The 71,152-nt window shown below is 43.1% G+C and overlaps 3 protein-coding genes and 1 long non-coding RNA gene across 9 annotated transcripts in view; 1 reads left to right on the plus strand and 3 right to left on the minus strand.

Moving 5' to 3' along the window:
• RGS10 (regulator of G protein signaling 10) overlaps positions 1–1,993 on the minus strand; it is an 18,512-nt gene extending 16,519 nt beyond the window's left edge. The window contains exon 1 of one of the 2 annotated variants that reach the window (XM_083843485.1): positions 1,819–1,993. In XM_083843485.1, the coding sequence (XP_083699611.1) occupies positions 1,819–1,867 (49 nt within the window). In that variant the 5' untranslated portion in view covers positions 1,868–1,993. Of the gene's footprint in view, positions 1–1,189; positions 1,688–1,818 lie in introns of those variants that run through there. The other variant, XM_083843484.1, reaches the window with a different exon arrangement.
• Positions 1,994–12,196: 10,203 nt separating this feature from the next.
• TIAL1 (TIA1 cytotoxic granule associated RNA binding protein like 1) lies at positions 12,197–32,070 on the minus strand. 3 transcript variants are annotated; one of them, XM_083843481.1, is made up of 12 exons: positions 31,744–32,070; positions 25,265–25,361; positions 21,373–21,522; positions 21,015–21,069; positions 20,615–20,702; positions 18,660–18,735; positions 16,323–16,431; positions 15,931–16,026; positions 15,760–15,844; positions 15,351–15,474; positions 14,724–14,863; positions 12,197–13,811 (listed from the first exon to the last, which is right to left on the minus strand). In XM_083843481.1, exons 1-12 carry the CDS (start codon positions 31,770–31,772, stop codon positions 13,694–13,696), a joined length of 1,167 nt encoding a protein of 388 aa, XP_083699607.1. In that variant the 5' UTR covers positions 31,773–32,070; the 3' UTR covers positions 12,197–13,693. The 3 variants fall into 3 exon arrangements, with proteins under 3 accessions (XP_083699607.1, XP_083699608.1, XP_083699609.1); XM_083843482.1 differs by having other exon boundaries at positions 21,373–21,471; positions 31,744–32,062; XM_083843483.1 differs by lacking the exons at positions 20,615–20,702; positions 21,015–21,069; positions 21,373–21,522; positions 25,265–25,361; positions 31,744–32,070 and adding an exon at positions 19,199–19,524.
• Positions 32,071–47,400: 15,330 nt separating this feature from the next.
• Positions 47,401–65,191, plus strand: BAG3 (BAG cochaperone 3). Of its 2 annotated transcripts, XM_083843479.1 has the most exons (4): positions 47,402–47,668; positions 58,188–58,544; positions 60,612–60,992; positions 63,866–65,191. In XM_083843479.1, the coding sequence occupies exons 1-4, from the start codon at positions 47,498–47,500 to the stop codon at positions 64,637–64,639; spliced, it is 1,683 nt and encodes a 560-aa protein (XP_083699605.1). In that variant the 5' UTR covers positions 47,402–47,497; the 3' UTR covers positions 64,640–65,191. The 2 variants fall into 2 exon arrangements, with proteins under 2 accessions (XP_083699606.1, XP_083699605.1); XM_083843480.1 differs by lacking the exon at positions 60,612–60,992 and having other exon boundaries at positions 47,401–47,668.
• The window catches only part of LOC310902258, a 26,700-nt gene continuing 20,289 nt past the window's right edge, over positions 64,742–71,152 (minus strand). For both annotated transcript variants that reach the window (XR_014586590.1, XR_014586591.1), the window contains one exon: positions 64,742–71,152. This exon is cut by the window's right edge and continues 1,937 nt beyond it. This is a non-coding gene — a long non-coding RNA (uncharacterized lncRNA).

The raw sequence follows: 71,152 nt of genomic DNA on the forward strand, positions 1-71,152 counted from the left end.
ATCTATAACTGTTTATTTTAGAATGCAATCCTGCAATAAACGTAAATATAGGAATAACCCTAATTATCACTGTTTGCTATTTATAAAGATAACTTTCTTCTGTTTAAATCATCTGGTGACCAAGTTACACGGCATACACTTGCAATAACAGGCTCAGCACCAGCGTTTAGTGACCAACAGGTATATGTCTGTGAGCATTTGAATGAGGAAGGCAGGCACTTGCTGCCACTGGGCACTGGGAGATAATTTTGAGCATGGAAAAGGGCATTACGCCATGGCAGTTCTCCCACTTACGTTCCCGAAAAAGCCATAATCAGAACGCACGCGATAAACATGCTAATTATATCTCTTATTTCTTAATGCCACAGGAAAGTGCTCGCTATCTTTCAGACAGACCAGAAGCCAAGAGGCAGTGCAAGCCAACAGAGCGCGCACAGCAGAAGGCAGCTCGGGGTCTGCTGAAGCAAACTTTCCACTGAGCACACAGCCCTAACACAACTGCTTCTGTGATGTGCAGCGTCCAGCTGCCGGTACAAACACAGCAAACGATCAAGTACTTGCCTTAACTGCACCATTATTTTAGAGAAGAATCCTATGCTCTGCCAGCGAGCAGGCTAGCGCGTTATTTCAGGGAAGGATCCTACAGGAGCTGTTTTTTCCAGTCATGCAACAACACTGGGGATAAAGACTCTTTGTAAGGGGCAGATGTGCTGGTAAGCGCGGCGCTAGTAACGCTGTGCTTGTCAGCTGAGAGGGACTACCGAAATCGGCAAAGAGCTGCAGCCTCCAAACTTGGGCCAAAACCACAGCAAGCAGCGCTAACATCGAGCTCCACGGCTCTGCAGATCAAAGCTCAGCGGCGGCCCTGGCTTTCAGCAGCCACAAAGCAATGTGGAACCTCATCAAACCTCAGAGATAGCGAGGCACGGCCGAGCTGGACGCGCCGGCCCTCACAGAGCCGCCGATGCTCACCTCAGCACCTGCCAGCCCTGACCCACCGCACGCAGCCCCTGGCCACGCAGCAATAAGACGAGCACGCAGCCAGTGCCCGTGCCAAGCGTCCATCACGGGCCTCATTATCCAACCTCAACCACCCTGTGATTATACGCTTGAATGTTAATTCAGGAAATCTTTCTCCGTTTCCAGCAGCCGTGTTGAAGAACGCCTGGACACGCCGTGTTTCACCTGCCTGTTTCGGGAAGCCACGAAGCCTTGTTATTGCTTTGGGAGCGCTCCTGACACCGCATCTTGTCCTGCGGCCACCAGAACCCTGTCCGGCCACAGCCGCCGGTCTGGAATTAATAACCCGGGATTATGAAACAGCGGGGAGCTCCATCGGCGGGCGATGAAGAGGGAAAAGCCCCTCGCTGTCCGGGTGCCCCTGGCCGAGTCCCGCTGGGTTCTCCCAGCAGCTGCCCAGGGCTGCCCCAGGACATGGCCAGCAGCAGCAGCTGGCCACCGGCTTCCACTTTTAGCCCCCAGGAAGGAAGCGGAGGGGACGTTCTGCTTTCGCAGCATCTCTGGAGGCGCTCCCCAGACACGCATCCTTCAGAAAAACGCGCCCAGAAGCAGACCAGCAGCGCGCTCCGCTTTCCTCAGCGCGGCGGCCGCTCCTCGGTGCACGCCGGGGGCTGGCTCTCGGCTTCTACCCGGCCCCCGGGGCGCCCCCGGCGGGGAAGAGCCGACCCCGTCCCGAGCCCCGTCCCCGAGCCCCTCAGCGGTTCCCCCCGTCCCGTCCCGTCCCGTCCCGTCCCGTCCCGTCCCGGTCCCGGTCCCGTCCCCCCGCGTGAGGCGCGGCGGCGGCGGCGCCCCCGGTACCTGAGGGCGGGCGCTTCCTGCTGAGGCGGCTCACGGCCCGGTTGAACATCGCGGGGCCCGCAGGGGGGTGCTGAGGGGGGAGCGGCCCCGTCCCAGCCCGGCCCGGCCCGGCCCGGCCCGGCCCCGACCGCCGCCTCCTGCCGGGCGCCGCCGCCCGCTCCGCCCCGCGGCTGAGGCGGTGCCGGTAACGGGGTCGGGCGCCGCTCGCCGGGAGGCCCCGGGCGCTGCCGGCGGGGGCGGCTCCTGCCCGCCTCGGCCCCGCTGCCCCTCGGCCGGCCCCGCCGGGCTCCTGCCACACGCTGCGGCCACCGGGCAGCCCCCGGCGGGCAGGTGCTGAACGGCCCGGACATGGCGGTGGCGGCGGGGGCTTCCCGCCAGAAGCAGCGGGCTGCTGGTGCTGCCGGGGCCCCTCTGCTCTCTCTAGACTTGTGAGAGCCCTTGCGGCCCAGCAGAGGGACAGTTGTTACCCATTTCCTTTCTCAGTACTTTCGTTTTGAGAAGTGACATTTTACCAAAAGATTTCTCCCAAAACGCGCCACAGCCACCCCCATTTTGTGTCCACCTCAGCCTGACCCAGGAGCACACAACTGGCTCTGCTCACGGTTGTGCTGGCCTCCCACAAACGTGTGGATGTTTTCCGCTTACACACGAGGCCAAGCTTTCTTCCCTGGGAATCGGTGACACCAGAACCCCAAACACGAGAATAAATTGTACCCGTGCTTCCAAAGCAAATAACGGCACAATACCTTCCAACTGAAGTGATTTGGCCTGTGCACTACTGGACTTCTGCCTCGCCTACCAGGGCCAAAAGCTGTGTTAGCTGGTAAAGATTTCTTGGCTTTTGGTGAGGACTGAAAAAAAAAAAAAAAGTTTGTTATGCAGCTAGGGGGAACTGCAGAACAGCTGCATGTGGCATTTCCAAACAGATGCGTGAAACCTAAGAAACACAAGTGTATTTGGGCCATAACTGGTGTTTCTGTGCAAGAGTCAGCGTGCGGTAACCCTACGTTCACAGAGGCAGGCCAGGGAGGAGAGGCTGCCACAACCAGCGAGTGCTGCAGGAACAGCCGTGGTGTGCGTCTCAGGAAAGAGCATGACATCTTCCAAGAGCCTGTTCAGTCACATCCATCGAGGCAAGTATGGCAGGTGCTCCAGAGCAGCACATGGACACTTATGCAGATACCACCAAATTTTATTGGATATAAACAGCACGTTTAACAAAGGTTTTGACTTTAAACTCTTATAATTAGTACTCCTAGAAAAACTTAATCTTCAAGTTAATCTACAGACAGGTTATCTGAGGTGTTTTAAGACTGAACATCATCCATTTGGAGACAGGAGTAGATAACAAATATGAGAACCCCTGAAGACCGAAGGCAGTTTGTGTTCCTGCAGCGGTGTCTCCAGGAAGCTCCAAGCAGCCCAGCCAGTCCTTTGCACTCCATTCATGTTCTGCTAACCCTGATCTTCAGCTCTGCCACGAGATTTTCTTTTTTCCTTTTCCTTCCCTTGACACAAAACTGGTTTCTGTAATTCTTATTTTCCCCCCTTTTTCTTGCAGACTTGTTCCCTTGAGCTGGGCACGACTGCCAGCACTGCTTGGGTCAGGGTCTCAGCCGCCTGTGCTGTGCACTCTGTTCTTGTGCTTGAGATTCAGCATTTTGTGAGCCTTAGCAACATGAGGGAAATTATATATAATTATATAATATATAATTATATTCTTAAATTGATTTTAAGACTGTGCATCAGAACAATTTTATGAGATTTTCCTTAGTCTCACAGGGCAAAGCTTCCCTTAAAAATTACTGAGCTGATGCAACCCACACATTTGTTTTATAAACTTTAGCTGCCAAACACAACATGGTCTCCTAAGTCTGCAGGCTATGCCAGGTAATACAGCAGAAAAAACATTTCACACACAGTCACTGCACTTGCATCTCAAGAACTGTGTACCATTAAAACTGAAACACTGAAATTTGGAGATATGTTTAGTCAATGAAACCATACCATCTGATTATAGTTTATGTTCAGCTTTTATTTCTGCTTTCAAACGTACTCAAAGTTAAAATAGGAAAGTTCACTGGAAACTGAACATAAAAGCTTTTATGAGCCTTGTTTCTCCCTCTCCCACTCCATTCTCTACATACAATACTTGTTAGCATATTGAGAAGCAACAAACCTTGGACTGGTCATTATCCTAAGTGAGGATGGGTTTAAAGATTTGGATAAAGTTCAGCAAATTTCCCATTGACAGTGGTAGGAACACGCTAGGAAAAAAAGAAAAATAGAAGAAGTGAGATCATGCAAGATGCCCAACAAGGCAGAAACACACTTGATAAGTTTGTGATTTCAGGCAAGGAGATCAAAGATTCTATTTTAAAATTTTGCTTGTATCCTGAAGAGTAATCCATGGACTTATATTTAAATAGCTGTTTTTTAATTTAAATAGCTGTTTTTGAAAAGAAATGGAAGCAGTTATGCTTAGCTGTTTCCATTGCAAAAGTCTATTCTGGAACATAATGAACTATGAATAACATCACAGAAAATGTGCAAAACATGCAGCTCATTTCAATGCCAAATTCCAGTTGACAGACTCAAAACTAATCAACTGTGATTAGCACAGACTATGAGAAACCCAACTCACGACTTAAAAGCCCAGATTTCATTTACACCAACATAACTTGATTGAATTCAGCAGAGGTACCTCTTAAGAAGTAGGCCCCAGACTTGACATCTGAAACACTTAAATTAAGGAGGGTTCTTCAAGGTAGAAAACTCTTGCCTGTGCTACACAAAAACTGGGATGTGAGCTTAGGCTCATAAGGCTTGTTTTCCAGTTATGCCACACTCATTTCCAAAGCACACCCTAACCTTGGTTCATGGCTGGCAATGAGGTCTGGCTAGCTGCAAAGACAGAGGACAAGGTTCTTAGGTTTCCTCAAAAGTCTGTGATGCAAATAAGCTTGCTTTCAGCTTTATTGATTTCTAGGAAAATTCATTTTCCCTCAAACCCAAGGACTAACCACTTAATCCTCTCTTCCAAAACAGATTCAGAAAACAAAAACATTACTATGATTTTATGACTTTCAAAGGGAAAGTAATTTATTGTATATGGCTGACCTCAGCATCTTGCCCAAATGTTTTTACATGAATTTAAACAGAAAGCGATCTGTCATCATAAATTCTGCAGACTGGCAAATCTTGCCTTATATGATGGTGACTTCCCATGTAACAGTAGAAATACGAGTAAAAAGAGTAAATGCCACACTGAAGACTGTATTCTGGCCACAGCACACCAGGCATTTTAATCCATGAGAATACATGCATAAAATCACAGACTGTTCAGAGATACGATAGGTCCAATACATAAATTCAGGTTTCAGACTTCACAAATACTTATCTTAGTGTTCATGATGGGTTGGCAAACACTGCTTTCAAGTTTTTTCTTCCAAATAAGCCCATGTTGAAATGCACACAGAGTATCATGCACCCAGAGGGTGTTTTTTGTTTTGTTTTTTAATCTAAATATTTTAGCTTCTTGTTTTCATAGTTTAAACACAAAGAAATCACTGACAGGCTCAATGCTAGAATTCACAAGTGTGGCTAAGCCTACTTCTTTCAGAAAAAGCACCATGATTTCTTTTTGGTAAGACCTGGTATTCTTTCAAAGACAAGAGTCACTTTTTAGTGAGACTGATCTTAAATGAGTAAACCATTTATAGTTTGACTAAGTTTTGTAGGCCTTTATTAAATGCATTTCCTATCAGGAGTTCTACAAATTTCAGAGGAAAGGAGCAGATGATAAAGCGTGTTTTTAATCTTTTAGTTCGATACATACAGTGAAAATATAAACGTACCCTTCCTGTCAGGCATGAACAGCTTGGAAGAGAATTCTGGTAGGAAACTGTAATGCTTCAGGCTTGCCTAAATGAACCAGGAGTAACTAGGGAAATTTGTCCAACATCCCTCATTTTGAACTTGGAAAAAGCTCTGACTCACTGCTTTATTTATTATACTTTCTTGTATAAGAAGCTTCACAGGATCAACTTTTATTCCTAAGCTTGTGTAACACTCCTCAATGCTCCAGCTCCAACAGCATTATGCACAAATACAATCTGCAAAACCCAAATTCCAGTAGCGCTTATACCTTATATTGCAGCTATACCTGGACCTCTTCATAAATAGCACTACTAAAAACACGAGCATTTCAAAGCTTGCAATTTAAGTAGGTGGATTTTTTAAGAATGGTTTTATGTTCTTTGCATCGTACAGCAAAGAAGCAAGTTTCATTAGTTTAATATTTAATGTGTATTTATTTCACCAAAAACTTACTGATAATTTTACGTAAATTTCTTCTTTTTTTCTCCTATTAAAATAAAGGAGAAAGAATTAAGGGGACGAAAATTTATTTCTCTTTTATGCTGTCTTTTAACTGGAAAAACCTACAAATTCTGTCATTTTTCTTTTTTCAATCCTCCAGGATACCTGCACAATTTCTATACAGCGTGCAGAAAATAAAGTAACTCTACACATTAAAATATGAGATGAAGAAATCATCTTTCATCAGGTTTTTCATGACAAGTCACATTTACAGTAAGAAAAATTTTGACATGGTTAAACTACATATTCAACTACAAATGAATGGAAAAATCAGCATCAAAACCTTAAATGCATTCTACGCCACTCCAGATTATATGTAATTAGGACTGTAATTAGTGGGAGGTGGGGTAAGGACAAAGAAATCTCAGATTTTGTGCAAGTCCAGTCTGGTTCAAACCTGAAGATTTAAAAAAAATAAAAATTAACACATGCTTTCAAAATTCATCTGTAAGTATTAGAACATAAATAGTAATAAGAAATCAAAGACTTTTGCAATACAAGGGAAGGACAGTCATCATCTTTTATAGGTCAGCATTAAGAACGTTAAAAGTGATGCCTGATGTCAGTGTGTGTCTGCTGAGAACCAGGTGCAAATGCAACAGGTCAACATACAAGGTAAATACAACTCTGACTAGAAACATACATAATTAAAATGAAAAATACAGCAAAATAGACTGGGCATGAAAGTGAGAAATATATAGTTTTAGCAGTAACCGAATCACAACCCACAATCTAAGCATCCATTTGTATTTTCTACAATGATAAGTTACGAAAGAATGCGTTCCTACAGCCCCTGCAGACCAAGATTTAGTCACACTTGAATACTTTTAATGAGATAACGTCTTTCCTTCCTTTTACTTAGAAGTCATACATAAAAAGAAACGACTACAGCAATACCTTCCATGTAAGATTTTAGAGTACAGGCATTTTGATGAAACGTCATTTTTCTACTTCTACGCAGCTTCTGCCCAACACTTGTTGCTGTGACCTCGTAAAATGGACTTCGAGCATAGTATTGCAACCTTGCCAGATTTCCATGGGTGTATCTTGGTGGGCCAAGATGTATCTTCTCAAAAGGCCATACAACAAAAGGATGCTGAAAGGAATACTCTAAGCAGTCCACGTGAGTACAGCATACCAGCCTTAAATCTTCTTAAGAATGCAGTAATCAGTAATACATAAGTCGTCCCTCTGGCCTTAGATATTGACTGTTTTTCAAAATATATTAGCCACGTATATGAACAGCTCTTACACCTCTGGAACAAGGTCGTTATACACATACTGCAAGTTTACAGCAACTTGCTGGCTTCTGAGAACGTCCCTTTATAGGAGTTTGAGAGATTTCATGGCATTTCTTATTCTTCTTCCATGGAATACATAAAGCCCTATAGCAGGAGGCAAGGATAATCTAGGAACAGCAAGCTAGAAATGTTCATATTTTTTTAAACAGTGCATCTGAAGTTAGCCATGATTTTAAATAGTTATTAATGCAACAGACATTTCTCCATCAAACCATGCCACATACCTGTAAACGACAGAAAAAAGCCCTAATTCATATTAAGATAGCAGGACTTCAGAAAACAATGGTGGATGCTCAGCCTTCTCTGAGTATCTGCAAATATACAGGACAAGTTTATTCTCTTCAGAAAGCAAGCCTTGCACTTAAGAGTCAGCAGCGACACACAAAGGTTTCCAGCATTTGACAGTACAACAGTGATCCCTTACGGTAGCTGTAGCATGTAACAGTGGTTCCAAGGGGCCGGTTCCTTCCTCATGATCTAAAATATACTGGTGTAGCCTCCTTGTGGTTTCAGGTGCGAGTAAAACTCAAATAGAAACGGTTCTACAGAGGCATCTTGCAAAACTAAATGGCTTTTTTAATAACAAAGTAGGTTACTCCCCCCCACCCCCATGTTGAGACCCAAAATGGAAGCAATAAATTGTGTTAATTGGTCTTTCTGCTCATGCTTGATGACAGCATAAGAGGAAGGAACTCATTTGTGGAATGGAAAAGATTACTTCACTGAAAGGGTCAAAGAAACCACAAGCATTATCACAAAACAGTACCTCAACAACAATTATCTGTTTATTAAGGTCAAAGACCTTGCTACTCAAACAGAGGATGGCAGCTACTCCTTGTAACCTGGGATATTTAAACTGCAAGTTGGTTGGCGCTAACAAGTCAACTTCCAGCTAGGAAACATAAGCATTCTTCAGTGTTTCATGTGGTAAGGCTCGTGATTCTTACTCAATTCCTACCCATCCCTGCCCCAGAAACTAGATTTTTAAAGAATGGGAAGACACGCAAGATGCAGCTGTGTCTGTTTCAAACTACTTCAACTGTACAAACAAAAGGGTCAATGCAGGCAAACGATGGAACGCCAAGCTAAGAGACCAAAATAAAACAAATGTCTATGGAAACAGAAGCTTACCCCAGTTTGCTCCTTAAAGTTTTCTTTGCTTAGTCAACTTAGGTGTTCTAGTTTGGCTGTTTAATGTGCACCTATTTTCTCAGGAAACAAAGAAAATGGCGAAGTTATGTTTTCTACATTTTTAATTGTAAAGCAAAATTATTTTAAGCAAAGTTATAAAGTGAATTTGTGTCTGAATGCTCACAACCCTTCAGATACTGCTGCAGTACCTGCTTAAGCCTGCCATGATTCTGAATGTGTCCAAAAATAGGAGTTGGCGTTGTTGGTGCTGCTCATGTACACTTGTCTAGCATGTGCACCACTTCATTTCACCACTCCTCACTTTCAGTAATTCTCCTTCCCCTTCCCTGCAAGTGGCTGGAAAAGACAGCTGCTGAGTACCTGGGACGAGTGAGGATCTGAGTTTGTGCAAAGGGAGGTGACAGGCACTGTGAGCAGAAGCACCCCAATTCAGGTGAGCAACTCTGAGCTGAAGTTTTCCTTTCTGTCCGATGTCTCCTGGAGAGTTTCTCTGGGAGAAACGAAGAGATTAAAATGAGGTGCCAGAGGGTAAAGAGCCTTTGGTCCTCCAAAATCCCACTGATCCCTTGTTTTCAAAGGGCTGAAATAATTCAAATGCTATCGTCCATCAGTACAGAAAAGGCAGACTGCACTGAATTCCTTTGCACAACTCCATCCTGTGTTCTTCCTCCAAACTAAACAAGACTGCAGCTTAGGTGTCTTAATGAATGACAGCTTGAATACTAAGAAACAAGGTAAAGCGATGTCTCTTCTCACAGCTTATCAGCAGTACTTTTAATAACCAAAAAGGTTCAGACAAGCTTTACTCAAAGCATGAGCGGCTGTGTATTTAAGCACAAATAACTTGTATTCAAATAATCATTACTAATGTCGACTCAAAACTTTCTGAAACATTACCCTTTAAATGTCAGTGAGCACAGAGCATGTCATCCACATCCATGATCTAGATCAGTATGTATCCCCAGGAAGATGACAGAATCAGTGTTTACTCATCATCATGAAGCCCTATTTCTTTTTAAAGTAAAACATTCAGAAAACATTTTGAACATTGTCTTTGACGTGAAGTGATGGTAGGAAGGGGAAAAGAGATTTCATCCAGGTGACAAATACTGAAGAACACAAGCACCTTTTTAATTCTTTTACTTTTTTTCAAAAAGCAATCAACTGGATTCATGAGTTGGTTGAAATCACACATCACAAAACCCCCTCCAGCAGCTATTGCTTTTCAGATGCCTTTTTATGAACAGAAACATTCTATAGTGAAACCCCTAGGTCTGCCAATGTTGAACAGGCACCACTCCATATGATCAGAATAGATGTTTGGTTTCATAAGAACATTTTCCTTTTGCTATCAAAACAGCTATCCAGAATAACACTGTGTCTACCTATATGTATGCATATGAATCTTCATACAGACATATATATATGTGTGTATGAAGATTCAAGCTGAAACAAGACCTTTAGTTCTTTTCAAACACCATCCATTTTGAAGCACGTTGAACAACAAATTGCCTATATCTTGCAATGTATGAACAGTGCAACAAAATCTTTTATTGCTGACCAGGAACAGTTCCATATAACAAAGACCTGTGCCCTTGTTCAAAAACAGTCAGATAAGAAGCATCAGACACTAATTATGTCCATACAGTTTAAGTCTGCTTCCTTGTGTACAAGCACAAGAAAAACAAATCACTCGTTTTCTTCAAAACTCAGCCTTATTCACTGTGAGGTTTTTTTGGTGAGTGAAATGAGAAATGGTTCTGACACAGTGAACAGCTGTCTTATGAAGTTAACTTACTAAGGAAGCAGGTTCTGCAGGAAGAATATAATTTGAAGTATACACAAGGAGGCAGGACTGATGAAAAGCTACACGTAACCTTAGATGTACAGCCTTCCTACTGCAACTCTGCAAAATACAAATTGGCTCTCCATGAAAAATTGTAAATATCTTTTACATGGTTTCAAGTGCATAGTTTACAAGTTCAGCCTTATATACCTGTTGTCAGTTTTACAGCCAAGAGGAACAATGTTTTGACAGATGACAAGAGGATAAGCCCTTTATCATGTTTCACTTTTATTGAACATTTTCTGCAAGTGCAGATTACAACCTTGCTTCAGGTTGCACGCATCAACGTAAACCATGATAAATCAATGCTTTTCGAAATTCAAATCCTAGCGGTAAGGGGTTAGGTAGTGGTTGATTTCTGTAGTTAGAGAAATTACAACAGTGTAACAGTCATTCATAAAAGCAGTATGGTGCAAGAGGCTCTTTGGTGCCAAAAAGTTGTCAGTAATGCATTTATGAACGCTACTGAGTTGAAAGCAATCCAAATTACAACTCTTCCTCGCAGTGCTACAGAAACATTAAAGGACACTGGAGACTCCCGTATCTTGAGTAGTCTGCGAAGAAATATCACCATTAAAAGAACAGCCGTATAAAAACCAAGGAGAAAAGACTCAAATGAGAAAGTATATCCTATCTGTCATCCTGAAACACAGGTCGGGTAACGCCCAGCTCTGCAGCAGGCATGTTATTTAATCAGATTTAAAGCGATGTCCATACTGAGACCTGAAAGATCACTGCCTTAAACTTACGCCCACTAATATGGGCAATACGTGGCAATGTACTTGCAACACCTGAATCTTCAGTAGCGCCTAAAGATCATACTGCTTACACACCAGCATGTATCCAGAACAGTCAGAACTCAAACACCTAGAATTACGTAGAAACCCCGGATTTCAAGTGAAGTCTAAGAAACCCTAAGAAATTTGCAAATTCACAGATCTACTAACTCATGATTATTTTTTTTTTTTTGAAACCAGATGAGTTTAACAAAAATGCAGACTTACTTGTGACTTTTTTCCAAACTACAATGTATAGGCCGATCCTCGCGTAGATATACACATATATACAAAATTTATAGAAAAAACAAGAGTCCTGTGGATGAGATTCCTAACTTCAGCAAAAGAACACAACACACATGATAAAGGAGAAACAGAGATAAATGGCCAGTTCTGTCATCACAAGCACTTATGGTTCCACGCTAACTTCAGTCATTATTGCATGCATTAGAAGCCTGGAGTTGCAAGTATCTCTGAGTACAGTTGGTTCAACTGACTAAATCGCTCTTCCAAAATATCTCACTTTCAACCTGATCTAAAATTCAAGGTACTATTAAACACGTCAAGTAGGAGAGGAAGAAAAAACTCAGGTCATTTGCTACAGCATTAAGTGTTGTTAATTGCACAACCTGGCTGGGTTTAACAAAACTGCAAGTTTCTATTTCAAAATCAATTCCAACTTGCAACACCTGCACGGAAAGAAACAGAAAAGATAAAATATGCAGCTTCTCAAACACTCCTTTAGAACTACAGCATCTAAAAATCAAACATTCAATTTTTTTCAAAATGCAAGTTTGCTTCACTGGACTACCACTGCAAATCCTACATTTAACTGTGCTGCCTCTGTGTATTTCTGAATACAGCTGAAACATTTGCACCCCCTAGCTGTCATAGGTAAGAGACAGTACTTATATCTAACTTACATTCATTTTCAACTTCAAATTTATTGAGGCAGTTTATATCAATGTATCCATAAAATTATTCAGAAATAACCCAAGTATACCATTTAAACATCTTCATGATTTATCCATTTACACACTCAGTACACAAACAACCCAGCCTCTGTACAGGTTCATCACATGCAAACCACCCATAAAGACAAAAACTTTAATTAAAAATAAGTCACAACTCAGTGTACTGTTTCAACTGCATCTCCATTTACCAAATGGCACATTGAATATTCTCTAAAATAAGATGTTTTTAACAATCTTGTTAAAAAATTCTTGGGCAAAATATTTCTAGACTTAAAAAACATCAAGATTTTTCAAAACACTCAAGATACTATACAACTTATAATAACCTTGAAATAGGTTTACAAGGTTGTTAACCAAGGTATTTACATACCAAATAATGTAAAGCAAAAAAATCGTATTTCTAATGACAAAAAGGTGATGCATTAAAGATTTATGAAATTAAAATTAAGGCTCTTTGTTATAGTTCTTTATGTAACTTTACATAATAGCCAACTTTGGAAATGTCAGTCTTGCACATTCTTGTCAATCTACTGCATTTAAAGCAGTAGAGTATATTAAGTATTACTTAGAATAATTACATTGCTACTTCTATGTTTGAGCATGCTTTTGAAACACTGTAATTATGAAATATTTACAATGTGTAGCCTTCAAACTTTATGTAAAAGTACAAGTATGACTGTCTGATTTGAATACAAACAACATACCTGCAAAAAACTTCTTTAATTCTCAAAATTAAATGCAAATTCCTACAATCTTAATAAGCAAACCAGCTCTGAAAAGTTCTAATATGTGCCTGAATGTGGACAGAAGTTATGTGAAATAACTCAGACAGTACTGTTTTTCATTTCAGACCGAACTATTCTTTGTATCATACTCTGTTTTCTTTAAGCATGTAGAAAAATTAAATATTTTTTTAAAAAAATTATTCCAAGACCTACGTATGCTTTCAGAGCGATGTCCATAGGTTTCTTGAAAAACCAATACTGTCTAGCAGGTTGTAACGATTGGTCCACAGTTTATTTCAGGATGTGTGTTCAACTAAAAGCAACTTGCTGTTTTTCAACGTCATTTCTCTTAAAAAGCACAGTGATATAAAACGCTGAAGACAGAACAAAAAAAATGGAATGGTAACCTAAGGATCAAATTCATTAGCCATTTCTCCTACTATATCAAAATTTGTAGTCAGAATTGTCTTTATTGACTTTATTTTTAATTTTTTGTACACAAAGAAAAACATGTTCATATCCATCATGAACAAAAACTTAAAAAGGCAGAACTAGAAGACATTTGTGTCCTTCACCAAAGCAAAGCTGTGCTAAAGGTTCCAAACATTTCCATTTTTAAAATAAATATTTTCTTTTTTTCATTGTCTACATTCCAGTCTTCAGAGCATCACTGGAAACTGCAGCCTATCATGAAATACACACTTTTAAACAGAGTCCCAGCTCACTGCGTTTGGTAGCTTGCCATACCATATCCAGCTTGGTTAGGTATTACAGGAGCACCTTGTCCCTGTGCAGGCTGAGCACCAAATCCACCCATCCAGGCAGCAGATGGAGATTGGCTTAAAAAGGAACAGGAAAAGAAAAAATAAAAGAAAAAAATCATGCAAGCTAGTCAAGTTATTTACAAGTCAACAGACTAAAAAAAGAACATAAAACACACTTCCTACGCTACCATTTATACCAAAATAGAACATTTTATTCTTCTATGAGTAATTCAGAAGCCTTTTATACCAGGCTACAATGCTGCAACATGTGGTTTCTGAAAACGCCTTAAGCTTTAAGGGGGGGGGGAGTATTGGATACTAGTTACACAGAACCACCACCTCCAAAAGGCACGAACACAGGCATGTGTCTGTAATTCCACACCAGTGATGCAGAAATGCAAAAAATCCCCAACACCTAATTGGCATAAGTACCACTGATAAGTTTATCAGGGCTTCATCTCTTGCCAATTAAACATTATGAGAAATTAAACAAAAGAAGTTATTTTAGAAGTGTATTAAAACAAAAAAAATTCTGGTGAACTCTGGTGAAGGTTTCAGGTATTAAGAGTCCAGTCAAATTCTGAAACCGCAAAAGTTAAAATGTCGTTATGTAGTTTCTTTTCTCCTCAGTCACAAACCCTTTGGTAAACACTAGGGCTCCACGGTTTAGACTTCTCCAGTATTCACCACCACAAGTCAGAATCTCAAATTTTTAGGTAACAGGCAAGACCACCACCTGAAACTCTAACACAGAGGCAGTTTTTGTTAACTTTGAGTCTCAAGACACCCATGTGCACAAAATGTCTTATCATGAACAAGCCAGAGTGACTCACCCCACTATTTGGTCCATGGTAATCATTAAACATAAGCTTTAGCACGTAACAAGGCTTGACACCTTGTGCAATCCTTGAATCAAATGAGCCTGAAGCTCAGACACAACATTACTGCAACGCTCTACAAAAAAAAAAGTTAAGTACAATTACTCACTCTACTCCAAACCCCTGCTGATTCCACGCCTGGCCGTACATTCCGTATGACGGTACTTGCCACCCGTTAGCCATGTATTGCCCGTACTGTTGGGGATTTCCGTATACTTGGCTCCATTGCCCCCACTGACTGTAATCCACCTAAGGAGAGAAAAATTCTTAGCACTTCAGGTTCTAGAGGTGGATTATATTCCTTTTCAGCTGCTAGAGGCAACACTTTTGACTGTCAGTCACGCTGGCTATTTAGTCATAGTAAAATCAGAAAAGTGAGACAGCACTGCGACCTAATTAGATCCTCGTACTGAGAGTGTGCACGCACACGTGTTTTAAATACCAAGGGATGTTTGGTTGGATGGTCAACTAGTCCGCGGTAAGAGGGCTAGCATGAACCAGAATTACCTCCAAGTTTCTCCCTATCTTGAATCATATCTAGCAGACAGTACCAGATATTCCACCAAAATCACTAGCCCAATTTGATGAACAACTGGAACATAACTGAGACAGAACACGGAATTTCATAAGAATGCTACTACAACATTGAGCTATTATAGTTGGGATGCATTACAGATAATTGATTGCTTTTGTGATACAAATATAAGAACACACAAAAAGGTTAAAATGCCATTACCTGTTGGAAGTTTTTAGTCATATCAGGGGATTCTTTACCCCAATAACATTTAACAACATGTCCTTCAATTGTGGTTCCATTAACTGAAACAATAGCATGTGCTGCACTTTCATGGGTTGAAAATCTAAAGAAGGTAAAAACAAACTAGTGTTATGCTTCATAGTCCCTTCAGTGGGTTGTTAAAAAAGTGACTCCATACATACAGGAAAATCCAGAGAAGAAGATCTGCTTTAACAGATTTTCATCTTTACAAGTAAAAAGATTGGTGGCTGCTTAAAAGTTCCAAATTTTTCTATGAACATAAGGCAACAGCTTTTAAGGCATCAGCTGAAGTTCATTCAAGTAAAATTAGAGAAAGATGAAACAGTACTACCTTAAAATCACAGATTTTCTTGTCCTTTGTCCATACCTGACAAAAGAGTAACCTTTTTCAGGAAACACTCTGATTTCCATAATCTGTCCAAACGGTGAAAAAGTCTGTCTCATAAGTTGATCTACAAGACGGAACGTTTCTGAATTAGTAGCCATCTTGGTGTCCAGAAAGTTTCAGCAATTAAAGAAGCAGTAAAACAAATCATACCTGTGAGCCCAGAAGCGATTCCTCCACAGTAAACAGTACAATTTTTTGGACTCGACTGATTTACTACATCTTCAAATCTCAATTGTTTTGTATTATCTAGAAAGAGAGAAGGCTGCTTTTAAGCATCAGGCTAGCAGTAACCAGAGTCCCAGATACTTACCTCGTACAGATGTGCGAATTATGCATTTAATAAACATCCAATATTTTATGATAGAGCAGCAGTGCCACCACTATGTTGACTTAACATAGCAGAAAAATCTATTCTTTAAGATCTGGAAGCCAAACTAGATATTCAATTAAGTGACATGATTGTGGCAACGCTGTTTCACTCCTCCATTTAACAGTGCCATGCAGGAGAGCAAATGCAACATAACTTTACAGAAAGGTCTTACTTTCTTGTGTACTTTTGGGGGCTGGTGGTTTCCGTGTTGCCCAGTTAGTTCTGATCTGACGGCCTCCCAGCCACTGGCCTCCCATGTGTACAATAGCGTTTTCTGCATCCTAAAGAGATGAAAATAAAGACTACTAATACATACAAATAAGAAGTACGTATAAGCCTGTGTATAAGATTTAGTTGTCAGTTAATTCCACCAACTGCTAAAAAGTACATGAAATTCTGAAAAAACTACCTAGTAAGCAGACAAAATCAAGTAACATCAAGACAAGTGTTACATAGGAAGGCCCTGACAAGCAATTTAGTAAAGCCTTCCCCCTCTTCCATGTTCTTTACACAGAACCAAAGCCAACTACAGTCACATACACACAGATACTTGTGTAAAGGTAGTATATCAGTCTTTGATGGCTGCCCCAAAAAAGTGCAAGGGTCATACAGATGCCAGAAGCAACTATTTAAATGAAAGGACTACAGTTTTAATTATGGAAAATCAAATGATTTTGCCAATTGACTATATCACCAAGAACATAACACACAAAAGCATATCTGATAGTAACAGATGAAAAGTGAAGAAAGACTTTTTAATCATCAAAATCCCTCACTGAGAAATTTCTTGGCTGTAACCCAACTAAAGTTTATACGACAAAGTACATGCTGCAGAAGACACGATATAAAATAAAAATGCCTGAGTGTGGCCTTCTAGAACCTTAACAGGCACTCAATGTAATAGGCCAAGTTTAGGTAGATTTAGGGAGAAAAGTTGTAAGTTCAGGGAAGGCTGAATGATATGTTAATAAAACACACTAATGCTGGGATAGAAATCCACTGAGCTTGCAGTTTCCTGTTATTTGCCCCTCCACCCCCACCCCTTCCTCTCTTCTGCCCTTTGAAGGTATGCAATTTACAAAGCAGTCTACGCTCACACATACCTTCTGTAAGTGTTAAAGTCATTGTATGTATGCAACACACAAACACCCAGAAAAAACAAAGAGTCCACGGCCCACATGGCTTAACACCTTATCTTGAATATAAGCTAAAAGACAATCTCTAAGCTCACATTGTAAAAAAGGAAACGTTTGCTAACTCTGCAAGAAGCAATCGTTTTTATTTCCCCCCCAACTCTTTTGAAAGAAGAGAGGCAGAGCAAATAGTACATATGCTTGAAATGCTTTTCCAAGGGCACAAAGCTTAAGAAAGGAAGTAAAGCACAAGGGACCAAGGGAACACAGAGACAATTTAAAGGTGAATGGCTTGCAGCTCCCTGCCCCACACTGACTGCTTTCAGGACAGACTTATCTCAAATACAAATGACTCAGGACCTTGATCTTCCTCTTTTACTAATACACAGTGGTCATTTTGAAGACAATACATAAATACAATGATGAATTTATGAGAACACCAATAAAAAAAACTTGCACCCTTGCTCCCAAGACACAGTAACTTCCAACTTGACTAGGAAATCAAACCAGCTCAAATTCATCTCACTGCTAGTCTTGATGATCATAGCTACAACAAAAATGGAACCGAGACCATGCCGTAACTGTTCCAGTCCAATGCAGCAGTTTAATTTTCTCATAACTGTGGTGTGCATTAAGACCTTAATGGGTAAGGAAAACCACCTCATGCTGTCCTAAACGTATCTCTGAATAAACACAACTCAGTTTTCCAAATCATTTCCATACATTTATTTAATTAACTTCAGAATTACCAAGAATGATTTGCTGAGGCTCTTGTATTGCTATAAGTAGTAGGACATTTTACTGAGCTGCAGAGCTCAAGGAAGCAAGTTCAGCTATACTTTAGTGTACGCCACGCACGCGGCAGCATTAGGTCCCCAGCAAGACTGAGCTTTGGTGTGAACCTAAGCCTGCCGAACACCAAGCCCTGCTGCGTAACTGCGTGCACAGCTTGGGACTGAGGGCTCCAGAGCTTCACTTTGCGGGGCTTCTACCCTACCACACCAAACGACAGTGGACGAGGTGCGGTGCCTCAGCTAGCAGACCCAAAGTGCAGCATCCCAAAGCGCTAGACCCAGGACTAGACACTCCACTCGTTCTACAAGAGATGGCTCAACAGACTAAGCCAAACTCTAACACACCCAAACAAGCTTTCTACATTCTGGAATCTTTCTTCAGAACGTTCTTGCCCCATTGCAGTCATCTAAATTCTTTCATAATTCTTTCATCCCTTACCACAAATAATGGAAGTTTGATTAAACTGTCTCCTAAACCCAAATTTCCCCTGAGAAAGTCTGTTACGTAGTGAATATATAAACAGGAAAAACTAAAAGAGGAAAAATCTGCAATTATTTTAAATTTACATTGTGATTACTCACCAGTTTGTTATAAAAAGATACAAAACCATAGCCTTTTGACTTTCCAGTTGCCATATCTTTAACTACCCGTGCATCCCTGTGAAAAGAAGCACAGCTATATGAGGGCAATATTAACAACCAGCGAAATAAAAACTAAAAGGAACCACACACACTGTATTGTGAGCATAATTTTTCTTATAAATTCAGTTAGCCCTAAAACTAGTCATTCCTGAACTCTCCCTATTGCTTCTTTACCTGTTAGAAAAAAGCAGTAGGACAAAAAAAATAACATGTAATAGACATGCAACCTATCCACATAACCTATACTGGCTAAGACTAGAATGTTCAAATTGGAAGTATAAGAGAAACAGAATTTCCTTTTCTAATATTCTATTGGCTAGGGTCCACTAAGGTTTACTGTTCTATAAATTACTGTAACAATTCTATCTAATTTACCATGCATTTTCTAAATAGTTAAATGTCTTCTGCCTAGTGATACAAAATATATGAAATATTAAAAAAATCGAAAAAGAGGAAAAAATAGGAATTAAAAGGCATACATGGCCTGTTAACAGATTTCTTTATTTTTCTTGGTCAATTCTCTACCATCATTTTGGAGTTTGGGCAGCTGTAAATTTTGAAAAATTGACATTTTCAGAAATTTAAGAAAGGAGAATAAAACTAACAACAATGCTAAGCACACCAGTACGAAAACAACAAATTTACACAGAAATTTTAGTGAGTAAGTTAAAATGATTGGAAATATAGAACTGCACTGAATATAGAATGTTAAAATGTAAATACTAAAATATGTATATATAAATAATGTATAATAAGAATAAATAGAAATGAGAAAAAATCTACAACTGAGTTCCAGTGTGCACAGTTCCTTGCAGTTAGCCTTCAAGATCCTGTCCATTCTTATGAGCAATTCTGCAAAATAACCAGAATGCTATTACTTTTAATTGTGACTTGGACTTTAGAAAAACTGCAGGTCTCAGGTATAAATATAGATTGAGAAACAGAAACCTGAATTATTCTCTTTATATCGATTTTTAAACAGTACTACTTACCACATTAAGAGACAAAAAGCAAAGTAAACAAAATAGCAGAGGTAAGATTTACGATTCATTTAAAAATATGCGTACAGAACAAGAGAAAAATAAAAATTTTGTTCTTAGAAATATATTCCTGTAAAATCGTACAAAAAAGTTCATGTGCAACTTTAAAGGATTTCTATAAAATAAGCTGGTAACAGATTAACAAATTTTTTTGTAGCAGTGCTCTTAAATATATACTTTAGAACTCACAAGCATTCTTTTAATGTTAAATATGTTCAATTGAAACTCCAGATGATTTGTTATCACCTGAATTTTCTGAGAGAAGTGTAAAGAAACTCTCTCAACTGGCAGAAGTGTGCACATATTATAAATCCAACATTTTTTAATTTAAATATTATTATCTTAATTCTTCATATCTAAAAAAGTAATTGAAATTTCAATATTAGCTTTTTTCAGATTTTCATAAGTTCTACAACAATCTGCTTCATAAAATTATTTAATTGCCTAGCGTTCGATACTGCCTATAAAACGCAGTATGAATGCATATAAAATATGGCAAAGGTGCAACATATACCACTTATAAAGTCACTATTCTGTACACATTGTGAACAATAAAAAAAAAATCACACTTAGAAACAGTAATTAAATTCTAATAAAAAGTTGAAAGATATTAGTATATAAAGTTAAAAGCATATCCCTTTCAGCAAAACTGGAGCACAATTACATTATTGTATATACATCAAGTGATATGAATACCAAGATAAAAAGACAATCCCTCTTTACTGCCCACCCAACACAAAGAAATTAACATCAGAAAAAATATCTAAAAGATAAGAAGTAACATTTCAAATCAGAACCACATTTTTACTGTCAGATTTTCTAACTAATATTGGCAATGTTTATTATGATACTTACGATATTTTACCAAAAGGAGCAAATGCTGACTTGATGTCTTCTGTTGTTATTTCTGGACTTAAATCCCCAACGAACACATGGAAGTGATCTGAAAATAAATAATTTACTAATCAAATATTTCACTGCTATCTACAGTTTTAACTCCTGAGAAAGTGATGCTCTGCGTACAGCACTGGGAACCAGGAACGCCCACGATTCCACTCGATGAGCAGCAGCAACTAAACGTGTCCACTCCAGTTTCCCCAGTTGTAAAGCAGAAAACAGAAGAATTAGTTTGCAAAGTTCTATTAAACACAAGATGGGAAGGAGAAAAGTTATGTTTAAATGCGTTTATGGCAATTACTACCACATGTTATTAAGTATTTGTGTAGAAGTAATACTGTGCCATTACTTTACTTACTGGATGTATCTTTTTTCTGGCTACTTGGTGTTGTTGCCCAGTTTACTTTGACCTCCTGAAAACAAGTATAAGATTTAGTATAAATTCATAAAACTCTTACATTTTATAAGTTAATTTAAGGGTTGGTTACAACTGTCAATGTTTAAAAATCATCGCTCAATATAAAAGACTGTAGCACTTTAAAAAAAGTAAAGAATACTTCCTAAATAAGATTTTTTTTTTTATTTTTAAATCAATAGTATTTTATTCTAATAATATTTAATCATTGTCAACATCTCTAACAAAAAATTCCCATAGGTTTATTTATTTACAAGAACTTATTTCCCTTAAAATTAAGATTACAATGTAAACAACTTACCTTTCCCAAAATCTTTCTCCCATTCATAGCAGCTAATGCAGCAGCTGCATCTCTGTGTTCATAAAATTCCACAAAGCAATAAGGGTCATTGCTTGTATGCTGCAAAACAGAAAATCCAACAGAAGAGTTGACCCTTCTGCTATCGGGTTGCTGAGAAGAAAATCCAGGAAAATATATTACTTATAGCTAGAAACGTTAAGAATGATTTGCATTAGATTCATGAAATAGCCTTTGAAATTACACTTAAATGTAAGAATTCTTAAGATGGGCTTCTTAGTGGTCTAACAATTTCTGAAGCATTGTTTACTTTATATGGGGTCTCAGTACTGAACTAAAAATAATTCAACTACCAGAAAGGTGATCTGCAGACTGGATGGAGAGGAGGGAAAAGGGGAAGAGTAGAGAGAAGAACAAATATAGTCTTCTGCCTCCAATACATACTCATAGCTTGAAAGGTTTGTTCCCCACATACACTTTCACCAATTTTCTCTCTCCTCATGCTTAAGAAGTCTTTCCTCTTATTTGCCTGAAAATCATTAGTAGACCGCAACCCAGAGGTTGCATATTCTTGGCCTCAAGTGAAAAACGTTACACCTAACAAGTGGGAAACATCCCTTAAAAAGGGGTCAAAATAATTAATGATCAAGGGGGGAAGATACTACTTAACTGATTGCTATTCTCTTGCATCTTGGATATAACCTGCTTTTGTAGGCTGACTTATATCTTCTTTAAAAAAAACTAACAAATAAAGCTCCCTAAACCAGGATATGAAAAGCAAAGAACACGAAAGCCTTCAGAACAGTTGATCAAGTAGACACAACTACGAGACACTGGACTTTAATTCCCAACCCCCACCCCCCCCAAATGTCAGAAGTACAAGAGCTAGGGCCTTATATCAAAATATCTGCAATAACTATGCTACGTGTACACAGACCAGAAGACAATAAACGAGTATAAAACTAAACTTATGTCTTGCATGGACAAGGAAGGGTCTAACAACTGTTTTGGCATCATTATTCCTCCACATCAACTTTCACCAGTGTCAGATCACAGCACTAACTGAAGAGTAGACCAGTAGACCTTCATCAGTTTTTACTATTTAACTACTGAAGATTCATACAAGCATATATGGATAAAGAAAACCAAATTCTGTCCTGTAAAACTGGACTGTACTTCCTCAAACACAGCTCTGTCTAGATCTGAACAAGGGAAGCTATGAAGATCTAATAGCCAAACTGCTCACGAGGCCTTTATACACCTAAAATGATAAAGCAGTCCGAAGTCATCCTTCTAAACACTTGCAGTACTGGGTGTTCTAACATGCAAAGTAACAGGCGGTGACAGACTATGTATCTGAGACTATAAACAGGAGTTTAAGTCAGGAGAGCCCTGAAGTACTCTGAAAGTACCTCGATCCCAGCTGCCCCAAAACAGTGAGCCTTAATTCACCCCTCTTCTCATACTACATTCCTGCTGCGCTGAACACAAGATTTAGGAAACTACAAGTTAATGCACTTCATGCTTCAACTGAAGTGCATCCAACGTTACTTTCAGATTGGGAGGAGGTGTTCTTTGCTCTAAGAACTGGTCTGAACATAAGAGCCTCTGTTTTAGAGGCCAAGATCTTTAGGTGTTCAAGATACCTGCAAATGCTTGTCACACCACCTGCTGACTATATGTGCTCCCAGAATAAACACTTGAAAACTCTAGCCACTTAGTATGTCCATGCCACATCTTCTGCAAATGAGGGAAGGGAAAAAGTGAGTGAAAAAAAACAGTTGATGCAAACAGCTGAAGAGGAAAAAAAAACACAAAAGGAAAACACTCAGGTATAAACTCGACTGACTGAAGTAGTAACAATGGACAGGTAAGAACTGCTTAAATGTAACAGCATCTGTGAAAAGTTTAAAATGCAGGGATTAGAAGGATGGACAATGTCAACAGGCACTTCGACAGTTACAAGCACAACAGCTGCAGGCCAATTCCAGTCTAGAATCCAACCACTTGAAGTTACCTGGGTAGTCAGTTTCAAGGTGTAAGCATATTCCTTTGTGTGACTGTAAACAACTTGTTGTTTTGTTTTTTTAAATACCTGAACAACTAACACACTATACAAAAATGTTTAAAACCTTCAAAGTACACAGGTAAAGGCATACCTAACATTTGTAGTTCACACTGTTTATGGTTATCACTTTGACAGGTTTACAACTCTACCTGAAAAAGATACTGTCCTCCCTTTTATTTTCTCCATGTATTCACTCTTTGAACCGGAGAGTAATTATAGGGCATTGCTCCATATCAAAACCCGTTTCCAGTAGTATAAATACACAGTTTACAGTACCTCTGAAATGCAAACACACCCTAAAGGATGCAACAAAACACCCCTCCTAGGTACTCCGGAGGTGAAAAACGCTGCCCTTTCTATCTTCAAATATGAATTCCCCTCTTATTAAGATCTTTCTTCTACCCTCCCTTCTTTGTGAAGTCTATCAGGTGGCTTTGGGGCAGTGAGGGCAGACAGCGCACTGAGTAAATGGGTGCTGAACTTCTCAACATTGCACTCCTGGTACCCTGCTTGGTGACAGGTGCTAAGGTCAGCCGAGTACATTCACCTCCTAACACCTGAACCCAGCTGCAAGTGGCTTTTTGTTTACACATTTATTTCATAAAGCTGTCTCACTGATTTCTGTGGTTATGCAAAATAAAATAAGCATTGGAATTTCTCATCCACTTCGTAGCAAATCAGAGTGACGCCAACATCTCTCACCCAGCCAGTGGCAGTACCCTATTTCTGAAGGGTATGTGACAATCACCATTTCTCTAGAGCAAAACTACCAAGAGTGTTCTGTAACACACGCTATTTTCTTCTCTTCTTTCTCCAACAACCATGGCAGAACTCTTACCTTCCTAGAAAGCTTTAATAAAGGTGCCACGTGAGAAATTACTAGTTAAGACAAAGATGAGAGTGATTAAACAAGCATCAAGTTAATTTGTGGCTAAAAACAAAAAAGCAGCATGCCACATTGAAAGGAAAAGCAGATAACTGAAGAGTTACTATCGTGGTGTTCCTAAGAGGATGAGTCTTGCAACCAGGCATACTTAATATTTTTATTAATGTTCCTGATAAAAAAAAAGGCGACTGTACTCAGAAATCTGTAATAACAAGTTAGTAGGAACCACAAGAGCACGCAAAAAAAGAACCAAAAATTAAAACTAGCAAAAGTTCTGATTAGTCCCTGCCTGCTAGAAGCTTGTAGGTTATAAATGAAGAAAGAGGGAAGAACATTAGGCAGCAAGAAGTTGCCTAGGATATGTCAGGAAGATCACAGAAATGGCTACCAACCCTAAATGTATCAGTGTTTACAAACGTGAGAGAAGAAAGTATTAATACTTACCAACACTTTATATAAAAACCGTATCTGGGATACTAAGGAAATTTTGTTCTAAGAAAAATTTCATTTAAGAACAGACTAGTGCAGACAAGACCTACTCCAATTTAAAGAAGAAGAGGCTCAGGAATAGAAGAAGTTATTTAGAAGAATTTTTGACTGTTCATGTTCAGATAAAGTCTAAAATGGAAAAAATAGCCATGAATAACACTGGAAACAAGAAAGTTTTTTGATTATCAGAACAAGACAGTTCTGAAAAGAGAGCGCAACAATCCTTTACATTAAAGCAGAATCTCATCAGTTGACAGAGCAGATATGGCAGGGCCACCAGCAAAAGTACAGGACTGTGCTCAACAACAGATCTCTTCTGCAAAAAGGTATCAGAAAATATAAACAAGATCGACCCCAGAAAAACAGATTACCAGTAATGTCAAAAGAAGCCCCCACAATTTTACCCTAAATTACATTATTGTTGCTACCCCTCTGGATGTGAAAGGCCTTACCTCTGTTATCATTTTACAGCTTTTGCATGGTCCAATCTGGCTGAATAACTGAAGTATAAGGACTTCAGTCACATCTCTGGAGAGGTTTCCTACATAGCTACACAAGGAAACAAACAAAAGAATTAAACCAGAAATTTTCACCTTTTAAAGTGTTAATTTTTTTAATCCTTAAATGACTATGAAAAAATCTCCCTTTAGAATCCCAGGCATCTTAAATTGAAAGACATTATTTACAAATGATTTTATGACAGAGCTTTAACGCGACATCCATGTGTTTTTTAAATTAAAAAGTTGGCAGCACAACTGAGAATGTGAAGCATGAAACAGAGTGAGTACTGGACATCGATATCTAGCACCAACCCTTTCTTCAAAGAAGTGTCACAAGCAGGAAGAAAGCTGCTCAGGAATGTCGGATAGAACAAGCGACCAACTGGGCAAAGATGTTTTAAGCTTCACTTCCCACTGAGCATCTAATCAAGCCCACTTTAATTTGGGTATGAACCCACAGCTAACGCCTCCTATTTCAACAGTAGCTGTTGGACACAGACCGTGCTGTGCCTTGCAAGCAACCACCTCAATTCTTCTGTTTTCCTGAAGTGGGAAACCTGGCCGCTCAGCAACAGGCAAGGCAATCTGTGCAGCACCGCAACACAGGACCACTCCCCATGCCATCTAGCTCAACAGATGCCACCTCTGCAAAAAATCCCCCCAATTTTAGCAATGTTATTTTAATATCACCCACACTTCCTAATTTTTTTTTTTTAATTTATAAAGCCTTAGAAATTCCAAAACTTGTAATTGTTTTTGTGAAGTTTAGATAGAGTCCTACAATTACACAAACAGTAAAAAACCAAACCAACCAAACACACACAACAGTTGAGTTCTAGAACCATTCCTAGATACTCTGCTATGTTTTAACACTCACAAAAAGTGAAACCAGGTCACAGAGATGGCTCAGAAAAAGTCAAACATACAAAACAGAACTCCTTTAAAAAAAGCATGCCCAATTTGGAATCAAACTCAGTTGGTAAGGGAAAGGCACGTCATGTCAGCACAACTCCACATCGGCAGCCCAGGAGCATTCGTACTTTACAAAAATAAGCCCGTCAAGGTATAAGGTACACAAATACAACCAGTAACAAGAACGCAACTTCTGTATTTATCTGTTGAAAGAAGATACACATTTTATTCATTACACTCTGATCCACTATAGAATCCCCTAACAAAAAGTCAGTGGGAGCTGCTAACGCACTTCGGTGAGCTCCAACGCGAGCCAGCAGCTCTCAGTCCATGCGTAAGCCCAGCGCGTCTCCGTGCGGCGCTGTGCGCGCTTCTCGCGCTTAATGGGCGTCCCTCCGAGTAAAAGTCTTAAAAGCTGCTTCTGTGCTCCACAACTGGACTTCCGCTTAGCTCGAGCAAAATGACAACTGACACCGCTTGTTTTCATTTGAACACCACACAACGAAATTCACAGGGTTTTATGCTGATGCTCTCAAAAGCTCAGCTCCGAACTCGGAGTCAGGAGAGAAGTGCTGCACCAGATCCAGAGCGAGCTTCCTACAGGATGCCACCTGGACACACAAACGTCCCTTAAATGCATTCGTGTATTTTTACTTTCCTACTAAACATGCATGAATTAGGAGACATCACTAATGGAAGCTGCATTTGTAGACTGCATTGTTAGGAAGCATTTTGGTAAAGTTAAGACCTGCCAAAGTGAGGAAGACCCCGTGTAAGACAACCTGCCTGCCTCATGGACTTTTCAACTCCCTGTTCTGAAAATGTAGAAGATCTGGCTAAGTGTTTAACTGCTACCTGAAATCTTAACTAAGCTCGTTAATCATTCACCAAGTTAAAATTGCCAATCACTAACAGTTTTAAGTGGAAACACTACCATTTGCAGATATTATTAAAATCCGATGGAAAGATCTGGTTTCAAGAGCTGCTCCGGGAAGTGTCAGTACCGACAGGAACCTGTCACCTGCGGCTGCTGCCCCGTACGTTGTGGAGCAGGGCTAGCTACCTGCGTGCCTGAGCAGCACCCCTACAGCTGGAGCACTGACAGGGAAGGAAACACAGGGCAGTCCTTTTAACTACACCCCTACTGCCAAGTCAGGCACAGCAAAGAACACAGTAACAATACAGGAAGCCAAAGTCTCAGCACCTTCTACATATTAGTACATTTTTCAGAGTTCTTACATTTCCGAAGTACAATCTGCACAATTCCTTTTGGAATTCCTGACCAAAAATGCCAGGAAAACCGTTCCTTCTAAACCCATTTAATCAATCTAAGCTGTGCTAACTGTTGGAAGAGATACCAGGTGGCTTTCCAATGCCACCGTGTCTTCTGCAAGATGCCACATCGTAACCTTCAGCTATGAAACAGGCTGCATAAAAAAACAAATGAGCAGAGTAATTTTGGACCAGCTGATTGCTAAATTCAAAGGGGATGTAAAGTCCTAATGGTCCCTTAATTCTCTGTATGTATATGATAAATACTGCCTTGATGTTCACCATTACCATAATCAGAAAGCATCAATACCTTTCACAATTTGCTAATGCTCAGAAACTTGAATACACTGAGAATACTTCACAATAAAAGGCTTGTGTGACAATGACAGCATCCACAGAGACCTAAATCTCTTCAGGTGCGTGTAAAACACATGAACACACACCACTACAAATTTGAAACAATACACTAAAGGTGAGGACTTGATGGTTGCTTTCATGTCTTTAACTCAGTAGATTGCAGTAACATTACCTCCTGCAGTACAGTTAAAGATTACTGAAAAAAACACACAAGTAAACAGCTCCAGGTACCTTGTTTGAACAGTGTATCTCTAAGGAAAGAAATATATTCAACACATTAGGAACGGAAACCTTACCTTTCTGGAAACATAAAACATCTCAGCTGATGCTAATCCCCTGGCACATACCGCCAGACTACTGGGGCACCCAAATTTCCCCCTTTTAACCTCCACTTATGCATGATATAACACAGTACTTTCTATTCTACTTTGTGAAAACAAAGTAAGCAGAAATACACCTAAAGAAAACACATGGCCTTCAAAAGGCTCTTCCAGGTATTTCAATACTTTTGGTTTGTTACATCCTACAGGATATATTATTCAGACTTAAAATAAATAAATAAATAAAAATCAAACCCAACAGAGAATAAGCACTTACTATACTTTTATAGGCTGTTGTCTTGGTTAATGTGACAGGGCAGCAAAAGTTGTGGCTTTTTGCATACAGGCAATCGTGTTTGTTCCCTTCTGCAAGTTTGAAGCACTTAAACACCAATTAATAAGCACACACCAAAAAAAACACAACACACACACACACAAATATGCCCTGATACGAGTTTCAATATACTATACTTGAATGCTGCTGACAAGACAAAGAATAAGAAACTGCATTTCAAGTTTGGAGATCTTGTAAAATTGTACAAAAAAAATAAGAGATGCAAATAGCAGCAATTAGTTTAGAATTCAACTCTTAGGGTAAGGAAGAAAGGGACATTTACAGCCATCACTTTTAGGTCCACAAAAGCTCCCCTACATACTACTTTGATGAAAGACAGTAAAAAAGCCTTCACACTCATGCAGACAACATGCAAGAAATGGCAGGCGCTACTGAAGAAAGTATTATAAGGACTAATGCCGCTGCTGGGGTGAAAAATCCCTACGAATTCTAGCAGCATCTCTCCGAGTAGTGCTAGCGAGCTACAGGAAATAAAATAATAAGAAAAATCTAGTCCGTAGACTACTAACAGATAATACCCCTCTACAAGAGGATTGAACTGAAAGAAAGTGCACAAGAAAAGCGAATCCAGCTTTGGGTTCAGAGCTGAAGGGTCTGACTTGTGCATCCTGTCTAAAGTGCACAGTACTTGCTGCACAACACGGCAAGGCAACACCTGCAACAACTTACAGGTATTTAGTGACTGCTCCTGACACTTTTTCGGATAGCATTAATAAGAACATGCAAATTGGGAACTTTTCTTCCCGTTGTCCCTGGCAGCTGAAAACACCAGCACCAGAAGTTTCTGATAGCCTAGTTTCCACTCTGAAGTAGAAACAGGACTTTGACACAGCTCACGATGGAAACAGACCCAGCAAAGCCCATGGCAAACAGAGCTTTCAAGAGTTCTACACAAAGAACTCAGAAGCCCGTAGCTTATTTCACAGCCCGCATAAAAAAAAAAAGTAAAAAATTACACATTGTTGATTTTCTGTACCATGTTTGACTTGAAGGGTGCTGACCAAGATCTCATGCCACCAGCAAAAATCATGACACAGAAGTCCACCTTTCCCAAGTTATCTGCAAATTGTTCAAAGCAGTAAGGAGAAGTTTTTGGCAGAAAACACTGGATGTTGTTCTCCACGTCTCCATAAAGGCCTATTAGTTATGAAACATGAGAAAAAATGGAACTGGTGTCTATTTTCTATATTAAGCCTCAGAAGATATTTTGAATTCTTAGAGGTTCGTCACTGACCTACCACAACTGAGAACAACAAAGCAATCCCTACAGGTTTTTCTTTAGTATTTCATTTATTCCTTCAGCAAATACATCCATAAAGCTTCACTTATCAGCCAAGTGCTTATGCACATGGTCAAGCAGCTACACAAACAATTTATTCTTTACTTAGGCTTTCTCCTGTAAAAACAAACAAACTAAATGAAAGAGTTCAACTCACAATATTATTAGTTGCTCTTGAGGACAGTACATCTTTTATTTCTATGGAAGATCATAACAGATATAAGGGAGAACTATTACCCAGCACAATAATCTTTAAATATGAACTTGCGATTACAAATTTAAATATATTTCAGATACGAGTAGGGAGAAGAGGGAGGCGTAAGAAACAACGCTACAGCAAAATGTTTGTGTTTTATGAAAACAGCCCTAAAAGAATTTTAGGAAAGTAACCCTGCATGACTGTGGTTACTACAAAACTACTGGGAACTGAATGTATATGCTCGTTATTAGTTTGACAAATTATATGGGGAGTCACATGTGTGCAATAAAACATCCTGGGCAGCTGTAGCGATGGCATTTCAGACATCTTAGCACAAATGTAATTTTTTTCCATGTCAAGTGACCACAGGCTAAGTCAGGCCATTGGTGGATGCTTTGGGGAAGATGAACCCACTTCAAGCGCAGCGCCAAAACTTGTGAGCGGTAAGGGAACGTTTTAAAGTTTAGTCTAGATATAGCTCTTTAAACAAAAGAAAAAAGGAGGAGGAACCGATCAGTACCAGAAAAGAGCCCCGAGTAAAACATGGAGCACCTTTGCCCTTTTCCCCCCGCTCATTCTCAAGCGGCGCTCTGGGAACCACTTCCACTCTTTGGGCCAAGCAAAGTCAGACCACTAGAGCAGTCAACATAAAAAGTTAGAGTATTTAAGATGCATTTATTCAAACTAAGTATCTCCACGAGCAAAGACTAAGCAAGTACTCCTACTACATCATGAGCAAGTTAACAGAACTTTTGGAGACATAGGAAGGAGAAAAAAAAACAACACAAATTGCCTCGGAAAGCCTCAAATGCCAAGTCATCATTTTGGTACTGGAAACCAAATTAAGCAATTCAGAGCTATTTTGCTCCGTTTTCAGTAGTTTCTTCAAAGCGGCCTTCAATCCAGAACATCTTTGAGAGCCTTTCTGAAAACCACTGTCCCTAAAACTAAACAGACAAAGATTGCGTTGGCACTGTCCCGAGCTGTGTTTCACATACGGGCGGCCTGAGCGCCGTACTGTCGGGGGGTTGAGTGTTGGAGTGCCCTTCTCACCCGGACAGCCCGGCCGCCGTGCTGCTCGCACAGCACACAGCCCCGGCAGCTGGAAACGCAGGAGATGACTGAAACCACCTCGCCCGGCAGCCTGTGCGCTCACGCCTGCTCAGGCAGACGGGCCCCCCGCTACAAGTTCGCAGCGCGCAACAAAGCCACACCAGCAGAGCGGCACGCAACTCGCCGGCAACAACAAAAAGCTCAAATGTGTGTGTTTGAACAGCGAGCAGATGGCAGCCCCCAAGTTACTGCACGCTGTTCCGAGACACCACCACGCAGCCAGCCCCTCGCACGGCCCTACAGAACCAGCGGCCGCCCTCACGGGGGGCAGGTCCGGCCCCAGGGGGACCCCGACACGGGGCTCAGGGACCCCCTCGGCCCCGGAAAACCCGGCCAAACCCCGGGGCACCGCCGCGGCCCCTCGGCTTCCCCCCAGTTTTCCACCTCCCCCTCACAGCCCGCTCCCCTCAGCGCCGTCCCCTCACGCCCCGTCCCCTCAGCGCCCGTCCCCTCACAGCCCGCTCCCCTCACGCCCCGTCCCCTCACAGCCCGCTCCCCTCACGCCCCGTCCCCTCACAGCCCGCTCCCCTCACGCCCCGTCCCCTCACAGCCCGCTCCCCTCACGCCCCGTCCCCTCACAGCCCGCTCCCTCGCCGCCGTCCCCTCACCCCCGTCCCCACTCACAGGGTCCGGGGCTGCCCGTCGTCTTCCATAATGGTGCGTGAGCGCCGCTCGCAGCCGCAGCCGGGGGCAGCGCCGGACGGGGACGAGGGGGGCGGCTCCGCGGCGCAGGGAGCCGAAGGGAAGGTGAGGCTGAGGGCCCCGGCTGCCCTCGCTCCGTCTCTCGCCCCCTCGCCAGGTCCCGACGGCGCGGCCCGCTCGGCGGAGGGAAGAGGCACCACAAAATGGCCGCCGCCGCCAGCCGCTCAGGAAGCCGCGCTCCGCGCAGCCGCGCCCCGCCGGCCCCGCTCCCTGCCGGCCCGGCCGCTCCTGCCCGCGCCGCTCCGCCGCGCCGCGGGGCGCTCTGGGGATCGTAGTCGCGGCCGGGCACAGCTCGGCGGGACGGAGGCGCTGCCCTCGGCCTCCCGCGGGCCTTCTGGGTGCTGTAGTCCTGCGGCCGCGGGCGGCCCAGCGGGGGGAGCGGGGAGGGAACTACCGCTCCCAGCATGCCCGGCGCGAGGGGCGAGGGCGGGCCCCGCTCGCCGCAGGCCGGGCGCCGCGCGTTCCGCCCCGCCGCGGGGGCGAGCGCGGGCGGCGCGGGAAGCGGGGCAGGGGGATTGCGTGGCGGCCCCGCTAATTGCCCCCCTTCATTAGCGCCGCGTCCTGGGCGCTGAACCTGGCAGCGCCCGGCGAATAAAAAGTCCCCGCCGCGTGTTGTTGTCGCTGGTTAAAATTAATCATTTTTGGGTGTTCCGCCCCAGCGCGGGCTTTGTGGTTTTGGGACACCCCAAACTGCGCTTTTGGGACGCCCCAACGCGTCCTTTTGGGACGTCCCAAACCACCCTTCTGGGACACCCCAAAACGCCCTCTTGGGACACCCCGACCCTGGCTTGCACAGGGCTGGGGAGTGAGGTGTTGGATCTAGGGGTGGCTTTTGGTCGGCACTTGGAGGCGGGGAGGGAAATACAAATAGCAGAAATGCCACAAAAAGGCCACGTAAATCAGGCTGTGATTTACATCAGCTACTTGGTTTTACTTCATTCAGTCACGGCTGGAAAGGTTTCAGTATATATCCACAGCGCGTGTACAGCTCGCAATCGCCATCAAACGCTGCTGGTGCTGAGGGAGGGAGGCCCCGCCGGCAGCGCTGGTAGCACACGTGCCCAAATGCCTGGTGAAGGTCCCTCAGCCTGGTTCCTGAGGCAATTTTTGGCAATTTCGGTAGCGGCATGTTAAGCAGTGGTCTCCTGAAGCTCTCTGGAAGCTCTGTCCTTTGTCACAGCGCTGGTGTTTGGGTATAAAAAAAAAACAACACACCATATTTGCCCTCTTCACTTCTTGAGTACTGGAAAATTTTCCAAGAGCCAGCACCATCGTCACCGCGACACGTAATTCACACTGACAAAGGAGAGCAGGTTAGGCTGGACAAAAACGGCCTAGAACTGTTCAAACAGTGCATCAAAACCCAGTCTTCATGTTGAGGGGAACACATAAACAGCCAACAAGCTATGGTTACGTGCATTACAAATATTTGAGCACACTGGAATCAATTTTCAGTTTACCGCATTGCTTTTCTGTTATTCCCTCAAAACTTCTGAGAAAAAAACATCTTTAACATCAAACATAAAAATTCTTGGTAATGCCATTAAATGGTCTCATTACAAAAAATATTTAATGGAAGAATTTTCATGGTAGCTTTTATTTTTCTTTAGCTAGTAACAAGCTAAATTAGGCATTGCCAATTAGGAAACAGATCAGAATAACTCTGTATAGGCGGAGTATGAGTTCCTCACTGGCAGAATAATCATAGCACTTATTCTGGAAGAAATTCAATTTGTGTACACATTGAATATTCAAGTACTACTAAATGCTCTCCCTCTTCCAAAATAGTAACATTGTGAAGAAAACTGCCTATATACTTATCAGACTAGTTATTTTCATGCCTGCTGCTCCCACAGCAATGTTTTCCCAGCTTTGACTTAAACACGCAAGGCTGTTGCCAGGCACGTATTTCTGGCAGCAGCTTTCCTGGCTAGATGCCTTGTATGTTTTAGAAGTATACACGGGATAGGTGCTTCAAGTAGCTTTTTACAATGCATTGCAAAACACAGAAGGTTGAATACCTTGGGAATCACTGGAAGAGTCCAGCTGTGGGATTGATATAGTCAAAGACCTTCACATCAAGAACCCGTGTACCCGGCAGGAACCAAGCTCTTCGTGGTCAGCACAGCCGCTGGCAGCAGCAGGAGGCATGGGCAGAGGTGCTGGATACCAGTGGTGGGGGCAAATTCCAGCGTTGTGCCCACTGCTGGGGGCACCGTGTCACGCTGAAGTGGCTTGCATAGTGCCCTGCATATACCCAAGCCGAAGACCTGATAGAAGACATATTTCTATAGCACGGGCAAAAACGACTCCTGATGCAAGCCGTCTGTGTGGCATCGAGGGTTGCCTGTATGGGAAGCTGCAAAGTAACTGGCAGCTCACCAGGAGTTCGCACTGCTCTGTATGTCCTGTAAAATTGACACCATGTCTGTGTGATCCACACCTGATAGACTGAAACCTTGGCACAACATACGCAGATCAGCAATGCCTCCTAGTAAAGTCTGTGGGCTAAAAAAGTGAATGAAACTAGAATACGCATCTATAAATGTGATCACAAACATTTCTCTGAGAAGAGCCACTTCATTTACAGCAGCAATGCGAAACAGAAATCTTCTCGTTCAGAGATAGATATTTTTTTAAATATTACATTACCAAAATGTTTTAAATATTGTCATATGCAAAATGACCAGCTATCTCCAAACCCAATCAAAACAACACTCAAAACTTAAAAATACCTCTTCACTTAAAAATACCTTGCACTAATGAAACTTCACACAAACTCTCCTCATTTTTTGCCCTTTAAACCTTGTTTTTTGCCTTTTTTGTTTTGTTTTGTTTCCCTGCATTGTCCATTTTTTTAGTTAAAGAAACTTCCTTTTGAAAAGTAACATGAGAAAGGTCATGCCAGAAGCTATCCAGGTCTGGATATACAGATGATATATAGAGCTATATACATATATCCAGATTGAAGAGTGCAATTATTTATTTCATGTGTTTGGTTATTTGGGCTATAATCTGTAAATCATGGGCATTCTCTGGATGATATGATGGTTTGCAGTGTTTATTGCTACACGAAACGATGCAGCATGAGAGATGAGTTGCTGCAAGACATAGAAATGGCATTGGACTGCCCATTACCGACTAGCATCAATAATCTGCATCCCCATCACAACTGCCGTGTCCCTGACAGTGCAAGCATTATTGTTAAATGCAGCAATAAATAATCATAATAATAAAAAACTTGGAGGAAAAATTATTTCCTGAGTTCAAGCTTCCAAGTTTGTATTAGTCTGGCAGAGGCCACGGAACAGTGAGTATTCGAATACCGTTCTGTGGAGAAGGATGTAAGATTTATTCAGAGGTGGTGAGAGGCACGTAACAAGGTGGGCAGGACCCACTTGAACTGAAACCTGCCAGAGTGCTGTAGTTGTGCCAGATCAAGCCATTCCATTTGCAGAAATAACTCAAAGTTTGTTTGCTTTTATTCTACCTTTCTGTCAGTGTTTGGCCACTTTATATACATGAGTTTTGGTAATACTGTCATTTAACTTGAAAGACATGACAAAATAATGTGAATTCTAGAAATCACGCTTAGGCATCCCCAGAAACTAACTTTACAGCACTGGTGCTGTAACCACTTGGTTACACTGGAAGGACTGTAGGCATAGTATGAAGAGCTGACCACGGAGTTAATTTGAGACAAATGACTCCAAAATGACCCACTACAGAAATGCCTAAGAAGGTTCTTAGGCCTTTCATCTGTGAAACTAAAGAGGCTTTTGCAAGGAACCAGCATTAGTTCTTACACCAGACCAGTGTGTTGCAAAAAACCTTCACCAAGGCTGAGGACAAGGTCAGGGAAATGGCTAGGTACAATCCACTAGAAAATGGAACATCAAGTGACACAAAAGTTGTCTTCTTAACATGAGTTTAAAAAGAGATAGGCTCATTTCAGCTTCAGAGACATGTAAGGTCCTGGCAACTTGCTGTATTGCATGAGACTTAATTACATCCACATTCAAGGAGAGAAGCACTTTATAAGGCACTTAGGAGCTGACTTAGATGCCTTCTCAAAGTACATACTAGAAACTAGTATGTAGTATGTAGTCTAGTAGGTTTAAAGACTGACTCGATATTCAAAACGTCGGATAGCACTGAGAACTTCTCTGGAAACACCATTATTCAATTACATTTTCCCATTAACAATTACTTTTTGAGATTTGTTAATTAGCATGTCTTAATCTGTTTGTTATGTACCTTGATGCCTCTATGTAGCTCTAATTTGCTAAACAGAATGTCATTTAGTATTGTGTAAAGACAATCATTCATTAAGTACAATGGCCCATTTTACATCTGCAACTATTTCTACCTGCCAAAGCAGCATCTCCTTGAAAACAAAGTAAGGTCTAGCGAGCAGACTTATTTTCCATATAACTACTTCTTAGGCACTGAATCCTATGCAGTCTTTTTGTTAATTTATTTACAGATGATATTTAGTTGATGGACGTAAAGTTATGTGATTCATCATGATATTTTCAAGTGAGATACAGCAATTCTTACCTGCAGCTGCTAGCACAGGAAATCTCAAGGATGCTCCAAGTCAGCACCCCTCTGTTGCAACAAACCTATGACCGAGAAAGGGCTCAAAGCATTAGGAATGAAATGAAGAAGTTATCAAATGATAACACAGCCAAACGAGAAATTAAGACAGCATTTATAACCTGTGGTCAGCCAATTATCTCTGTTTTCCAGCAACACTCTGCTTATTCCAGTGGACAGCCGATGGTACAAGAACATTCCCTGCAAACGGCTTTCACTAACTGTAGACTCTAGCAAGGATTTGTTTGGGACTAGCCTCTTCATTTATCTCTTTGTAAGTACAGCTTATCTTATAGAACTCGTTGGCTTGCATACCTTATTCTTAATTACATACAGCAAGTCTGGAAGCTATACGGTGGCAGTGAAATTTTGCAGAGACGCTTTGCTAACTTGTTTTCACCTCATCCTTTTTTTAGTTCTACAGAACTGCATTTTACAGATTTATGGAAGAAATGAAAACAGCAAATTTCCAGGTTCCTAACCATTCCCTTACACCACTGCTGTTCCCTGCATGGTAGAAGGAGCTGCCCAGGGAGGGTGGCTCTCTCTGCTCAGGCAGTGCAAGCAACTTTGTGAGGCTGTGCCATCCTGCACAACAAAGAGCAGCGGTGGCACCACACTGCAAGACATGGGGCAGGCCCGCTCAGAGCCTGGGTCAGAATCAGAAGGAAGCAAATGTGCCTTCATGCAGTCTTTTCTCTCTCTCTGACATCCTCACTTCAGCAGCAGGAGGGTTAGTCTTGAGAATCCAACCTCTTTTAAATCTAGTCGCTTTCATTTGCCTTCCTTTGCCGATCGAATTACCCTGCACAGCCTGTGCAGTGACACTTAAAACAATTGTAAACACGGAAGCTCCGGATGTGTAGCAGAAACACCAGGAGCAACGTTCGGAGGGCTCCTCGTGACTGACACCCAGCCCTTGGTCAGGCAGACTCCCAGCCTGGAGCTGAGCACAGAGTTAAGGAGTAAAACCAGGAAAGAAGTCTGAACTTACATCATGGCCCGAGAACGTGCTTTCCACTCCTGACCTCCTTGTTTTCTTTTCCTTTGAATTCTTCCCCAAAGTCCTAATCCTTCATGAATGAAATGTAAATGAGATGTATTTATTTTATCTGACTCAGCTTTAAGGCCGACATCTACAAGGCTAATAGTCCGAGCTATTTGAATTTTGCAGCTGATGAGCATACATACATAAGTATTCACCAGCCTCTCTCCTCACAGCAGACACGCAGGAGCTCAGAGCCAGGTCAGGATGAGAACTGCATTACGTAAGCTAATTAACAGTAGCGCATAAGAACATGGAAATGGAACAGTCAAATGATTCAAAATAAAATTAAAAAAAAAAAAAAAAAGGAGAAAACACAAAGAGGGCTCAGTTTGCTGCATTGAAATGGCCTTTTATTTTAGCTGTACTGAAATGCTCTTTTATTTTAACATCAGTTACTTTTTTTCTAAGAGGAAGAAATCTTACTACAGGTCAAAACCGGAAGAGTCGGCCTTGTTTTTTCGTGTAGCTCATCGACCCAATCAGCTGTGCTTAAACACCTGGTTGTAAAGACAGACAGCACTAGGAGCTGCAACTAAGAAAGGGCCCCCGACATTTCAGCCTTCTGTTTTATATAAATGCTCCCCCCTACAGCCCAGTTACCTCACAATTTGAGCAGGAGGCTGTGAGAAAGTAGAAGATACCTTAATCAATCGCTCCCACGTAATTCCTCAGAGCTGAAAGTGTTTCTTACGTGGACGTATAACTTAATCAGGAAGCATCTAGAGCCCTTACACATCTAAAGGTCATTCCACCAAAAATAAACATAAAGATGCTGCCAGCTTAATGAAAGTTTAGTTCAAATGCCATCCAGAATTTGTCATCTATTTGTCAACTCTAAGTTTGCAATGAGAAAACACACACGTATCCTAAAATAAAATACAACCTTCTGTTATGCCACACTGTTCCTATTTGATCATAGTCTAAACTCTGAAAAAAACATGGGATGTGATCCCACGGGGCTAACAGGAGCAAAATGTGATCTGACAAAATCAGTGAGCTAAATGCATAAATGGACTGATGTAGCCTTGCTTTCCTGAAGCTGACAAAAAGGAACTTTGAAGACCTTATCTTTGACTAAATTGGAGTTGCGTTAAACTGAGCGAAAATGATCTGGGAGAACACGGTTCCCTGGACATCTCACCAGAAGACATCTGCATGATGTGCAGAAGGACAAGACCCCAATGTCCCTTTTGTTCCTGTGCAACAAGGGCAATCTTAATGAGAGGAGCCAATTCCAATGCACTTTTTTTGCCCAGGACATCACTGAACGTGAGGTTACAGGACTCAAGTTCCAGCAGGTTCTTGCCAGATGTACTGACAACCGTTGCGTTATTTTTGCAAAGCAAACCATAAAACACATAGCTGCTGTAACTTCCATCTGTTGCAGATTCCCCACCACCTGGACCGCATGATTTTCTTAAATCTGCGTACCAAAATTACCCCCAGCTTTTATTCTTGCAGTTGCAGAGGATATTGTATCGTGTAATCAGACAATGCAGAGCTGACATTAGGAGGAAATTCTTCACTGTAAGGGTGGTGAGGCCCTGGCCCAGGCTGCCCAGAGAAGCTGTGGATGCCCCATCCCTGGAGGTGCTCAAGGCCAGGCTGGACGGGGCTTTGGCCAACCCGATCTGGTGGGTGGCATCCCTGCCCATGGCAGAGGGGTTGGAGTTGGATGATCTTTAAGGTCCCTTCCAACCCAAGCCATTCTGTGATTCTAGGATTCTAGGATTCTAGGATTCTCTGGTTCTATGGTTCTCCGGTTCCATGGTTCTTTGATTCTATGATCAGCCTTTCTTTGCCTGTTCAGAACCCAAAGACAAGTTATTCCAAACATAAGACTTGATTTATTTTTAAATTTTTTTTTTCATTATGTATTTTTCATAATCATTCAACGTTTTTGTTAATTATGATAAATGATGACAAACAATACTGTATTAGGTTCCTGTGTCTCCTCTATACTCTCATTAATTGTGCAGTTAAAACATGTCATACGAACGCGCTGTGCTAAGAGGGTACCAGAGAGGGCTGCATTCTCATCTCATCAACCTTGCATCAAAAAATCCAACAGAGATTTTGTTTCTAAGACTTCAGTCCCGGAACAGGCAAAAGGAGGAACTGCATGCATAGACGGGTGTGATTATCAAAGCAGGACGGGGATTCTGTGCAAAATTCACCCAGACAGTCTTTGACGAGCAAGCAAGCATGTGTAATCCTGCAACCTCAAATTCTCTAAATGTATTTGGGAAATCTAGCTGCTTTCATGTCAAAGAAAGAAAATGATACAACGTGCACTTGGCCAGACTCTACCAGATGACAGTATCCCACACTGAGCGTGTGTTCAGTCTGAGGGAACCTGGGCCCAGCAGGGCTCAGCCGTGCAGGAGCCCAGTTTTTGAACTGTTTATGGCTTTTCTGGGATCTAAAATGCCCAGTGCCTTGTAGTACCAGGTCTTGCTGCCCGCTGGGCATTACTGCCATCTCTGTGCACTCAGCTCCCTTTCTTGCAAGTTCTTCCTGGGTGTTTAGAGTTGGCATCGCTGCCGGTGAAGATGCAGAGCTAAAAAGCGTGGTAAGATATGGAGAACTTCAGTCCCAGAACTTTCTGCTCCCATTGATTAAAGAAGTGGAGGGTAAAGGCTTAATAAATAATTTTCAAAAGAAAAAAATTATACCTTATTTGGGATGGACTTATATTTATTTTACCTTTAATTTATACCTTATTTGGGATGGAAACTATATTTTCATCAACGTGTTTTAATGTCTCAAAAGTAAACTCATCAAATATACACACGGAGCACACTTACAGGAGATAACCCTCACAAACACCATTAACTTTAAAAATACAGCTGTGCCTGATTTCACCATGACAAGGATTAGTTGGTCATTTCTAGTCTCTTTTCCTCTCCCAAGCTGCTGCTGACATCTTCACTGGGCAAAAATGCCACACTGCGTGATAGGAAAGTTCTCAGACGAGGGGAGACACAGAAAATGCACACGCAGTGACCTCGTGGTATGGAAGTGATCTCTTACTGGGCTATAAGAGATAGTGGCTAAATCTCTGAGTTGGGTAAGAGCCAAGAGACTTGAACCAAGAGACCTGAACCAAGAGCCAAGAGCCCTAAGCACGGGGTTATTCCAGGATGATACTCCAGTTTTTATAGGCAAAGAAGAAAAAAAAAAATAAAGATTTTTGATGAAGATCTCTGACAGTTAAGAAATCTCAACAGGTTTTGTGGGATGGAAAGAGAGACCTGGGCAGCTGACTTGTCCTAAGCCTCTGGCACCCTCGCCTTGCTAAAACCAGCTCTTTTGGCAGCTGTGGAGCTGCTGAAGAAGCTGCTGAAGTGATCTATTCCAGCGGATTGCCCAGCCACAATCTAGCACTGGGGAACAAAAGGAGGGCCTTGCTGTCCTGAGGCGTAGCAAGGATCTTTCCGTGCCTCTGGAAATCAGATCCACTGCCCTTCTGCTTTGCACAGTCTGTAATTTGTTTAGTAGACTTGATATTTAAACCACTAAAGCACACAGAAGAGATGACCTGCCAAAAATAAAATAAAATATGAGAATACAGAAGGAGATGAGAAAATGTGTAATATGCACTTAAGAGACAAAAATCTAGTTCTCCAGTGCCCTGGACTATTTAGAAATATAAACAACGGGAAAGGTAAAAACTCTTGTTCTGGTTTAAAACAGCTAAAGATTGGAAATGATCTTTTCACAGTCAAGATCTACTACAGTCAAGAATTTAGGGGGGAAATAGACTGTTACCACCGCTTAGAATTAACAGCAGTTACGCAAACTCTAAAGTGTATGTCAAGTATAAGCACAGCATCATCTTGTATTTCAGCAAATGGATTAAGTTTGGAAAGAAATATTCCCCTAGCGCTGCATTGAACAGGTTTTGGGCATTATCCAGGTTTCAGTCTTCCTCTGAAACCCTGGAGACGCGGTTCTGCCTCAGCCAGCTGAGCAGAAGTCCCAGGTTACCCCGCTGCCTATCAGGCATTATTGATCCTTCAGCAGCATGGCTGAAGAAGATACGTCTGATCAAGAGCTGCAGATTATTGTCCTCTGTTCGAATTTAAAAGGGAAAATCATCCATCTGCAGGCTGCGGGCTGCAGCGTAGTGGAGATGTTTCCTTCTGCGCCCCTGCTGCAGGGGCTGCAGAAGACAAAGTTAACAGACAGAAGCAGCAATCGCTTCAGCCAGCCTGTCCAAATTCACATGTGAACGTGAGTCAGAGCGGCTGCTAGAGGTGGGGTGTTTACCTGGCCTACTCTGTCATCATATATTCCATCAGCAAGGAAATTAGATTATAATTAGAAAATGATCATAATGAGTAGGATTCACTCCTCTGATCAGGAGACTTGTAAATGCCGGCTCTGAATGTTCTTTTTTTTTTTCCTTTTTCTTTTTCCTTTTTCTTTTTTCCCTTTTCTTTTTTACCCTTTTTATTTTTCCTTTTTTTTCATTTTCCCTCTTTACCTTTTTTCTTTTTTCTTTTTCCTTTTTTCTTTCTTCTTTTTCCTTTTCCTTTTCCTTTTCCTTTTCCTTTTCCTTTTCCTTTTCCTTTTCCTTTTCCTTTTCCTTTTCCTTTTCCTTTTCCTTTTCCTTTTCCTTTTCCTTTTCCTTTTCCTTTTCCTTTTCCTTTTCCTTTTCTTCTTTCTTTTTTTCCAGGAGCACATAGACCAAGATTTTCTGCTTTGACTTCCTTAGTGCTTAAGTCTCTGTTAAAACTGACCTTGACAATACTCAGTTTTTCATGAGTATACCCACAATTATGGTTTTATAAAGTGTGGTTTTGTATCAGTCTCTTGGCGTTGGTTTATTTTTCATCTTCTGAAGGCTACTGTGCAAGTGGAGATTTGTCCAGGCTCCTTGGCTAGTTCGCAGCTCAGCATAAAGCTGAAGTTATCCATCAGACACGCGTTCTGTGCCACCTAGGAGGTTTAGTTTCACCTACTCCCTTTCTGCAGCCTCGCGGAAATATGCCCACGTCAACGCTCATCAGAGAGCTGCTGAAACTACTAACGCTGCCCAGAAACTCTCCGTCTCACCCCTGCCCACCCTGCCGACAGCAGGGACGGCGGCCGGTCCCCAACGGGCGCTGCGTGGGTGCGCTGGGGCAGCGCGGCCCTGCTGGGGCCTGGAGCCAGGGCGCAGCCTGCAGCAGCTCCCCGCAGCGGGGCACCTTCCAGCCCTTTCCTCACATCTGCTCTTAGCAGCGAGCTGGCCTCGAGCAGCCAGCTAACCTCCTACAAGAGGGGGGATCGCGTTCCTGGAGCCGGCCCAGGGAGCTCTTTGTACGGCTAAAAAACGCTCGCGCTTCTCCAGCTGCTCCTGCTCTGCCTGTCGGGAGCTGCCGCGGGCTCCCCGGCGGACGGTGCTGCCAGGAGCCGGACACGAGCTCCTGCATCCCTCCCTGCCTGCCAGGGACAGAGATGCTGTCAGCTGCGCACCTCCTCCAGTCCAAGGGGATAAAAGTATTTCGGAGGAGTGATGACGGACAGAGCACCGCTATGAGGTCGCTCCGAGGCTGGGCCGGGTGATCTCAGAGGTCCTTTTCCAACCCGAACGATTCCACGATTCTCTGACACTATTAAATCCCCTGCAGTACCCACAGAAAATGGACCAAAACTTCCGTCTCTCCATGTGGCGTACCCCGCTACTGCTCTTCAAAGGATCGCTTTACTCATGAAAGACGGGTTTCAAGCTCCGTTTTCAGCCGCTTTTCTCATTGACTGCACGGTGCCTGCTGCTGGGCACACTCAGTTCTGGCAACACTTCTCTCTCTCTCCCTCTCTCTCCCCTATTTTTTTGATTTGCTAGTAAACCTTGAAAAAGTGGAAGAGATGTCCAGGCATTTAGGTCACCGCAGCCTCGAGCACAGAGCGGCAGTTCATCCACTAGGGGGAGGCCTCTAAATACTAATGGGTGATGACCACTGCAGCAATTCAAAAAAAAAAAAAGAGCAAGGGAGAGGCTGTGATGGACTCTGATTCATTCGCCTGATTTCTGACGAGGTAAGGGAAGGTTGTCCTGCTCCCTGGACGGATCCAGATAAGTCTTACACCAAAGAGATCTCTACTTAGAGTTCTGCCTAACTGCCTCAGGAAAAACAGCAGATGATCAACCAAAAATGCCCATTTTGTAAATAATTTAGCTTACTCATGCCATGCATAACGTATTAGGAAAATTAGGAGTTCTAAAAACCCAAGCTGTTTTCTGCTGCCTGTGTTCTGCAGTGAATTTTCCTCTTCTCTGCATACAAATCACAGACATTAAAGCTGGTTTTGGTGTGTTCACAAATTCACTCCCTGACTTAAGGCAGGGGAGCATTCCCCATGGAAATAAAAAGGAAAAAAAAAAAAAAAAAGAGTACTGGAACTAGCTTCTGGAGTCTTTTTCAGGTTTAAAAAAATCTGAAATTTAGAAATCTGAGTATGGGCTTTGTGAATGCCCAGACTTGCACTGTGATTTCAACATGGAGGTTTTAAAAGCTTTTCTCCATTTAGCCGGTACACTGAGCCGTCTACTTCCTTATTAATGCTTTGTGCTTTCTATTAAAGTCCACAGGAACTATATTTATATATCAAATAATTCCCATATTATTACTGTAACTCCAGTGAGCAGATGACGTGACCGAGCTGTATGCACCATACAATGTCTGCACCAACAGAGCAGTCAGCACGAGCTCAGACTGTGGATGGATACACAGCGCTTTTTTTAAAAGCTTTGCATTTTTAATTTTCTGAAATATGGGGCCCAATTGTATTAGTGGCTCTTTTTGTGTGTGCGTGTGTGCTGTAGATGAAAAAAAAAATCATCATTCTGAACAAACCATGAAGCCGAACACCTCCATCTCCTAAGCAGAGAATCCTTGCTTGAGATCTTTTTGCTTTTATCTGCAGTGTTCCGTGCACCTGGAGCAGTGCGTTCAGACAGCGAACTTCTGGGGTGTTCGGTGCTGAAACTCTGGATTTGGATGAAACACCAGGCTGTGGAAGTCATAGTGGTAGATTCATCATACGATGTTTCAATGTGAGTATTGAGAGACTTCATGTGCCCGCTGCATTTATTGACAGAGCTTTCTTATGAATCAGTCTGAGATGACTCCAGCAGAGAACTTGGACTGACTCCTGCTCAGAAATACAGCACGAGGCACGTGCCATGTGCATTGCCTACCCACTGCCTACCCACAGCTTCATCAGCAACAGCCTTCTGGAATACCTGATCCAGAACAAACATTCCAGCTCATAAACCTGATTAAGTGCCTTTCTGTTCAGGTGATCTCCTAAAGTGTCATAGGTACTCAGAAGATAAATTGGAAAGCCAATTTAGAGCTTACCACAAGACATGTTATTTCCTGATACACCAGAGATAGCTGCTTGTTTATACAGTGAGTAACCATTGCTTCGCTACCACGCTGCTGCTTCAACAACCCCAGCCAGCGGCGCGGCGCGAGGAGGGGGCTCTGCAGCCAGGGGCAGTCCACACGAGCACGCCAGACCACCTCGGACAGATCTGTCACCAGTGTCCTCGAGTCAAGATCACCTCTGCAGACCATCCACCGACAGCGGTGTGATGGGCTGCGGGGAAGAATTTCCCCAGGTTGGCCTGTACCCTGCCCAGCTGCTGTGCTGGCCGGAGGTGTCTGGAAGGGAGCTGCCCCTGAAGGCTCAGGCAGCCACAGGCCAACGCAGAAGCTGAGGCAAATTCTCTCCATTGTTATAAGTAAGGTCCAAACTGAGAAATGATGCAAGGGATGGCTTGAGGAAGGAATGGCTTGGCTTGGCTTGGGGGTCCTGGATTCTTCCTTAGAAATCCAATTCTGCACATGAGTCTAATCATTTTTCCATTTGGTCTAAAATGAGCCCATTTTCAAGATTTGTGAAGACCCTGTAAAGTATATTAACTCCAGGCAACTCTGATTACATGGTTTCTTGATATTTTGGAGCAAACCCCGAAGCAAAAGCTGAGACTGGTACCCCTGGGTATGCAAAGCAGGTATGCACCTGGAGACATCAGGAGTGCTGTGTTGGCACCTATATGAAGAAGACAGCAGTCTCTGCAGAAAATAGGAAATGCTTCTTGATTGTTGTCCCTTCTGAAATGGAATATATTATAGATCTTCAGCCTGAAGTCTCATCTGAAATTAGCCAGAGACTACATAAATTTACATATCTTAAAAAGAAATTTTCCTGAACCCAGGATTTTTTGCTGAGTAGTACTCCTTACATCTCCATAAATTATTCTGCCCTGAAATATACCACCTACCTGGGAGTCCTTGCAGCTTTAGCTTTAAAGTTAAAGCTTTTTTAGCTAAAATCTACCTGTCACGGACAAGAATTTAATTAACAGGGAGAGTATGAGATCTAGCCTACTAACATCAGTCACTCAGAGGCTTTCCCTTCTCAGTCTACACTCATCTCTCTCCAGCTGGACGCTTGTCTACCCGTGGGTTTCGCTCCTGCAGAAGCTCAGGATGATCCTGACCTATCAGCCCATGCTAATTTCTGTGAAACATCCTCATCTCTGCAAGTTACACACAAAAACATGTATCTTATGCCTCTTAGATACTCCTTAGCATTTTCCTTTTATTTCCACCTACTTGCTGACCTTTATTATTAACTCTAAGTGTATGGTTAGCAATCAGCTGCAGCAAAACAAAGAAACCCATTGACTTCTCTATTTACACTCTATCAGATACAAAACCCATCTGTATTACTTCCTCAGCTTACACGAATCACTCTCCTGCAAGACCTTTTAACATCTGTGTCCCCCACGCCTGAATCAGCTGCTTCTGTTGACTTGGCGAGGACTCCCAAATGCTACAGAGAACATATGGTCAGAGCGTGCCTCTTTCTGTTACGAGACAGTGAAATTTCTCTGCAGATTTTTACAGATCGGAAGCGGGGCAGATCTCTGATATGAAGTGTTCTGAGACAAATGCTGACACTGGTGAGGCTGAGTGGAGATCTTACGGCACCGAGAGCGCAGGACAGGTAGCAGGCATGTCGAGGGCTTGGCACCACGCTCCTGGACTGGCTGCAAGACGTGTGGGTACCAAGCCAGGTACCCACAGGAAATGGGTAAGTCACTAATGATGATGATAATGCTGGCATCTGAAAGTGAAGACTGAAAAACACGATCTGTTTATGATACTTCTGAGTCAAAGGCACACAGCAATGATAGAAAAAGCAGTCCCTGACGGCCCGCTGCGTGAATCCAGGGGAGTGTGCAGGATGAAGGGCTGGGGGAATGACGGATCAGGGTTGAGCAAGGGCTGGGTCTGGCGGCGTGATAAACTACACTCAGTGTCAGGGCACGCGGGAGTATCAGCGTCAAGGCGTATCAAGAGATCTGTGGTCCTGCCCCAAGCAGGACGAGGTCCTGGCTGCCCCAGGGGTGCGCGCAGGCGGCATGTTCCAAAGCAAGAGATACTTTGGTAATGAGCATCTATCTCAGAGGAATGCGTGCCTCCAATTCCTTGAAGCTTTGCAGCAGGTAATGCCTGCGCTTGAGGGACACGGCGCTCACTCTTCGCTCTGCTTCAAGCAACCTCCGAGAGGCACCTGCGACGGCTCCTGTGCCGAAAGCGAGCCGCAGGCCGCGGCTCACCAGGACGATAAAAGAGCCGATCCTGAAGAGCAACGCCTGTGCGCTCCCTGACCCGCAGCGGACCTTATTTCTTCCTTTTGTCACCCAAACCCTTCACCCACCGGGCACGGGGGGCTGCCCCTCAGCGCTCGCCCCGCGGTGCCGGGGCACCCCCAGCCGCCGGCGCGCCGTGCTGGAGGCCACCAGAAGTTTCCAGCCGGGCAGCTCGGCGGCCGCCTCCCTCCTCCTCCTCCTCCTCCTCCTCCTCGTCGTCTCCGTCCCCTCCCCTTTCCCCTCCTCCGCCGGCCGGCGGCGATTTCCAGACACTTCCAGCCCCGTTCCCCCGCCCGCCCCCCGCCCCGCGGCGGATAAAGCGGCGGGGCCGCGCTCCCCGCCCGGCACTCGGCGCATGGCCCGGCCGCACCATGAGCGCCGCCGCTCACTCCCCGCTGCTCCAAACCGAGGGCGGCTCCGACCCGCTGCCCCCCGGCTGGGAGATCAAGGTGGACCCCCAGACCGGCTGGCCTTTCTTCGTGGACCACAACAGCCGCACCACCACCTGGAACGACCCCCGCCGCCGGGGGGAGGCGGCCAAGGTAGGGCGGGGGGCGCCGGGGCTGGGGCTGGGGGCGGGGGGGGCGCGGGTCGGGGCCGGGCCGGGCCGGGGGGTCCCCGCCGAGCGCAGGGCGGTGCGGTGAGGCCGGGAGCTGCCTTTTGTCTCTGACGCACTGCAGGCCCTTTTTTGTGCATTAAATCATCCGATACCTCGGCCCTGTAATGTTTATTTAAAGTTGGTCAAGTCCGCCCAGCATTTGTTGGTTGGTTGGTTGTTTTTTTTTTTTGGTTTTTTTTTTTTTTTTCTTGGCTGCGAATAAAGCCCGAGCGGCGAAGAGCGTTTCAGAGCAACCCGACCTGGGCTCGTCAAGATTTTTATTCCTTTTTATTTTTTTATTTTTCTTTTGGTCTGGTTATAAACCGTCCCAGTCACTTCACTCTCTGGTTCAGTTTTGTCTGCGGGTGTGCTTGGGGAAAATCCCATCCTAGTCCAAATATGTCCATGGCTGAGGGGAGCGGGGCTGGGATCCACCAGGGCCCTCAGACACGGCTTTTTCGAGCCAAACTCCGAGTTTTCGGAAGTTAACAGCCGCTTGACCTGCGCTAGCGCCTTCCTAATGCGATGACTAGACAGAAAGTGCTGGAAACTTGAGCCGGAGGAGAAGTTGCCAGCCTGGTGGAAAACCAATTCCCGTGGGCTTCTCTCGCGTTTCTCCGCGAGTAACGTCGCTTTCGCCCCGAGTGCGCCCGACTCGGCAGCCTCGCCTTAGCTCTTGCCACCCCACAACGCGGGCAGTGGCGAAGAACCACAGCCCAGCACCCTTCGGCCGTCCTCACCACCTAAAATGTCGCCCGTCACCGCTGTCAGGACGAGGCCCTGCCGTGCCCAGGAGGATCGCTCCCCCGGGACTGCGGTGCTGGCCGAGGGCTGTGTGGAGCCCCGTCTGGCCAGGAGCCCGCAGCCGCCTCCCTCAGCTGCCAGCCGCGGCTCCGGGCCCGCTGGAAGGAGCCGGCCGCCGCCTGGACGTGGCGCGTGTGGAGCCCGAGGAGCTGGCAGCCCGCAGCCCAGCAGCAAAAGGGCTTTGATCATCGTGACACGGCTCGTGGCCGGGCTAACGCTGACAGCGGCCCTCGCGTCGGTGTTTTGGGCAAGGAGAACCTCGAGGCTGCTTGGTGTGGGGGGAGAAGCGCTGCCTGGGCTGCCATTTTAAAAATAAGCCTCCCCCCAAGACGTATTGTGTGTCAAACATCTCGCGTACAGCCTTTGGAAGGCACCCGGTAACTTCAAAACGTGTCTTCAACGTAACTGTTACAACTTGATTTTTTTTTCTCCTGTAGCCACGTATAAAACACGAGGATCAAAGCACTAAAGAAATAAAAGAACGTAATATTTGTTAAAACACTAATTGCCCATTTTATGAGTGCAGACTTAAAAGAAATGAAGGGGCTGTGGTTTTCTAGCATCCTGCAGCTAAAGCCAGGTAACTTGGTGCAGCTGCAGTCACAAAGTGCTCTTTGAAATTGAGGAAGTGAGTTGTAATTGACGAAACATATCCCTTACCCCATTTTCATCTGAATTCTGAACTACATAATTCTAGTAATAATGCAAAAATCTTAGAAAAACTTAACTTGATAATGTGAGTAGTGAGACTGGCATAAGGAAAAGTGCTTTAACTCCTTTTTGGAGCTGCTGTCTTCCTGGTGTAATGAGGTACCTACTAACACTGGCTGTTATGGCAGTAAAAACAATAAATAGCATGCTTTTCATAACGATAAAGCATACTTGAGCAGAAAAGCATGCTATTTACTCAAAGGCTTTTGTTATGGAAATACCACTTGAAACTAACCCATTTAGGAGAAAAGTCACTTTTAAGCTGCATTTGATAATTGTATGAAAACACGATTTGAAGTGCTCTAATGGATCAGTGCTCTTTTTGAGTGGGTGCCTGAAACAAAACAAATTTTCAGCCCTATCTGCTGTAAAATCTGTGGTAATGAAAAGCGCCTCCTCTCCTGCCAACTTGCAAGGGTTGTTACAGAGAAAGTTGCACCTGCTTTTGAACTGGTTTTGTGGAATACACTTCTTTTTCCAGACAGCAAAATCTATTATTGCTTGCTGTAAGCAGGAACTTTTATGCTTTGGGACTGTTCAGAGGGAGGGAAATGCTTCCAGAGGTGGTCATAGAAAATTGTTCCGACTTCTGGTGACAGAAGTAGTGGGTAATGGTGATGTGGTAAGGCCGTTTGTTACAGCCTAGAGTTAAGAGCGTCTGTTTGAATTAATGAATGGCCTCTGAAATCTTCCGTTCCTCGCAGTACCAGTTTATTTCACGAGTAGGGATACTAAGCAAAAGAATCTCAGAATCAGACCCAAAGGAAGTACTTCTCTTCCTAAATAATATTTTCTTAGCTAAACGGTGCCAAAGAAGACAGATTAGCCAGTGACTCTGAATTTCCCATCCAGTGGTGGTTTTTAAATGCATTTGATTCTTTTTTTACCTGAACAAGGATAAAATTACAGATGTAGGCACAAGGTATTACTATCTTTCTCAGTTTCCTAATTCTTAGTCTACTTTAAATGAGAATTTAGGGGGTTTAAGAGTGATCAGAGAATTGCAAAAGCTGACGATGTGTCAGACCATGTCTTTTCAAGGATGATGATGCAGAGACAAAACTGGTACTGACTCTGATGCATTGCTTTCGTTAGTGAAACAAGTGTGGTTTTGATCCCCTTTGTGATGGTCCTTAAACCTTTACAACGTGTTTCTCCTTGCTTTCTCTGCTGAATAGTCATTCCCTTTTTAAGGAGACCTAGGTACAGAAATGAGCTATCACCCTGCAGGTGGGCAATGAATGGAGCACGGGTCTGAAGCTAACTGAGCTTTTTTTAGCCGAGTGATCCAGCTGAGGCAGCATTAATAAGTGCCATCTTTAACTAATCATTGATCCTGGTCTCCTTACTTACTCTAGGTTTAACACGTGTAACTATGCTGACTGCAGTAATTGTACCAGATATATTATTGGGTAAAACAAGAAATGGCTCTCTTAAAATTTTAACCCATGACAGAGCCATTTTAAATGGAGCTGGATCTTAACTTTACATTTAAGTATGTAGTTTCCATACATCATTGAGATTCAGGTGGCTTTCTTTCATTTTTCTTGTTCAGTTTGGCCTTTTATTTAACCGTGCAAAGGTTGTGTGTCCTTGTGCACGTTTATCCCAGCTATTTGTATGAAATCACTGCAGTATCAGGCTGGACTAGGGAGGCCTTACTGAGAAAGAATAGAAAATCTCTTACCGTACGTACTCCAATGAGAAATAAGCCATGACTTTGCAGATGACTGCAAAACATTTACTATCCAAACCTCTTGGTAGACTAATGATTTTCTTTCAAGTGTCTAATTAGTTAATAGCAAGTCATCTTAAAGGTACAATCAATATCATGAAGTGTGTGTATATGCTTATTTTTTTACTAGCAGCATCACTGTTTCTCCTATAATTTCTTTGCTAGGATTATTGATTTTTGTATGTTTGTCTGTTTTTCCTGTGCTAAGTTACGCTGACCTACAGCAGCATACTTTCCTTGAGGCTGTCTCATGTTAAATTGTTACTTGGTGTTCCCCAAAGTGTTGATCAAAGGAGGCTATGTTTTAAGAATGAAAACATAGCAAGGCTTGTATAAATATGTATTGATGCCCGTTCCGTGTAATGTTCCCACATGCAGTAAACCCAATGGGAAATGCTGTGACTAAAAATAGACCGAAGGAATTGACTGTGCTGAGCTTCACTGAAGGCACTGATGGTGATCGATAGCTTGCTAACGCCGTAGGTTTGAGCCTGGCTGGCTGGAAGAGCCTTTATGTCTGGGAACAGTCATAAAAGCGGTATATTTATTGGCTGCAAGTGGCGCATCGGCCTAAACAAAGCGGGGGAAAGGCATCTTAATCTATTACTGATGGATGCTGTAGTGTTCATGGAACAGCTCGCTACGGCTCAGTTCCTGTCCTCACCCTTGCTGTTAATTCATGACTGTTGCATCTCTTTTCTCTCTGCTTCCCCAAATAAGTCTTAAGTCACTCGATTCCCATCTCTTTAGCAGTGAACTTATTTTTGAGTGCTGACTTGTCATGTTCAACTTGACTGAAAAATTCTTGGTAGACCAAATTAGAAATTGCATTGAAATTTCAGTAGAGCCTCTCTGAACCTCTGCATCTTTTGCAGTGGTTCACATCAGTGGAAGAGAATGTCAGAAAAAATAACATTTTAACTCCGTTTTACCTGCACTGTCTTTTTTTTTTGTATATTACTTATGCTGATACGCATTCTGTTACAGTCAGGTTTACAGTTCACCCATTCCTTAATAAATTAGTTACCAGGTTAGAAATGTATATATAAAATGTACGATATAGAGAACTTGGATAATTACCGGTAGGAGACTTCTGGAGGGTTGTGTGCCAGCTTTGTCCAAGCTCCCTGAAGCTGCTTTATGTACCTATTTTAAACCTGACTTGATAGAACATGGTAAACAGGGAAATAACTTACGGAGATAACAATTAAATGAAAATGAGGGGTAGGTCAGATCAGAAATAAGGAAAAGGAATTGAAATTAAACTAGAAATAACGTGGCAGTGTTTGGGATACCATGCAAGAGGAAAAGTAGGAAAGACCTTAATTCTCGGTTCTGCTCAAGTCCCAACACGGCGTGCCTTTTAGATAAAGAAGAAAGGAAGAGTTCTTGTGCCAGCTTTCTTAGCTAGGAATCATTTTTAACACCTATAACGTATACACAGGCATGACTTTTCCATAACCACATGGCAAAAATAGAATTGTTCGCACTTGAACCATGATAAGGCAGATAACAATCCAATATGCTCTGGGGTATACAGACAGGATCACTCTCTAGGTAAGCGCTGTCTCCACCTCTTTCTGCGGCAGATATGCCTCTTGGTGTGCCAAGCTAAATAGAAATCTTTAACAGAAGAAACGGCTTGTTCACAAATTACACTACTTAATTAAAGATGAAAAATGTATCTTCAAATATTGTGCAGAAGCTGTTTTAAACCTTTTTATCTCCTTGGTTTTAGAAGCAGGAAAATGAGACGCAGGGTGGTGAAGCAACTTGCTGACATCACCCAGTAGGTCAGGTAGCACAAAAACATATTTTTATGGCTGATGGCAAAGCCTTATTTGATAAATAGGGTGCAGTGCAGCAAGTGCTTTTATAGTGTTGGAAAATTGCTGCTCAGGGAAGTGAAGCCTGAAAACTGCTGGGTGCCACATGACATCCAGATGAAAATGTAGACCCTCGCTATAACCTATGGAACTCACGACTGACTTTTCAGCTAACAACTTACTCTTTTTTTATGGGGGCACTGTTTTGCTGCTTCTTGAGGCTTATCCTTCCTTCTGTGTTCCGAACTCTGGCTCACAGCTGATGGCAGGAAAGCGACAGCTTGGCCACCTGCTCCGTAGGTAAGCCGGCAGTGAGCAGAAATTGGGAAACAGGCAACGTCATGCTCGTGGGCCTGGACAAGGACTTGTCTGCCAGCCCTTCAGAGGGCTTTCCCTCAAACCTGTGCATGGAAGCCGTCAGGATGGGTGACACCAGTTGTCCGAGAGCTCAGTGCTCCTGCCCTCTTGGGACATGTTTGGGTTGGCCCCTGTGCGTGGGCCAGCTCCCACTCGCAGGCATGAAGGTGAAACATCTTCCTGCCACGCCAAGATGGCATTGTAGCCTGAGGAAGAGTCATCTTTGTGATCAAAAAAGAGCAGTTGCAGTTCCTGAAACAAGATAGGTCTCGCTCAAAGATAGCCGACAGGTTTGCTCCAGTAAGGCTGTCGGCTCCGAAAAGCTTAAGTTTAGATTTCTCCTTCGATTTTTACTAGTAATTGTTTGTTTCTAATGACATCGTGTCCCATCAGTTAGATCATCCATTAATGTACTACCTGTATAATACAACACGATAATTACAAGAGAGAACAAAAGGCCTATTTGCCTACACAGGTGTATGTTGTGAAATAAAAGGCAGCATTCAGCAAATAAAACATCAAAAGCAGCTCAGTGTATAAATAAGTTGCATGATGTGACCGACACGAAGGTCTACTGAGACAGCTCATGAGGCTAAGCTTATTCATGGTTTCCTTCAGTCATTAGCTAATGATATCTTGCTGAAATGCCTGTGTGCTCAGTGTATTTATTTGAGCACAAATTGTGAGTAAAAGAATGAGAATGCAGAAGCCTTCGGTGCCTGAAACAGCAGCGGGAAGTTACGGGTCAGCGCCGAGAGCAAATCGCTCTCCACTGTGCCATGTGGGTAATTCCCCAAGAAGTACTGATGAGAGAAAACTTGGTTGTTGTATTTCAGTCACTTCCTTTAGTTACTTGTTCTGTTCCAAAAGAACATGATAGTACTACTTGCTTTCTGAAAATACAGGATCTGGGCTTAAAATCACACAGGGTGTGTGCTGTCAAGTCAGAATTCGTCAGCTGCTGGCACTTTCTCAGTCACTGGAGCAACCAGGGTACTTTAATTTGCTTGATACTCTTTAAAGCAGCAGCTTAAAAGTTCAGAACCGTACTGAAGTCAAGAGACCTGCTTGCATACAGAAAGACACTTTATCACTTGGTAACGTTCATAAAACTCACGTTCCTTTGCTGGATAATATTTACAAAACAAGTATAACTTAAATATTTGAACTTTTGCTCTGCAACAGGTATGGAGATGCTATATGTATGTATGCTTTGGAAAACTAGATTTACTGTACTGCAGATAATACCTGTACAGTTTAAGAAAAATGCTACTGTGTGACGGTAGCAAAATCACTTCTCTTTCTGTAGGACATTCTGGCCTAAGAGGAATTAAAAATGTATTTTACCAGCAGTTTCAAAAGGGAGATTCCCAGCTTGATACAACCTTTCAAGTAACCTGGTTTGTGTGCAGAATACTGACAAGCTTCCTGACGTTGGCACAGCCACCTGGATGACTTCACGGCGGTTTGCTAGCATAAGCAGAGAGGGACGCTGCAGGTTTCTGTGATTCTGTAATAATACTTGGTCAGTCCTTGGAGCACGTTGGGCATTAGGTCACTGTCTGTCCGGATGGACAGTGCAGCTGTGCAGGGAGCTTGGTGGCAAGGTTCTCTCTCCTGTGCTTTTCCCCAGTGGCACAGCGTCAGAGCTCGCTTAATCTGTGAGTGAGTTTGAGGATTTTAGCGTCGCTCCTGGCTGTGCCCTTCCCATGGGAAGCCAAGTGTAGGATGTGGGGGTATGAAGCGTTTTTTCCAGTTGCACAACTCGTGCTGGCTGCACCTCCCCGTGCTGTGGTGATGACCTCAGGACAGAACTGCCTGTCCCCTTCCCACGAGGTAGGATCGCTCCCGAGCTCATCTTCTCCATGCCTTGGCCTGTGTGGAGCAGCTCCTGCAATGGCGCGGTGCAGCTGAGTTTCTGGGGCTCTCTGAGCTACCCGAGGCGTAGGCTGGGGCTGGTTAAAATTTCTGAGCTTCCTGGGGGAGTTTTTGTTAATTCTGTGCTCCCTCCTTTCTTGGGGATTCTGTCTCTTAAATATGAAGAGAGTTTGTGATCACTGTGGGGTCTTGTGATCACTGTAGGGTTCTGCCGGTTATGGGGACCTTCCTCAATATGCTGTTGCTTATAATTACTCCATTTCATTGTAAAAAGTACTCCTTGTTTCCTTGGGTGAGGGGAAGAGGAATTTTCTTAATGCAGCAACAGAAGCTGTGTTCTTGGTGGTTGTATTTCCACCAGGAAGGATGGTAGACTAAGACTTCTAAAGCAAAAACAAATAGATTTCAACCGGTGATATCTTTTATGGTGATTTGCATTCGGTTTTGCTCCTGGACTGTTTCAGATAATGTGCTTGTGAACTTAGCAAGCAAAAGCCATCTTTGTGAGAGGGCAAGTAGAAACCAAAAATGGAAGCTTTTGCTCTCTGAGCTGGCTGTGCTGTGAAATTTGGGAATTGAAGCATTCAGAGGGGATCCACAAACGCCTCGTCCCCAGTGCTGCAAGGAGAGTTCTCCAGGGCCTGGTCCCGCTCCCTCACGCTGTGCCCAGACACACCCGAGTTTCTCCTGAGCTCTTCCCCAACCTGTTTGTCAGGGTTGGAAAGAGGCTCTCCTGCACAAAAACAACTTTATACCTTATTTTTTGGAGGGGCTGAAAGCATATGTGGGCATATCGGGAGCTGTGTGCTTGTGCTGTTGTGCCGGCTCGTCGTTAAGAGTGAGCCTGACTCTCTTGGAGCCCCCTCAGCCGCCTGCCCCAAGGCCCCGTCAGCCCCGTCCCCACATGCCAGCGCTGTTCCCCGCGCAGGGCGTTTCACCACACACCAGTTCTGTGTGCTCACGGATGTGTGAAACCAGGGGGAGAAAGGGAACAGGAAAGGAGGAGGAATGTGGAGAATGTGGCGATACGAACTGGCTAACATCAGCAGCCGTTTATGGAGTTCGGCATTAATTACGTGCTGAGGAGAACAACGTGGATCGGGGAGAGGAGCGGTGAGGAGAGCGCCTTCCCCCTGTCCGATCTGCCTGCCGCAGCGCTGTGGTGCTGGGAGACAGGGCAAAGCTGTGTTCCCGAATTATGGACTGCTCCCATCTGACTACTGCTAAGTGACAGAAAACCCCTCAAATACAGGGGAGGAAAAGCCTGGAACCAGCTCTGCTGTAAGAATAAATGAGGAGTTACAAGGGTATAGTTGACGCTGTGGCTCTTAAAGAGGGGGCAGTGAAACTTGCCAAAAAATTTGCTTCAGACATGAACTGAACAGTTTCAAAAAGCAGTCCAACCTGATTTTTCGTCAGTTTTAGGCCACTTGCTTTTTTTTCACCCACTCTGGAGCTGCAGAGGCAGACCTGTCAGGTTGCTGCAATGGTTCAAAGCAAGGGCAGCCTGAAGGGGCTGGGAACGGAGACAAGGGGGGGCCAGGCTCCTAGGAGGAGTCTCGTGGAGGCCGGGACAGCGATACACCGAGAGTGCTGAAGCCTTGACAGGGATTTATGGCTTAGCACAGCTCCAGGAGACCGAAGGGCTCGTCTCCAAACGGAGCAGCTCAAAACGCCGCAAACCCTTCTCTTGTTAGGGCACGGGCGGGTGTTGCTGTGGGGTCTGGCAGTGCCCGGCGTGAGCACATCCCCTTTTTATAGCAGCTAGGGGCTTCGCCGGTCAAGCAGAACGGGCGATCAGTCATCGGGGTCCCGAGGCCCCCAGGCCGTCGGCTCTCGGCGGGCGCAGGCAGCTTCCCGGCGGAGTGAACTGAAAATGAGTCATCTGCCGCGGTGCCGCGCTGGGCATGAGATCATCCCGTGCTGTGGCTGGAAACGCCAACCGCCTCGCTTCTGCCGGCGAACTTTCTAGGCCTGCCTCTCCTCCGTGCCTTCTCCAGGGCTTTTCCTTCGCTCGTGGAGGGGTTTTAATCAGCCAAAGGGAGTGCTTGTGGCTTTAAACTTCCTTTCTGTACTCGTTGTCTTTATTTTATTGACTTATGTAAATAATAGCATTTATTCTCTGCTTCACTGCTGACAGAATTTGTCAGAAATCCCTTTTAAAGGGACAGTGTCAAAGAGGAGGAATAGTCAAAATCCTACTGTTAAAGTAGTTCTTAATGAATCAGTATACTAATGTGTACAGAAGCCGCATAAACGAAATATTTTTGCTGTTTAAACACCTCTTTAAAAATAGGGTTTCTAACACTTGCACCATATGTCCCCTTATTAAATTCTCCTCTTACTGAATAATGACATTACCCTCTGAATGACAGAGGTGCTTGTTACATGATCTGACTTAGAGATACATCTGGAACTTGGCCCTAGCGGGGCCTCAAAATAGAATGACCGGAGCAGGAAGAACTTACTAGAGGACTTGTGAGGGATCTTGGTACAAACCACTTCCACCCTTGCCAGGGCTTTGACATTGTCCAGTGAGCGTACTTGGGCAACACAGGGACTTATTCTATGTTGCTTTCCAGCATTTTCTTCCTTATTATGCTATCCCGCCTTCCCCTCTCCTTAATTACTGAAGTAGATCCTCTCTTAGCTGCAAGTGAATGTAGTCTTCTGAATGAGGCCATACCAACAGATACTGCTCTTCTGATAAGATTAGGCTTCCTTGGAAGTTTCTTTCCAGTCTTATCTGTAGCACGGGGTGGATTTGGAGAGATGCTATAAGGAAACAGCTCTGGTGTCCCACAAGCACCTATGTAAATGAGCGTGGCACCGCTGAGGCGGCCGGGCTGGTGGCTGTATGCAGGCAGGGCATGCTGAAGAAGAAACCTGCTGTAAGGTGGCAGGGCTTCTAAAGCCTGAGCTGATGCTGCCAGGAGTGGGGGAGAACAACCCATTGCCTAGCAGGCTGCTCGGCTCCCCCTCATGCCTGCAGATCTGCCAGCACCTGCAGAAAGTGCTGGGATGGGCCCGAGAGCGACCAAACTTCTCGTGCCGAGCTGTGCTTTTAGGGCAGACCTCTAGGGCTGCTTTATCTTACGTGAGGTATTGAGCTGAGCTACCAGTGAATGCTATGTGATGTTTTTAACTTCCAGGATGGCCAGTCGTCGGCAAACGGTCCGTCTCGCGATAGTCCCAAGCAGCTGCCAGCACGAGAAGGCAATGTGGTGTACCCCAAGCTCCGGGCTGGCTACATCCCCATCCCGGTCATCCACGAGGGCATCGACGGCAGGCAGCAGCACCCCTGCTTCTCCGCTCAGCAACCTGGCGCGCAGCGATTCAAGACAGAGGCTGTGCCCACCGCGGCGCAGGCGCAGACACCGCTAAGGGGGGCCTACGCCGGCCCCGAGTCCCCTCCAAGGGGACCGGCTGAGGCTTCTCAGGCAGATAAACAATGTGGACAGACAACGGCAGCTGCAGCAGCCCAAGCTCCGGCCACACACGGACCTGAGGTAACTTGTCAGTACTGCTAGGGTGTGTTTGCAGAGGTCTTTGCAGCATGTATGACCTGAATGTCACACGGGTAGTTTATCCCTCAGAAAGCCAAACCTGCCACAGGATTACATTTTCCCAATACTTCCCGGGTATTAAAATGCAAAAGTGCAGAGTCATTTCAGCAGAAGGATTCAACATTTTTCTGGCATCGCCAGCTTTTGTTCTCAAGTGATTTCTGCAGAAACAAGTGTATGTAAATGGCCTCTGAGTGGTGCAGGTCCTCCTACAGCAGATGAGGATTGTTTTACAGCTTATACCGGTTACCCTGCACTGGGAACACAGGCAAGTCTCTTGTGCTCTGCACAGTGAGGAACTGTGAGGTGAACTGAGTGAGAGACACAAATACAAGTGTCAGTTAACTAACAGTCAGGGCCACTTCAGAAACTGCACGGTTCTGCTTTCCAGCTTAGTGCTCCAGCTTTATTAAGTGTGTAGACTTACTTACATACAGCTCTAAAAGTGAATGGTGAAATACTTCTGTCCTTCTGTTGTATGTTAAAATGCTTTCAAACCACAAACTCCTTTAAAAAGAGTCACCCTGCTTGCTTTGCATTTCAGAAGGTAGGATTTTGGTTTGCCTGTTCTCTAATTAGCAGAATCAGGATTCATGTAACATACTGAAATATTCGCTTCTCTTCTATTCAAAGTAAGATGGGCAGAAAGCTCAGCCTTTATCAATCTGAAAACATATACTCAATTCGGCATGTCAGCAGTGGCAGATTTTCCTCTAAAACCTGTTTTGAGTATGCACAACATAATTAAAATTCTGCTAGCAGTTTCCCCAGCAGTCTCAGCTATCGACGCTTTGCCCATGCAGTACCAGGACAAGAGGCTCAATTTTTCCTTCTCTCAACACCATGCAGCTGAGACTATGCTTTGTGTTACAAGCAGAATTACTTCAGGAACAACCTGTCTGCTGTGCCTTGTGTGCTCAGACAACTGCTGAGGAGCAGAGAACTCGCTGTTACAAACTTTAGGTGGCATGGGCACTAACTGAGCAGAGCCTGTCACCTTTCTCTTAAATCCAACATCGACAAGGCTGCCAGTAGTGCCAGTGATATGTACAACAATAAAAAGCAGCATTTATTTAAGGTTCCTGCATCGTAGGCAGCACCAAAGGAGGTCTTGTTCCCCATCCTCTCCTGCCTTGCCTGCCCTTCTCTTGCTTCCAGCTGCGTTGTCCTGTGCTCTCCTCTGTGCCACCTCCAGTCTTACCTGGCCTTTCACTGAGCCGTGTAACAAACACGTCAGGAAATATTCTTTTTTTCCTCATTCTTCATGACTTAAAGTGGTCAGAGAATAGTCTGATAGCTGCTGGAGTTGGGGCAAAGTAGGTGATGGACTGGCATAGCAGGAGGAGGGAGGGAGCTGTGAGCAAACGAACTGCCTTTCCCCAAATTCTGTAGACCCATAACCTGAAACACGCTAGCAGATGAATTCTGCAGCATCTCCAGTGCTTGCTCCTGCTAGCAGGAGGTCTAAGCTAGCGCAGCTATCATCGCTGGTACCAAGGGGGCTAGCATGTTGGAAGGTCTTACGGCGGGGAGAAAGCGAGCATTAGCCACATGCGCATTGCCAAAGCCTGCTACCAAAGCACATGCTTAAAAAATAAATAAATCTGTTAGCGTGATCAGGATCAGAAGTGTAAACTTTGTGTGCCTCTATTAGTGGTTTGTTTTTGTCTGCAGCATATAATTTGTTTGCTTAACTTCAGTTTGCCTCAAATTTAACAGGTTTAGACAGGAACAGCCATGTAAAAGCAGCAAACATTCTGACTGAGCATCCACTCCCTGCTTATTTGAGGGCTGGGAATGCTGTAGCTCAGGTTTCTACTTGTTATAATGATGCTCTCTCACAACTGTGGTTTGTCTAGTGAGGCAAAGAAAGAGACCGAGGAAGTGGATCCTTTGCATGCCGGAAACACTAGTTCAGATTCCATGACCATCTCCCTCTCGCTTTGGAAATGAAAAGTACTACAAGCCAAAATGGTTAAAACTTAATAATGGATTTTGTTTTCATGGCAGCCTCAGTCTCCTGGAGCTCCTGATTCTCCAACGGTTTCCTCTCAGTCGTCTGGCAGATCCAACGCAGGAAGCCATCAGCTTCCTCGTGGTTATATTTCAATTCCTGTGATCCACGAAAATATCCAAAGGCAACCATCGCAAGTCTACCATCAGGCCCAGAAGACACACTACCCTGCCCAGCAGAGTGAATACCAAGCCCACCAACCAGTGTTTCACAAAATTCAACCAGATGACAGGGAGCCTAAGACAACACGAGCGCAGTCTCCATTCAGAGTGTCTCAGAGAGGTTCATCAAGCCGTGAAAGTTCACCTGCCAGAGTTACCACCCAGATACAGTCCCCAGCTCCCATCAGAGTACAGACAGTTGTAGACAGACCCCAGGTATGTAGAGTGGGGAAGGTTCTCACCTGCCACTTACCTCGGTTAGCCACACTGGGCTCGAGCTGAAAAATTGGCTCATGCCAACAGGTACATGAAGGCATAGAAAGCATTCTCCATTTCTTAAACACACGGAGATCCTGAGATAATGGTGGCAGCAAGCTGCCTCTCAACCTATCAGGATTCCGAAGCCTGATCACTGAAATATGTTAAGCAAATCACTTCTAACACAGTTTGTTTTTCTTCTCGTCAGAGTATAATTTGGTGTAATTATTCTGAGGTCATTGATACTGCATTGTGTTTGTGAAAGCAAATCAGGTCCATGAGATTTGTGGCAACTATGTAAATACACCTCATTAATGTCTCAGAACCACTGAGGAGAGCATCAGATACACAGAGTAATTTTCTTATGGAGAAAGAGGATCATCAAAATCTAGTCTTGAAGCTTTTTATTCTTCCTACATGAGGCATCCTCTTGCTCATAGATAAATATCCTGGAACAATTTTCTAACTTCCTCAGAGCAGACAAGTCCTACCTTTGTAATGACTCTTTAAATAATTTAGGACTAGGCTCGTACTTGATTGCTCTGTGTGTATGCTATCCTGGCATTTCAATATCTCAAACAAACCTTCGCCTGTCTAATGAACTAATAAATTTCACAGTGAGTATGACTGCCTTTCCTCTTCCCTAGTTCTGCCACTAAGTGCCAACATCTAGCATCCCGTATTGCATGTAATAACACTTGGGGTTCTTGATTCAGAGATTTTAAAAACGGATATTTAGACTTTAAAAGTGCTAGTTGTTTTGTTTTGTTGAAACTGATGTTACAGGACTCCTGTAGGCTGTTCAGCTTTCCCCAAATGTATACCAAGAGTACTTCATAGTCAAAACAAACAAACAAAAAAATCAGACTGTTTGAGACAAACTTCACACATCTCCTATTTTAGGAATATTCTGTTTGTAAATAGTCTCCATAACAGGAGGGAAGGACTAAATCTTGTTTCAAATTGTAAATACAGATAACTTTCTGAGAAGGACGAGTTGTAAATCTCCTTTTCTGGAGTGCTTGATGCTAGTTGTCAAGTGTCAAGAATTCTTCAACACAAAATTACCTTTTACTAGGAATTTGACAAGTGAGTGTACAACACCCAACAATTCTCATTTCCTCCCTTCAGAGACTTCACATGGAAAATGACAGGAGCGGAATTAGTTTAGGATTTTTGAAAATTGGGTGTTAGGACAAAACAGTAAAAACTTCATTAGTGGCACATAAGTTAAAATGTTAGTTTATTTATAGGGTTGAGAATTTAAGCTCCATAACTGAATTATATGTTTAATAGGTAAACAGTAACACTGTCAGTGTGGGCCATTTATTTATCTGGCTTAAATATAAATGTAGGTATTTTACTTCAGCTATCTAAATCCACGAGAGAGAGATCTACTACCCTTCCAAAAAAAAACCTTATATGTGCATGAATAATGAAGGGGGTGGCAGATCAAGGAAAACACATATTGGAAAATTGGAATTCATGAGATAAGATTTCAAAATTCGATCAATTTTAAGAGATTTCTAATTTGATGACTGACTGTTACATCTGTAATGATCCCAAGGATTGTCTCTAGTAGCTATGGTGTAATAAGATTTGCATGCAGAAGTTACTTTGTCAATACTCTAAAGATAAAATCAGCAAAAATAAGCATTAGCAAAAAATTAATACCTTAAACAGGAATGGGATGAGAGTAGCCCAAAAGATGATTAAAACTCAGCAAAGTACTGCTAGCTTTTCAAGAAATACTAGCTCTTAGTTGCTGACACACTAAGGATGAAATGTTGATGCCGAAGTCAGCTGCAGAAATCCTACTGACTTCAGTCAGGCTGGGACTTTGCTGTAATGTCCTATCTTACAAAACTGCTTGTAGGGCTAATTTTAATGAGTTGGTGGGTCAAAATTTAATGTTTTTGGTATTAGTACTCGCTGTAATAGCTTAAAAACAGTAACTGTGTGAACTTTTCAGCGCAGGGCTTTTTGTGTTTTAGAACACTGAAATACAGCAACAAACGGGGAAGAGTAATCATTTGGGGTGTGCTGAAATTGCCTTTCTGGAAGTACTGAAAATGGGTTGTTATTTCAAATTTGGTTTAAATTCATCACCAGGCATGAGGGAAAGTAACTAAAATTCACTGCTAATTGAGGATAGCAAGAGCAGTGTGGAACAAGACTCCTGTTGGGCTCAAAGGCCATGTGGCTCCGTTTAAGTCCCCACAGTTTGGACTGCACTTTATGGAGCAGAAGGGGAGGCTCACGGCTTGCTTATACCTGCCACAGCTGAGGGTTGGACGGGCAAAGCTGTAGATTGTAACAGAAAGAGGAGAAGGGGAAACTTTCCTCTCTCTGTTCCTTCTGCTCGTTCCTGTTTCCTAGCTTTTTCACTCGCCTTGTTCTTACTCTGCCATTGCAAAGTGATAGGAGCCAAGACCACTCTAAGAGTTAAGGGAAGGGGGAAAAGGAGCTTGGGAGCACCTTTGCCTAATGCTTGGCAACAACCTGTAATGAACGCATTTTCCATGTTTAAGTGCTGAGGCCTTTATTTTTCTTAAGAGCACCTGGTGGCTGTTATGGGTATTCCAATTTGAAACAGTTTGGCCTGGATTTCAGAAGAAAAGGTACTGGTATTTTCTGACAATTGAGGTGTTTTTTCTAGGAGATTTCAAATGAGGTACCCGCAGTTAGGAATCTTTCCTAAAAATAAAAAATAAAATAAAAATAAAAAAATCTTTGAGTAATCTTTGGCTTTTTGTCAATTTTGTTACTTTTTAAACAGAGTAAGGAACATAGTTTATTTTGTTTCAACACAATTTTGTCTTCCTCACCAGGTTTCTCAGCAGCAAGCCCCACCTCAAGAGCTACCAAGACCATCTCCACCACCTGAAATCAAAATGGAAACCAAGGCAGTCCCACCACCCGAACCCGAGGTGCCTTCATCATACATCCCAATTCAGGTCACCCACCAAGAACCAGATTCTAAAGTACCGCCCCAGAAGCCTCCAGTTGTGGCAGAGAAAGCTGATAAAAAGGTTCCCTGCCCAGCTAAGGTTGTTCCCCCCCAGGAAAGGCCTGCTCCTGAAGAAGCTGCACCACCGAAGACAATGGAAACAGGAGAACCTCAAAAGCATCCCGGTGTTTTGAAAGTGGAGGCAATTCTGGAGAAAGTACAAATGCTTGAGCAGGCAGTCGACTCCTTTGAAGGCAAGAAAACTGACAAAAAGTACTTGATGATTGAAGAGTATTTGACCAAAGAGTTGCTAGCCCTAGACTCAGTGGACCCCGAGGGTCGTGCGGATGTGCGCCAGGCCAGGAGAGATGGTGTAAGGAAGGTCCAGAACATTTTGGAAAGACTTGAACAGAAAGCAGAAGATGTCCCAGAACCAGTTCAAATTGATGGACTTCAACCTACCTTGCCAGAGCCTAAGCCACCACAGGAAATCATGGAGATTGAACCTGTGGTAGTCAAGAGCAAGGGAGATACCAGTAATAAAGATGGTAAAGAGCAAACCGAAATGGAAAGGCATCCGCCCGAAACAAAGGAAGAAGTGTTTACCAATCTGGCCACCACGACAAACACACCTAATAATCCAACTGAACCCTAGTCACCTGCTGAAATTAAAAAAATCTCTCAAAAGACTTCATAACTTAAAGTGTGTTTAAGTGAATTTTAAGTTGCATGCATTTCCAGAGCTCTTTTCAACTGGTTTTTAATCAACATAGCAGCTTGGGACACAGTAAACACTTTGTGGGGGAAGGAGGGAGTTAGAAAGAAAGTAATGCATTTATCCTTTATTCTTACACTATGTAAAAGACATGTCTCAAAAATAAACCCTGTAAATTACTCTTTTAGGTCAGCTGAGTTGGGGGGGAGGAGGGGAACAAAAAAAGGAATGACTTCAGGGTTAATATTGATGCATGTTGGTTAGGGTGTATTCTTCTGCAGGTGATTTTTGTAAAATCAGTGGCCTGCATTGTCAGAATACCAGTCCTTCTATAAGTGTAGCCACTCTAACAGTAATGTTTTTATTTTTAATGTTCACAGTTGGGCACTTTAATGATGGATAGAAAGTGTGTAAGAAACTGTAGGGATATTTATGTGTGCAGGACTTCAATGCTATATTTTAAGAGGGAAATAAAATACTATAGAAGCCTAATTTAGTCTTGTGATTTTATGAGCTGGAAATGTAAGAGCAGCAATCGGTTTCAAATACTCTTCTAAACATACATATTTCTTCTGGTACACCATTGCAGCTGAAGTCTGACAGCTGCTTTCTCATCAAGACCAAAATATGCCTTTTTCCATTCGCTTGCTTCCTTTTAATTTCATTGTTATATCACATATGTGGATCGAGGAAAGAATTTGGCTTAGCTTTTTTTTTTTTTTTTTTAAATCTTGTGTTTGTGGGAATCAGAAGTCAACAGAAATTTGCTGGTGCCTTACAGAAAAATTAGAACATCTTAATTTGTTCTGCAAACTCATTAGCCTCTTAGTAACAGCTACTGCTGAATTTGCAGCCAAACACAGTTTGTTTTGCAGAGCACTTTGAACACTGTGTATTAATTTCCAGCTAGAGACACTTTGTATTCATAGCACAATTAAGAAGTAATCCTCTCATTTCACAAACAGTTGAAGCATTACGTCGGGGTTGGTCTAAGTGATGAGGAAGATGCAGTTAAGCAAGGAATATAAAACGTACTTCGGCTTACATTCATGTAAAATGAAAGCAGCAGACTCAGACCAGTGTGGAATGATTGCAAACGAGAAAGGAGCCTTAACCGAACTCCAGAAATTTCTCTGGGCTTTCATTTGTAAAATGAACAAATCTTTTTTTTTACATGATAGCTTATGTTTACAGCAGATGAGGTAAACTTTAGATGTTCAAGGCAATTGATTATTTAGGAAATCATACTCTGAATCATGGGATTAGGTTGGAAATTAGGTTTAAACCCATCTGAAAAGCTGGTTTTAAGAGGCAGGAGTGGTCATTTAAAATTGTTGCTCTTTATCAGAAGAATATAGAATTAAACTGTAATGCAATCGATGTTTTTAAATAACAAATGCACTGTGAACTGTCTGCTTAGTTGTAGGTAGAAGGTTGATGCTTCTTTTAGTTTCATTTTGATAGTCAACAACACCATGTAAAAATACACAATGTCTTGTAACCGTTTGGCTACCCTAGCTTCTGGAGCAGCATTGTAGGCATTCCAGCAGGAGAGGTGTGAAAGTTCATCCGCCTGCATAATTCTTGTATGAACTCACTGCAGTGACACATTCCTCCAGCAGGATTGCATTTCAGCTGAGGACACACGGCTCTGACATCATGTAACAAAAATACTTAAATCGAAGAAAATCAGCTGTAGCTTCTCCCACTGAAGCTCCAAGCAAGGCCTGGGGGAGGCACAAGGCTGCGTGAGGCTGCATTTCCTTCTGGTTTCCCTTAGTAGCCCACTGAGGTAATGCAGATCAAACCCACCTCATTAGCCGAGATGGCAATGTACAAATTCAGATTGCAGTCATAAAAGCATACTATTTACAGGAAGTTAAACAGGTGCTATCCTTTTAAAAGATGTATGTCATCTGCTGCTAATGGCGCCTGATTCATGTTAGACTATTCACGTTGCTCACAGTAGGTGGAGTCAAATTTAATTACAGCTTTTTTTTTTTTTTTTTAAAGGAGCAATGCTAGAGCTACATTCTGCTAAGCAGTTCTTTAAGAGATGGTTCTTAAAGTCAGTGGTGGTACTGCGAGGCTAGGTACCACTCGGAAGGAGGAAAGGTTTCCCGATCTGTCCTAATAAGGGAAAGTGCATCTGGAGCTGCCTGGCTGGAGGAGTGCTGCTCTGAGTCATAGACTCTCTTTGTTTCTTCTGTTGCTCAAGACTAAACTACACCCAGTCCAGCATGTGTGTCCTGACACATCCGCAGAGCTGCGAGTCCTGCACCCAGGCTGGGCCGGAGGAGAAGGGAAGGAGGAGGCAGGTGAGGTGCAGACTCCCACCTCCCACCTCCCCGTAAACTTCTGACCAGGCGTCCTCGCGGAGCCTGCGGCTTCCCTGTGCTGGCACCGACGATGCGGTGAGCTGGCAGAGAGGAGAAGACTCCTTCCCTGCCTTACATTTCTGCTCACTGGTCAATGCATTGACCTCGAGTGGCTGGCTGTGGAAACTTGGCTTTGAAAACCTAGGTAGAAAGTAATTAAGTTTTTAGTACTAACGATAAGAGTGACATGACACGCCATTACTGCTCTAATACAGCCATGCGCAACAAACAGCAAATGGACACACAAGCTGTTCAAATACACATGCTGCACTTGCAGTAGCCCTTTCCATAAATGAAAATAACCCAAAGATTTTCAATAACAAAAAATGAAGCAGCCTGTTACTCACTTTGAATCATTTGAAGCATTTAATTTATTCACTAAGCAAATAATCCCAAAGTCAGTGAAAGATACTGCCTCAACTCATTTAAAAGTAGCAAGAGGGACATGAGAAGCCTGTACGCAGAATCACAGTAAAAGCTTGGGCTATTTTCTGATTGCACTATCTTGTCCAGCTAGTGATATTTTAAATGCCAGTAGTGGCCTGTTCTCTATATTTAAACTACCACAGCAGCGAGGCATTGTGTTTCCTATAAATATAGCATTTTGCCTATTTACACATGGCCAAATCATCCCGCAGCCTGCAGCAGGAGCAGCAGACACTTACATTGCCCCGGGAGCGCCCCAAGGCAGAGCCGTGGCACCCCTTGGTGCCAGGTGCCGACTTTCCTCCCGTGGGAGGTGCAAGCCCCTTATCTGGGCTGTGTGTTACTTCCAGCTTCAGGCACAGCTCTGCCTGCAGATGAGCTGGGGAGGGAAAGAACAAGGCAAACACTAACCCACTCTGCAGGAAAGCAATGCAGCACGGTTTATAGAGGCAGGTTTATAGAGGCAGGTCGCTCCCCTGAACTCTAGCAGCAACGTAAGCCAGCCCAGGAAAGCACATCGGGCTCAGCATCCTCAGTGAGGATGTTACAGGGGGTCAGGATTTACTTTCTAAAATTATAGCTGAACTAATAAAAAGCTCCTGGTTGCTGGCATGCAGCTGCTGAAGAGGATGAACGTTAGTCTAGGTATATTTACAAGAAGATTTTAATCTGCAAGGTGTTTCGTCTCTCTCCTTAGATGTGCAAGTATCAATCTTTTCGAATATGCAGGTAACCAAACAAAAGGCACCAGTGCACCACGAACTTTTAAGACGTACGCAGACATCTCATGACAAAGGGGCCCAGATTAACGGACTAATTATGGGTAGTAACCTTGGTGTTTTTTGGTCCTGCTGTGTCCAAGTAACAAAATGTAGGTGTCTAATGAAACTAAAATCCAAATCGTCAGCTGTAAACATTTAATATTGGATCAACCTTTGGGTCTGTTACAGAAGCTAGTATTGAGCAATAATGTTTTCGGCCGCTTAGGTGAAAAGGTTTTTAGAAGAAGTTAACCTGAGCTCAGGCAGGCTGTAGAAAACAGACAAGCCATATGATAATTATTAAAAATATCATTTCCTAGGGCTTTAACATAAATATTGTGGTTCAAAATCCAAATGTTTCTTTGGACACAGTACTGTCATTAATGAAATTTGAACATCATAATGAAATTTTAGCATCAATAAAATTATTTTATTGGCACTTTTGCCCTCTAATTATATGGGGAGAAAAAGCATCTCATAATGGTAGGGAAGATCCAAACGAACTAATCTGTTTAAACAGCTTATCTCAAGACAAATCATTTGCTTAAAGATCAGTGTGTGACACTGGGACACGTTAGCCTTACTGCACAAAGAATGACCCTTTTATACTGGATAATTTGGACTTCCTAGCTCCACACAGACAACGCATTCATAGTATTCTCCATGGTATCAGTCCACACTCCCCCGAACCACCATGTGAATGCGAACGGGCTGTCCACGCTTTGTAACACTAGATACAAATGTAATCGAATGCCAGCCAGTGGCATCCAAAGCAAGAGTTATTTTCAGATGGGCAACAAGCTGGTTACAAAGCAGTGGAACATGTACCAATTCTCTGTCAAATAACCTTCCAGAATTTATAAATAGGCAACTTCAAAAAATAGAGGGTAGAAATTAGGGGGTAGCTCAGTTATTGCCCACCAGAATTTCCACTGCTGCCTCTGGAAGTTGGGAATCTCCACAAAAAGAAGGAAGAGGTCCAGCCTTTCCTATCTATGTACCCCCGAAGCAACAAACTGCAGGGCAAGCAGAAGATTTCACGTTAAATTAAAGTTAAAAAAAAAAAAAAGTGCATTTGCTATGCATACTCCAAAAAGAAAGTCAAGAAGCACTTGTCTGCAAATATGCTTCACATTTCAGAATTAAACACGGAATATGGAGGTCCTCATCACTTGCCATCTGTACAAGGACTGTGCAGTATCTGCAACGTGTGCTCCAAACCAGCACAGCTAGAACTTGTACTAACTGATAACATCGTCGGAAGTCTTGGTAAAAAGGCTTGAGACTGAACAGACATGAAAATAATAGCTTCTAATGTGAATTGGGACCTTTTCTAGGAAATGAGGTAAGCGGGCAAGAAAATGTAATGAAATTTGAAGTGCCATTACCTGCATTACTACATCCAGTGGGCAGAGGATCTGCCTGCAGGGCTGTTCAGCTGCCTGAATTTTAAATCCATTTCAAATAAAGGTGTGTGGAGTATCTTAGTTTAAAAAAAAAAAAAACAACCTGAATAAATACACAGACTTTAGCAACAACAAGGTATGGAACTTTCACTGGCCTTACTGTATTTCCTGTGGCACCTGCTTATGGCCAGAATACGAGGAGTCTACAGTCCCTCCTGCCTCCCCAAGTGCACAGCTCAGAGCATAAGACCTGTTAGTAAGAGCCATAACATTTGACCCAGTGGGAGTTTTTCTATTTTATTTGAATAAAATTGGCATTAAAACAAGACAAACCTAAAGCGGTGTTGCTGAGCTGCCCCAAATATTGAGATTTTTACTTCCAAAGGGTCGATGAAGTCATAACACATATCCCTAGTTGGACATTTCGGTAGGTGTCAGTGCTTACATGGTCCCCAGGATCATCCCTCAGTTTCACAATTTCTGATGAGCTGTTGTCTTATCTCTCATCCCTGCTCACCTCAATGGCCTTCCCAACTGCCATGAAACCTTATTAATTCTCTCGGCCCATTATCTCCTAAGAAAGACTGAGATACAGCAGACTCACATGTGACGATTTAAAAATTTAGAGCTTGGTCAAAAAAAAGGCAATAGCTCAACTCCAAGTTTACATCTCCATTTGAAGGTGATCTTGATCCTCAGCCATTAAATTCAAACCTTTATTAACATTTCTACATGCCTACACACCATGCCAACTCAACAACAGAACGTGCCTGGGAGGTGGACAAAGATGAAAGTAACTGTAATTCAATCCCAACTGGGCTCCTCTCCATCCAAAATACCGAAATCAAGTGATTTACTCAAACTTTTGAATTTTGTGCTTTTGGGACATGTACACAGAAGCTCTACCAACTTTTAAATGGCCTTACTTGAGTTACTCAGTTTCATTCAGTTTTGAAGGCTGGGCAAAGAAAGAAAAACTGGCAGCAATGAAAGACATCCTGACAAAGAACAAATCTTCTGCATCAGAGAGATTTTATCATTCTTAATAGTAGTTACTTTAATCTGCTACTCCGTGAATAAAAGTGCGAGGATTGAAATTGAACTGTATGGATCCATCAGATTGGGCTGAACAAAGGATATAAGGTAGAGAGGGTTGTGTAACGATAACATAAACAAATATTGGTGCCTAGGAACAGCAGGCACAGACACATTAAAATATTTAAGGTACCTTAAATATTAACTGCCTAGCAACAAGTCCCTGATTACTTCACAGAAAATATGCACTACCTGGGAAAGCAGAAATCATGGCAATCATTATTATTATACCTGTGTTTCTTTTTTACAGTAACAATTAGACACATCACTATTGTTGCATAACACAATTGCATAGGGAATCCCTGCCTTAAATAGTTTATGCTTGACTACACTCAGAAACTATATATGACTAGGAAATTATAGGTAGGACACGTGTTATATAGAGCA

The sequence above is a fragment of the Anser anser genome (assembly GCF_964211835.1).
Source record: "Anser anser genome assembly, chromosome: 7".
Lineage (NCBI taxonomy): Eukaryota > Metazoa > Chordata > Aves > Anseriformes > Anatidae > Anser > Anser anser.

Bases quoted from the DNA above. Each gene is read 5' to 3' on its own strand.
- TIAL1 (XM_083843481.1), bottom strand. From the start codon at position 31,772: ATGGAAGACGACGGGCAGCCCCGGACCCT. The intron at 25,362-31,743 runs GTGAGTGGGGAC...TTCCTTGTGTAG, and splicing joins GACGGGCAGCCCCGGACCCT to CTATGTAGGAAACCTCTCCA. The intron at 18,736-20,614 runs GTAAGTATCATA...TTCTTTTCACAG, and splicing joins GCTCCTTTTGGTAAAATATC to GGATGCACGGGTAGTTAAAG.
- BAG3 (XM_083843479.1), top strand. From the start codon at position 47,498: ATGAGCGCCGCCGCTCACTCCCCGCTGCTCCAAACCGAGGGCGGCTCC. The intron at 47,669-58,187 runs GTAGGGCGGGGG...TTTAACTTCCAG, and splicing joins GCCGGGGGGAGGCGGCCAAG to GATGGCCAGTCGTCGGCAAA. The intron at 60,993-63,865 runs GTATGTAGAGTG...CTTCCTCACCAG, and splicing joins CAGTTGTAGACAGACCCCAG to GTTTCTCAGCAGCAAGCCCC.